A 71,633-nucleotide genomic window follows, 5' to 3' on the forward strand; every position below is an offset into this window, starting at 1 on the left:
ATAATAATAGTACATAAAAATTAACTTACATCCTCTGCTGTGAGAGTGTCCAGCTGTCTCCTGATGGAACAAAGACGGTCATGAGACCTCTTCTCCGGGTACACAGTCCAACTCTGCGCTCGTGGACCTCCCCCACCACTAATATGCTGTGCGCGTGGCCTGAAGCATGGAAAGTACTCATAAATCCATGCTTGGAGTAAAGTCAAACATCCAGTGATCCCAACTGTGGAGGTCCGACTAGCCTCACCCAACTGACGATACAAGTACGCAAGTGTAGCCGACCCCCAGGAGAACGTGTGAATGCTATCTGGAGAACTGGCCTCAACAAGGTCAAATGGTCTCAACCTCGATCCACTCTTATCTGTGAACAAACAACACCCTAAAATCAACCATATAATACCCGTCAGCTGTCTCTCCAATGGAGCAGGTGGCTCTTCTGACAGAATCTCAGCAACCCCCTGTGCACTAATAGCACCATTATCCCAAAATGGACTCCCAAGGTCTGCAACTGTCCTACCGATCAAGTCAGCAACCAAACCCCTAAGAGCACCAGATGAAGTGGTGTCATGAACCAGACACCCCTCAACTGGAAGATGCAATATATGCACTACATCATGCATCATGATCGTCATCTCCCCAAACGGTAGGTGAAAAGAACTCGTATCGGGTTGCCACCGCTCGACAAATGCTGAAATCAAGGGTGCATCAATGTGTGTGAACATAGTAAAAGGGATATGGTACAGAGACGTCCTACGAAGACGAGCCTGTATCGGTGGAGGCAATGTCCTAACCCATGTCCTCAAACGTGCACAAATCCTCTCTCGGGTCTGACACTTCAGGGGAATTCTATCTCCTCCTCCCCAAATCTCCATAGCTACGTGTCCACCAAAACTAGGGATAACTGACCCAACCGTAGGTCCTCCTGCAACTGGACCTGTGACCTTCCAGCTAAGGTCATCAACATCTTTCCCCTTTCCCTTTCGACTCTCAACAGTCGATGAACTCCCCTCTCCCCGAATAAATCGCCCACCCCTACCCTTACGAACATTCCAACGATCATCAACTGTGGATCTACATCTCTCTCAAACTCATGCAAAACTGACTCATGAACATCATCACCGTAAAGAACATCCCCCCCTCATCTACATCATGATGCTCCATTGCATCGTACGCCGCACCACCCTCATCGTGTAACTGAAGCTGACGTCGCGGCTCAGTCGGGTTCATCCGCGTCCTTCTAACGGAAGCGGAAACACCACGTGAATGCGGATGACGCGGTCCTGAATCCTCGTACTCCGCAACTCGAAATCCGGGAATCGTCTTACCAGCAAATTGTTGAAACCCAGATGGCTTTCACCAACAATTACTTTAATAAAATATTTCAATAATAATAATAATAATAACAATAATAATAATAAATAAAAATAACAACAACAAAATTATAACCATAATAATAATAATAATAATATAATAATAATAATATAATAATAATAAATATAAATATAATAGTAATAAATATAAATATAATAGTAATAAATATAAATATAATAGTAATAATAATAACAATATTAATAATAATAACAATAATGATAATAAATATAATAATAATAACAATATTAATAATAATAATAACATAACCTAAGAAATCACGCCATCCGTTAAAAATAAAAAAAAAAAAAACCCATGGAATCGTCTGTCCAGGACGATCCTTCCATGGGGCGATCGTTTGCCCAGGACGATCCTCCCATGGAAGGATCGTCTGTCCTGGACAGTACTTCCATGGGAGGATCGTCCTGGGCAAACGATCGCCCCATGGAAGGATCGTCCTGGACAGACGATCCTCGTCCTGGACAGACGATCCTTCCATGGGAAATCGTCCTGGGCAAACGTTGGCGTGAAATTTTGTAAAAAAAATTACCTGAGATGACGCTGCCGGTTCCTCGGCGTCCATTTCCTCTGCTGCCGCAAGCTCCGCCGCCAAAGCCGCCGCTTCCGCCTCCTCTCGGTGTCGTCTTGCCTCTGCCGCTCTTGCAAGTGCAATTTCTGTTGCAGGACGAAGGATAATTTTTTTCTTCTTGTTTGGATTTTCCTCAGACATTTTTTTACAAGCTGAGTAAATGGTGGAAGAGTGAAGGAAGAAGATGAAGCGTGAAGGAAGAAGATGAAAAAGTAGATAAGTGGGAGGGGAGAGGGTAAAAAAATCAGAAAAATAAATAAGGGTAATATAGTCTATTTGTGTGTAAATTTGGGCGATTTTAGTAAATGATGGGCGACGTATAGAAGTTCAGCTAAATTTGATCGAATTACCAAAAAATGAGCACTAGAAAATATCAACAATTGATGCTCCAACTCAAACAAAGAGATGCTTCAATTTTATAAACAATTTTTTTGTTGCTATTATATGGCGTAATGTTACACCGTTCCTTGTTTAGGAACGCCTTTTAATATTGTTTATATATATAGCTTCGACAATGGTAAGCCTAATATCAAAAATTATTAAAAGAGACGGTCATTAAATAGATTAAACTAGTCACCTATGTTTATATTAAAATTAGACCGTCTCTTTTAATAATTTTTGATAATATAATTGAAATTATTTGATAAAAATTTTCATATAATTGGATAACTTGTATAATAGGTAAATCAATATATATTCACCTATGTTTTACATATCTAAACTTGAATCTCCATCCTACTTTTTACTCATTGCTTTCTTTTGGTATCCAAGACTCATTTTGTTATCTAGTGGAAATTATAAAACAACTTGAGCCAAAGAGCTAGGACACATTTAAGAGATTACTTTTGAAATTAGATTAAATAATTAAACATACTCTTAGTGAAAAGATGTCATGAGACTATTAGTCACCAACAATTTAACATGTACTATATCTTATCTTCTATTCCTTGCTTGAACACGAGTATTAATTAGATATCACTTGACTAAATAATCACACATCTCGTGAGGATTCTGTTCTTCTTAGGTGATTTCACGTTGATTTTTCTATATGTCCTCGTCATGACTCACGAATGTGCACTACCATGCCGTATTCGAAATGATCACATTTGAATTCCACATAGCCAAACAAACAGGAGAAAAGATCAAGTAATGCCGATCTAATGGTAAAGATTTGGCCTCATGATCACTTCGAGGTTATGGAATCAAATCTCATTAGGGGCTTCCTTGGGTGTGAGGTTTCCCTTACCATCCCCCACCCTTCAAGAAGTCTGACCTACAAACCTGACTGGTTATACTTGTGCGAGATGTCAGTTCAGTAGGGTCCCTTCATCTTACGAATTTTAAAAAAAATAAACCAACTGGAGGAAAGAGAAAATTAAGTTAATTAAGTTTATAATACGATCTTTAATTTTCTAAGGTTGAATTAGAATTGTAACTTTTATCAAACAATATACTAACATATTGTAGATTGCAATCTTTGATGTAGCAATTGTTTTTGGAGTATTTTTTGAAAGTTGAATATAATTCATTTTTCCGCCAAAGAAAGAATATAATTCATTTTTGTTCTTTTATTAATCCAATAGCTATGATTACAAAACATATCATAACATTTAACATCCAATCAATAACAATTACTAATATTAAAGAGCGTGTAAACCATTTTAAGTCATTTAATCAAATAATACCAAATTATCAAAAAAAAAGTTACTAATATTAGAGATAACTAAGAACAACTACTTTAATTGAATATGTCCTTAATCTTATCTCGTTTTGAAATTATTTGATTCACGACAAACATTATTAAAAATAAATTTACAACTTTTACATATATAATTGATCTGTAAGATAAACCACAAAACGAAGTTTAAGAAAATATGAATGTCTCATATAGGGCTGCTTATCGGTCGAGTCGAGCCCGAACTGTGGTCTGCTCGACTTGTGTTCGTTTAAGTTTATTCGAGCTCGAGTAGAACTTTGTTCAAGCCGAGCTTTGCCAAATGTTAAACGAGTCGAGCTCGAACTGTTCACGAACAAGCTTGACTTTTTATCACCCCTAGTTTTTTTTTACATGTTTTATTTGTTTTTCCTTTTTTTAATATTTGAAATTTATAGGTTTTCTTTTAGGCAAAGGAACTATTAACTTGTTGTGCAATATCTAGGTTATTATATTTATTTATATTTATAAATATATTATTTTTCTATATCTCTATTATATAAGTCAAGGGAGGAGGTGTGGTGTCCTCTTTTGAAGTGACTAAAATACCCTTAATGATTTAATTAATGGAATGAAAAAAATTACAAAAGCAAATCATTTAAAAATTCTCATTCCAACTTGCCATTTAAAACAAGTTTAAAATGATATATGCATCAAATACTTCAATCAAAAATTAAATGGACAAAATATTTATACCTTATAAAAAAGATGGCATACATAACGTGCACATGAAAAGTCTGAACATTCACTACCTTTGATACTCTTTAATTCAGTTAAACCAATTCATTATTTTTGTTCAATATTCATTCACAAAAATTAATGTTAACAATCACTCACAACCTTTTTATTTTTTTACATTAGCGAATTAATATACTTCCTCCGTTTTTTATTAGATGTTACACTTTTCAAATCACGGACTCCTAGATAATTTTTGGAGAGGAGAGGGATAGAGAGAATGAAAAACAAAAGGGTCCCATGTGAACATGTGATAGGAGAGAGATAGAGAGAAGTTACTACCCAAAATAAAAGTGTAACATCTAATTTAAAAATTCCTAAAATAGAAAGTGTAACATCTAAAAAAAAACGGAGGAAGTATCTAAATTCATCTCACTGTTGAATTTTTCACATTTAAGTTTAATCATAAACAAAATACGAATGGAGTATCCAATATAATAACAAATTTTGAAATTAACGCACGCATCGCGTGCATATGAAGGCTAGTAAAAGTATAATTGAGCCTGTTCATGAGCTCTCGAGCCAAGTTTGAATCCGAGTCGAACTTTGACAGAGTCTTGACCGAGTCGAGCCCGCTTTGTTCACAAATAGGACAATCTCATAAATTACATGTTTTATTATTGAAGCATTCCTCAATTAGCAATGCAGGTAATATTACCACTCCTGTAGATTTTATTCCCTTACCATAAAACAAAAAAAAAAAAAAAAAAAGATTTTATTCCTTCTTACAAAATCAGGACAGAGTAACATGCCTGTCTCTCAGAGAAAAGATAAGGACCACTTCGTGCTGACCACGACCTCCAAGATACTCCTACAGGCGCTGGACACGTGTCAATTCTGGGTTCCTCCGTCTTGAAAATTTTATCAGGCTGTCACTTTAATTAAGTTAAGCATTAATTTAAGTAGTAGAAAAATAATCATAGGCTATGTTTAGTTCACCTTATTTTTGCTTATTTTAGATCAGATCAGTTCAGATTTTGCTTATATTTAAAAATCATTATATCTTTCATAACATATTAGTAAAAATTATAATAATTGAATATTTATAAAGTACTCATTGAGACGAATCAAACAAGACCCCACATAACTATATTTTTTCTTATATATTGAGAAAAATCTAAAAGATAAGATCTTGTAATCAGATCAGTTCAGATCAGATCAGATCAGATCAGATCAGAAAAAATAAGTTCAGATAAGTTCAGATCAGAAAATGTCAGGTGAACTAAACATAACCATAGTACTAATTACTCTAATTAAGGATCATAATTCACCAGCATTAATATTATAATATACGGCTGTACAAAAGATTGCAACGGGGAGTCAGAATGCTTTTTACCCATTCATGCGACTAAAGCAGAAAAAAGACAACTGCAAAGCGGCAGGTTGTATTTTTTTCTCTGTCTTTTTCTTCTTAAGGTTTAAAAATCCAATCATTTTAATTAAAAACTAATATTTGTATTTTGAAATTTAATAAGTTAATTAGTTTACTTGCTGATCTTGAAAGTTGAAATCAAAATATAAGCAACAATTCAACTATTGTGTGGATTAGGTTGTTCAATTCCTTTTTTCCTATTCGATTACAACATGTTAAGGTCTTACAATTATAATGTTCTCACTCGATCAATGAGAAGATTAGGGAACTAGTTTTCTTTCTTATTATTTATCAAAAGTCTCTCGTAATGAGAATTTTAATTAGCCAAGAACCCTAATTCACCTTGTGAGTTATATAACTAGTTATTAAGTCCAAGCTATGTCCCGGGTAAGAAAGAATTTTCATTTATTAATATAATACTTTATAATAATAACACCAAATACAATTTAGTTTAGTGGTTAAACCTTTAGTATATATACTTGAGGTCTCGTGATCAAACCCTATACTATGCAATTTCTTATTTTTTTTTTTATTAAGCAATATAAGTGAGGATTTAGGGCCTGTTCTCTTCGGCATAAAACAGCTGAACTGAACTAAATTGATCTGAACTGAACCGAAATGAATAGTGATATGTGAGAGTAAAAGTATTGTCAAGAGCTGAACTGAACTGAACTGGTCTGAACTGAACTGGTCTGAACTGATCTGAACTGAACTGGAGTGAACTGAACTAAATTGAATTGAACTGAACTGAAAATAAGCTGGGGAGAACAGACCCTTAGAAGTGAAAAGAGAGGGAAAATGAAATAATAAGATTAGAAAAATAGAGTGGTGAATGCCGGAAATTATTCGATCACTTAATGTTGGAAAAATGATCAATAAAATTTACATTAAATTTTAACTTGCCAAAAAAAAAGTTATTTCTCACAAAAAATATTATAAAGTTCCTATCCTTTCTAACCAATTTTCCTTTTAAGAATTGTAAAATGATTAACCAATGGCATTGTGGAACTATTGGCTTAGATATATTTCATACTCAAGCTTCAATTGACTCAAAACAAAGTAATTTTGAATGTCTTTGTGTTCACTGTGTTTATCTCTCTTCGCCGCATGTCTTTGGTGGCAATGGTGCTTGGATATGCAAGGGTAGGGACGTAGGGTGATTGTGGTGGGGTGCAGGTTATTATTTTTTAGAAAAATTTGTTCGAAATAACCTTTTAACGTACAAGTTTGTGTAAGAAATAACTTTTTTTAAAAAAAAACTGCTAAAAGAAGACCTTAAAAAATTTATTTTGCAAGGAACAATCTTGACCCTTTTTCCAGCATTGACCAAGTATTTTCTAGCGTCGAGTCGACTCATCAAAAACTAATATGTGCAGCAACGCACATAATCGTATTTCTTATGTTTATGCCTATTTATTTCCATCTATAATACTCATATAAACTTATGTTTACTATAATTTTGAGGTCTTCTTTTGTCAGTTATTACAAAGGTTGTTTCTCGCAAAAAAGTTATTTTCCACAAATTTTCGTTTTTTTCTTCTTTTATTAAGTTAATTTAAGTATTAATAGAGAACTTTGTAATAAGATCTATTCATATAATACTTAATTAGCTTATAAGTGGCTTAGGTTGGTCATATAAAACAACCCATCTCACTTATTATATGGATGATTTTTAAATAATATAGATATAGTCCTTGGAAGTTGAGTTGATATTATCATGAGTTGATAATAGAGAGTTGGGAAGATAGTAGATAGCTTTCATTTTCCAGTTGTGTACATATAAAACATTACTATTAAAAGTTGTACTTGTCAAATGGTATAGATATTACTACATGTTTAGGTCTAACTTCTAAGTAGCACAGTACCAAGTTGCTTGAGTAACTTACAAGTAATTAAAGTGGCTAAGAGTAACTTGTTACCCCAAAAATTTCAAGATAGAGAAAGGGAAATCAATATGTAAACTAATAACCATACAGGGAGCCCTACTTTTGTTTCTTTGCTTGGAGGAAAAAGAGGGGTGAATTTATGCTCTTTCCATCCCCAAATCTAGTTAACAGTGAGTTTTGAATATGATATCTTGTATACTATTTGCCTGGTGCACTTATTGTATTGCTTAAATACACTGATACACTTGCTATTTACTAATTGTCTCTTTCCTTTTGATTAAGGCCAAATATGTATTTTTCTTTCAATATCTATTCTCCGACTAGAGATGATAACCCAGTCCGGATTCGGCCCTATCTAGTCCACCCCGATCCGAAGGAAAAAATCTGAGTCAACTCCGACAAAAAAGTAATCCGACTCCGACTCCGTTCAAAAAGTCCGACTCCGAGTCAGAGAAGGGTCGGAGTCGGATCTCATAAAATAATCCGACATCAGGCTCTGATTTTGAGTCAATTAATCCTTTTTTCTTATTTATGTTAATGTATAATTATGTATAATATGATCGACTTCGACTTTCAGCCGATTGTATAATATAGGATTTTCCAACTGAATAAATGATTGAACCAAATAATAGTAATATTTATATTATTCGTATATAAGATTTTCATATGATTATTAGAATAAATTGTAATGATTAGATTATTGAATTATAGAAGACTATTCTATTATAAAAAATGGGCAGACAAATAAGTCGGGTCGGGTTCGAAATCAGATGTTCGAATTTGTGGTTGGGTGAAAAAAATAAAATAAAAAGAGGATTCGAACCTGTGACCTATCGTTTATACTTCCTCCGTTTCTTTTTACTCGCTACACTTCACATTTCACGGACTCCTAGGCAATTTTTGGAGAAGAGAGAGGTAGAGAGTAAAAAGAAAAAGGACCCATGTGGGAGGAGAGAGATAGAGAGAGTTTATTGCCCAAAAAAGAAGTGTAGCAAGTAATGTGAAACTTCCCATAATAAAAAGTGTAGCGAGTAAAAAGAAACGGAGGAAGCAGCATCTATCGTTTAATGAAAGGTGCGTGAGCTACTAGTAAGTAGTAAGTGCTAAAAGTCTGAAACCGTGGGAGGGCGTGGCCGCTGAAAATGGCGCAAGTCAACAAGTTGTGCTGTGTGCACTGGTGTGTTCGATCACTTGGATACTGATTACTGCATGTGGTGAGAGGCGCGACACTGATGCCTTCATTAAAGTCCATGGCTATAAACAATGAGCCACGTGAAATTTGTGGTTGGGTGAAAAAAAAAAACAAAAGGGATGTACTTGACGAGAAGCTGACCAGTGCCGTTTCTGACATTTTTGGGGCCCTAGGCGCAAAATGAAAAATGGGCCCCAAAATATAGATTTTTTTTCTTCATATATCTGATTTTAGATACTAATTTTTGAAGTTGTGTCTCGAACCTATGCAAAAAAATATAGCTTTGTCTTTTAGAAATATGGTGGTATTAGTACGCTTTAGTTTATTTCTTCAATAACTTATTTTCTTAAAATAATTTCTTAAGTATTGAACTCCATTATCATTGAATAATCTAAAAGTCTTTCTCATGGTAAGGTTATCATTTATCACCAAAAAGAGAAAACTATATCTATCCATAAAAAATACCCAAACACCCATATGAAAAATAAAAATTTGGAAAGGAAGAAAATTGTTCAAAAAAATTAAAATATTAGAAAAAAATTAATAGAATGTGTAAAGATATTATTACGAAACAACGACATTTGAAAATAAAATCAAGGAGAAATCAAATATCAAAATTAATACACAGACTTATATTTGACGGTCTATTTATGAGTACATGGTTATGTTTAAAATAAAATGGTAAGGTTTGAACATAAAGGTTCAAAGTTTTAAAATTTTAACACTTATGCTTTTAAGTAAAAACCTCAACGATTATAAGATTATGATCTAAAACCTTTTTACTTCAAATTAAAACCTTTTGGTCTTAATGGTCTATCCCAAGACTTACTCAGTATAGATAATAGTTTTTCAATTGATTTTCAAAGCTCCTTGTTGAGAAAACTTTTTTAGTAAAATTGTTTTAGATGATTGAAACTCATATGAATTGGAGTGTGGTACCATACAAATTATAGATGATAATTCTTTATCACTATTCAATGGGAATATTGGACAAAAGTTTGCTACTAATTGTTGAACCTTTTGGGGAAAATAATGTTTTACATTTGAATTAAAGGTGGGATGATTGGGAAAATACGAAGAAGTTCATGAGATTGGCAAAATATTAGAACTAGGAGGTGAAAGTTTAGAAAAAAGATAGTAATAAAGGTCCCTAAAATATTCTCTTTCTTCTTTTCTTGTTCGGTATTTTCCGAGTATCCCCGCACAGAAGCAATTACTTTTTTTTTTTACTACTTCATATGACATATTTTCTAATTTGGGCCCCTTTATGAGCTAGGCCCTAGGCGGTTGCACTCGAGGCCTACCCTCAGAACCGGCCCTGAAGCTGACTCCTTTCTTAGGCTATGTTTAGTTCACCTGAAATTTTCTAATTTGATCTGAACTTATTTTTTCTGATCTGATATGAACGGATCTGATCTGATCTGATTTACAAGATCTTATCTTTTAGATTTTTCTCAATATATAAGAAAAAATATAGTCATGTGGGGTCTTGTTTGATTCGTCTCAATGAGTACTTTATTAATATTCAATTATTATAATTTTTACTAATATTTAATGAAAAATATTTAATAGTAATAATGATTTTTAAATATAAGCATGATCTGATCTGAACTGATTTGATATGAACTTATTTTTTCTGATTAGATCTGAAATAAGCAAAAATAAGGTGAACTAAACACCGCCTTCGCCCAACTTATATGAGTAGCCAAGTAGGCAATAGCTAATAGAAATGTACTATAAAAGTATAAAATCAAGCTTGCTCTGAAGGTGATACGGAACTCAACTTGTGACTTTAAAATTCAATTGTTAAACATCTCGACTTCCAAACATAATTTATTTTAGAAAAAGTTGAGCAACAATTTTATAAACTAAAATAGGGCAATCAATTATAGTCAAGAATCAAGATATCGATTTATATCTTTTATTTCAAATTAGTTTATTAAGTTGTTTTTCTTACACTTTGTGCATTATTTACACATTTCATTTTGACGATAGATGATTGTTGCCTAATATTTACCTGTTATGTTATGTTAAAATTATGAAATTTATCAATATTTGTTCAACATATCAACTTTCTAAAATTCATACTTATGAAAAAATAAGAAGTTTTAATAGTCAAAGTCAACCACCTTATGAATGACATTGAGCTTTTTTAAACTGCAATGTAGTTGTCTCTTCAATTAGCTACTAGCTAGTACTAAAAAATTTATTATCTTACAATTTACTTTAATACTAGTGAGTACTTACTAACTCCCTCTCAAATATATATACACTACTTATTACTAGCTAGCAAGTATAACAGGCAAAAAGTTTAAAGGAATTTTTTATGCTATACCCTTGTGTTTCTTCAATTTTTACATTTTATTCCAATATTTTAAAAATTCCACACGGTACCCTCAAGCTTACCATTTTTAATGCACGATGCCTAAATTATTGATTATATGTCATTAATTTTATTTTTTTTTAATTTATTGGAACTAATTTGGCTTATACATAGTTTAACCCTTAGAAGGATTATTCACTAATTAGATTCGTTCCACCTGATTATAAAAAGTAGACAACATTAATGATGTATAATCAGCGGTAGGGGAATTGTCCGTTGAAAAAGGTAAGTTAAGGGTATTGTGTGGAATTTCTAAAAGCTTGGGGTACAACGTAGAAATTGAAAAAATACAAGGGTATAACATAGAAAAACCCAAATTTAAATTTGAACCTCTTTTTGCCTTTTTCGTGCCAACTTCAAACTAGTTAGTTTTGCGATCTTCACCTAACTTTTATCGATTTTATTAAATCATATTGTACTCTCGGAAGTCGGATCCTCTAAAAAAATTAGGTTTTTGGATTATATATTTTTTTTAGGATGAATTCGGGTTAAATTGGTCAATCCTAATTAAATAACAACCTTGAAATGCTTCTTTTAATTAAGTTCTCATAAGCTTTTAAAATTTGAAGTTAGTTTTTTTAAAGTGTTCGTTTTCAGATACTAGAGTTCTTCGATTTATTTCATCCAGTTGTCTAACTTTGTATTCATGGAGGAGGTCAACTAAACTTGTCAAACTATAAATTCGTCAACTTTTGCCAAGAAAAAAAACTAGATTCTGGAGACATGATGACGAGCAAGAAGAGGAATTAATTAGACATGCTAACATGTTAGTGGTTTGTATCTCTACAACACCCTGATAATTGATATCTTTTTTTGCCATATTTTATTATTTTAAATAATCATGGTTTCAACAAAGTTGAATAGTTTTGAAATTTCATTTGAAGATGATCTTCTTTAGAGTATTTCTTTTGAACAATAAATTTGTCTTTGCAGATTCATCGGTGCTAGATTTGAAAAAACTCCTTAACGAGAGTGATTATTATTGATCAATATTTATGGAGTTATATCTTAGGATTAAGTAATTCTCGAGGAACAAAATTCTATAAAACCTATAGCACAGCTCTAATACCATGCTAGATTTGGGAAAACTCCTCAAGGGGAGTGATTACCTTTGATCAATATTTATAGTGTTACATCCTATTATGATTAGCAAACCTATACAAAGTATATCTCTAGGAACAAAATATATCATAACTATATTTATATTTTATCAATCAGTTCTATTGTCTACCTTATATTTATAAACTCCCTCTGTCTCTCAATAGATTTCTTATTTCTCCAATGGACGTTTTGTATTGTTAATATATTTGATTACATAATAGTAAAAATATAAAAGTTTGATTTTCCTATTGCACACTATGACACGAATCAAAGAAGACCTACATGAGTCATGCCTATGTCGTTTTTCTTATATATTAGAAGTTTCTTTTGATGATTTTCTTTACCTATAAATAGTGCTCAAATTAGAAATGAATTTTACCGTTTTATCCAACTAAGTATTTTTATGGATCTGCCACGCACTGTTTTGATCCATGCATATAAATGCGCCTAATTTTTGTTGCGAGCCAAATTGTCTCCTACAAGACATGTTAATAATTCAATCGTTCTTCTTTAATCTCATTAGTACTCCTAGACTCCTAGTTGACAAATGAAGAACCGTACAATAATTTTTTGGCTGTCAATGACGATACAATGTGATTTCTGTGTGTAAAAGAATGTTGGAGTCTTTAATTAATACTTAATTATAGTTATTAGAAAAGTTTGCTATCTTGGTAGTACTTCCTCATTGAGCTTCATGAATTGCTAATTTGCTATTGTGAGTTGAGGATGTAATAAAAGAAGAGTTATGCTATATGAAACTTTTAGGGTTACGTATAAAATATAAATATATTGCTTAAAGGGGAAATTAGTTGTAAATTTATGATAAAAGTTTGTATTAATCTATGTAATAAATAATCGATTGATGCTTGTTTTTTACATTTTTAACTTCTTATATGCAGCCCTTAGAACTGCATTTAGCTTTTTCCATAAAAAAAAGTTTGAGCACCTTTATTTTCGGAATATTAATACTAAAAAGGAAGCCCAAAGGGAGTATATACTATATATGGACGTATAAGATGTACTAGTAATTTTTTTTAATAAAGGTAAGGAAAAAGAAGGTTAGGAGATCCTCTGCACGAGAGGAGCTCCAACCTTATCGTTTACAAGGATTGAATGAAGAGGTGAATGAGTACAATTTTCAATATAAAAACTAGAATCTATGAGGTGGCCAACATTGACAATCCAATCTGCGGCTTTGTTTGCCTTCTGGTAGACATGTCGAATAGTCCTAGAAAAAAAGGAGCGGAGAGAAGTCTGAATATCCTGAATGATGTGGGAGATCTGCCAAGTGGAGACCAGATGCTTTTGATGGAGTTGATAATAACCATGAGATTATCTCCTTTGATGTGGAGATGAGTAATAGCATTTTAAATAGCTAGCCTGACTCCATATTGACGGGATGTAGCTTTTGCCACCGAGACTGAAGATGTACTAAGGTTAAAAACGGCTGCTTCTAGTAATTTATTTTAGCCGAGCCAAAACTTCCATGAGGTTGTATAAAGGGGTGAGTTTATGCGTACCGACATGTAATTCTTCAAATAATCTTTCTATTTGTTATTTTTTAACGTAAGTTAGAGATCAAGTCATTCAACCACATAGCTAGTCAATCTGTGTTTTGATTGAGTGAATCACATAGTATGACATAACTAGTTTTGAATATATAATTACTCTAATTATTCATTATATGAGTTCGTATTGTGTCGGACTCGTCCGACACAATATTTTCGTCGGACGACTTCAGTTAGACTTACTTGCGTTTCAGGTAGACTTACTTGTGTTTCAGTTGGTCTTTATTTTTTTTCAGGTAGTCTTTATTTTTTTTCAGGTAATCTTCATTTTTTTTCAGGTAGTCTTCAAACACATTGGGTCAGACGGTCTGACCCAATACTTTCACTTATTATATTATTACATTAAAATAAAGAAATTAAAATGTATAAATATAGTGTAGTGGACCTAGTAATGGTCTGTACATAGGCTACTAAGGCTACAGTTTACAGGTAGTGTTCGAGTTGCTCATTGCAATTTACAGATCAAAGGGTGCTGGCAAGTGCCAATTAAGCCAGCTTATACATTCCAACAATTACTTGTGCACTACTCCTTTTTTATTAAACATACTTCAATCTTAAGAAAGGACTACTTAACAACATCAACTAAATTAATTACTCAACATATAAAGTACTTTGAAGTATTTTTAGGGGTTAAAAAAGTTTAATTTAAGGGATTCATATCATATAATCTTGACTTTAGGCGTTTTTCATTAATAATCATCACGTTTCTACCTCTTATTATATATGATTGTCTCTAACTTGTAAATCTTCGTAAAATTATTCATTTTGATGATGATTTAGACGTTGGAATAACTTTAAGAACTCAAAAAAATGAAAATTTAGGGTTTTTAGTATGTGTAGTACAAAATTTATTGAATTTGGCACATGATGTGTATCATCAAGGGGAAAGATTGAGAAGCTAGAATAAGATTCTAGTTGGGGTTGTTTGAACTTCCTATGAATGACATACCATAGTAAAGCTGTCGGAAAATCGTCAAACTTTTTAAATTACAAGTTCAGAGTTAGCATACTTTGGGTTTTTGTTTAGGAGAAAAATATAAAACGACTAAAAGAGGAAAGAAATTGTTATGTCCTAATCATTCCTCTACGCTTGTGTTATTTTTTTTATCTTATACTTTACGTATCAAGGCGTGCATAAACAAGATAATGTGTCACGTGGCGCTCTTCCTATGGAGTTTTAGTTCATGTAATCCATGTACAATAAAAAAGTTAGAAATTGCATAGTATAGGGTTTACTAAAGTTTTAATTACTAGACTAAGTTGTATTTACCGTTATTATCATAAAGAATTATATTAATAAATGAAATTTTTTCTTACCCGTAACATAGCCCGAACCTGATAATTAAAACGAGTTTAATTTAAGTTAAGTTGAGAATATTGAGAAAATTCTTTTGCTAATGAATCAAACATGATCGTCCCATATCTTGAGTCTTGACCATGCTCATCATTAGATGCGTACCCTGGCCATTAACTCTTGAAGTTGCCTAACTACCATAATGATGCACTCTCCATTTAACTTCAGCTGTCAAAGAAGAACAATTATTAATACTAATATATAATCATGTTTATATAGTTGCCCTTTTGTTTTACTTTCTTTTGTTACTAATTACTTACAAATTCATACGTATCTTTTTCAGTGATTACTTGAATTTAGGCCATGCAGAATTTGCTTTAGTGCCAAAAATATAGCGCATGAACAGCTAAACATCACTACAAAGGGGACACATTCTTTTTTCTCAAAAATTATCACGATCTAATTTTAATATAAAAGTAAACCTAGTCACTAAATAAATTAAACTAGTTATCAAAAGAAATTAACCTCGTTTCTATTAGGGTAATTTTCTTTTTAATATTGGGCTTACCATTGTCTAATTTTAATTTAAAAGTAGGCGGTCTCTTACAAGTAGGGGTGAAAGTTCGGTGTACGGTTTGGATTAGGGCCTAATACAAACCGATCCGAACAAATTTTGGATTTTAATTTCCAATCTGAATCAAAACCAATTAGAATTTGAATCTGATCCAATCCAATCCGAATTTTCATACTCTAGATTAGATCCAATCCGAAAATCCAATTTTTTTAAACTCTAGTTTCTCGATGAAATAAACCAGGCACAACAGCAGCCTAGTAGATTTAGGAAATGAGCAATTAAGTGTTGTTAATGTTTTAGGGGAAGGGTTGAAGTGCTATGCCTACTAGGCTATGGACTATCCTTCTTTTTCTAAAAAATCAATTAAGCACTTAAGCTCAATCAAGATAAATAATACATGACATATTACTATTTTGTTATATTGTATTTTTGGATCCAATCACCCTCAATCCAATCCGATCCAAAAATCCAAATTTCCAAAAAATCTCAATCTGAATCCAATCCAAACACAATTCGAATCTGATCCGAATTTCTAATTCGGATTGGTTTAGATTTTGGTTTTTATCTGACAAACTTTCACCCCTACTTAAGACAAACTTTTTTTTTTCTTTGGTTTAAGGGGAAAAAAAACAGAATTTAACAAAATATTCTCACACTTTAATGGCCGATTTTTTTCATTTTTGATGAAATAAAAAATAGCCCAAAGATTATACATTTAGTACGCTGTTTACAGCTAATAGATTAGCGATTTTGGCGCATATATACTATAGTTGACAAAGCAAATTAAATACATATGTACCTAAAAAGTTAAGACATTATATAGTTTGATGTTTATAATATAGTACTATAATGAAAGATTAGGGGCCAGAATGTTCTGTTCAAGTCTTGAAAGAGTTATAAGATTATGTTAACTTGTAAACACCAATGATTGCGCAACGTTTGATGGTGTTTGTGATAACAGGTAAGACCTTACTGTCATAGGAAATACATGTAGTAGTACTAAGTTACATTATTGATAATTGTTTCAATTTCATTTCAACTAATTTCTACCAACCAAACAAATTAAATCTGTTAAGTAATATGGTGTATCAGCTTAGCTAAAAGTATCTTAGATACTGTGATTTACTAATCTATCAACTTTAGATTGCAAATTATATGATATATTTGGAGTTACTAAGCAAAGGTACACACAAGAGTACATGCATCAACATATACAATATAGGCGCTATACTATGTTGTTACAATTGTATGTGATAAAACTTGGTTTACCTAATAGCTAGGAGTAATTTCATATATGGTTGAATTCAGCTCATCATCAACGATTATAGTTAAAAATAGGTAATTTACCCACTTGATAGATGCAGGACCTGTTCTCTTTTACATGACTGAATTGAATTGAACTTATTACAACTGAACTGAACTTATTGCAACTGAATTGAACTGATTGCAACTGAACTGAACTAATTACAACTGAATTGAACTGATTGCAACTAAATTGATTGAATTGAATTGATTACAACTGAACTGAATTAAACTGAAAATAAGTTGGAGAGAACAACCGTAATTATGTCCAATTAAATATATAGTATTTAATAGCTTAGACACATTGACGTCACATTTTGTCACTATATACCTAGATAATTAATGGCAATTGGCATAAAGGTAAGATTACGTCAAAATATAAAATTCGTGAATAGTGTCACAAGTCAAGATAATATAACTAAAAAAAGGGAGACATTATATTTAGGTTTGCTACTAAATCCGCACAATTGGTGCAAGTGCAACTAGCTATCCGCACAATTAGGGATCATAGAACAGTTAATACTTTGTTAATGGCAAAATTAGGTTGGAAGTTGTGTCAGGGCCCCCCTAATCTAGCACAGGAGTGCATAAAATCTAAATACATTCATCAAAATCGGGTAACAAAATTTCAAAATGGCTCACAAGTTTGGCAGAGTGTGGGGAAAGGATGGCCCTTGCTTGAAGCTAGCTGCCAGTGGAGCTTAGGGGATGGCAAAACTGCTTCGTTCTGGTATGATGACTGGCTGGGGTGTGGCCGGTGAGAAACCTGGTGATTGGACCGCTAACGTTAGGAGACCAGGATATTAGAGTCTTAGACGTTTGGAATAATGGAGAATGGAACGGGGGTGACCTATCTATTGATATTCCACTAGAAGTCAGGGAGAGGTTGAAAAGCTATGAGTGGAGTCCTCACTTAGATCCGGATACACCATACTCCTCCTTTGTCCATAAAAGGTCCTTTTCCATGAAAAAAACCTACTTCTATACTATGTCAAAAAAAGTTACCACCTTTGAAAATATGAATTGGATTTGGAAGGGATCATTCTCGCCAAAAATTAAATTTTTATTGGCTTGTTTGGCTGGATCGTTTACCCACCTCCAATATGCTACATATTAGGAAAATTATTCCATCCCCTATATGCCCATTGTGTAATCTACAGGTAGAAGATGCCTTACATGCCTTGCGGGATTGCCCGTATGCTCAGTCCATCTGGGTACTTACTAACAACCAGGGGCCCACCCATGCGGACCTACATTCCTGGATTGAGTCCAATTTACACTCTCAGGATAAATACAAAGGCCTTTCTTGGAAAATCCTCTTCCCTTTCATCTGTCATGAAATTTGGGTCTCAAGAAACAAAAAAATATTTGAAAATACTACCCAGCCCAAACCCGACCATCTTCTAAAAATAGCCGTGTCTCACGCTGGTGAATTCTTAGCTTCCCTGCCTGCAAAAATGGAAACATCTTCAAACTCTACCTATTGTAGTTTACCATGCATCGTCCCCACCCACTGGGTCCTAGTTCAGGTTGACGCTTCATACACGGGAGCATATAACCATTCAGGTCTTGGGGGTTGGTTGAGGAATAATCAAGACATATGGTTAGCTGGTTTCCAGAAAAAGGTTTATGCTGTCGATGTACTAATGGCGGAACTCTTGGGCATAATCGAAGGCCTAGCGTTGGCCAAACGTGGAGGTTTTGACTATGTGTAATTTTGTCGGACAGTTTGCAGGCCATTAACCTTATCTCTTGCGATAAAATATTTAATGATGTGTATTGTAATGTGCTTAAAAAATGTAGGGCATGCAAACAGGAATTCAAGGACATCCAGTTCACATTCGTGAAGCGTGAGAAGAACAAGGTTGCGGATTTTCTTGCCCGTGACTGTAGAAGAGATGTTAGAAATCTAAATGTTGTTAGGGATTTACCCCTTCCCCCTACTGAGTGTATGAACTTATTATTGACGGATTGTTGTAGGCTTCCAGGCCAAAACTCTGGTTAAGTTTTCTCTATGCCATTTTAACCAAAAAAAAAAAAAAAAAAAACTAGCTATCAGCCGGCCCAACTTGCTAATAGCCAGTTTTAGTTCTCCACCGGGAATGTAAGAAGACACGTAGAAATAATAGATCTTTTAGAAAAAAGAGAAGAGAAACCGCCCAAATTTTGCAGTAAATTTTTTTCTGAAAGATGGACAAAAAAGGGAAATCATGTCTGAGATATTTAACAACTAGCTCATACTTACAGCTCAAGCTAAAATGCATTGAATAATGTGGTGCAACTTGTTGATTGTTATTTGTTCATAGGAAATGAACAATGTTGACCTAAAATGATACCATTTAAGTACCAACTTCTTGCTTGGATCTAAAATATGATCCAACGAGTGATTTGTTTTCGTAAGAAAATACTTCCTCCGTTTCGTTTTAAATACAACAAAGGGGTATTTTTTTTGTGAGATATAAAATATTCATTTGTTGCATTTTTAAAACGAAACAAAGGAAGTACATGAGATGTATCAACAGTTATCCCAAAAAGCTCGTTTAACAAACAATTTGTTAGAAGCCATACTAATTATAATCACGTACTCGTAGAACTACTATTCTACAAATTTTGAGGTAATATTGGATACATTGGTATACAATTACTAATAAAATTATTTTATTTTTGCATATAAGTTGATTTAGTAGTAGCTCCAAATAAGCAAATAAGCCGCCAATACACCCTTGGAGAAGTTTACGTGCACCCGAGAGCATAATAGACATGCCGATACTATTCTCTTTATCCAAATATAATGATTTATTATTAGATTTCTTATATGCCCAAACTTAAATTACAAGACTTGAGGAGGATATAAATGACTATAAAAGGATACCGAAGGGAGTAATAATTTTTTTTTGATCCAAATGAGTCACGAAGGCAGTATAAAGCACCTCAATCTTAACCACTTCGAAATATGGTATTGAGATATTATATGTACACTTCGAAATATCATACAAGTTAAAAGAATACCGAAGGCAGTAATATGTACACTTTGAAATATCATACAAGTTAAAAGTAAAAGGCCTTTAAATTACACGAGTTTCAAATAGGGAAATCATCCCATTTTTCTTTTTACAGGCCTCATCACAGTCTTAAAATTGAGTACAACAGAATATGAATCCGCAGGAAATGAGGAAACTTCAGAGTCTGGATCTTCTCCTACCAAGTTATATTCAACTTAACTTTTCTTATTATATATGTAACACTTTGCAAAATACACAAAAACCATAAGTTGTATGGCACTAAAAGCAGCAAGCAGGCAGTAAAAATAATCAAGATGGCCGCGGTTAAGGTTACTTGAAAACCAACTGTCTTGGCCATTGCTGCCAGTTGCTTTGTCGATGATGGATATCATTAAGCTGCTCAAAAGGCTCCCCACCCCGAAAACACTCAAATAGAGCGAAAGACCTACACTTCTTAACTCGGTAGGAACTTGGTCATAGAAAAATTCCTGCAATCCAACCATAGTGAAAACTTCTGAAATACCCAGCAGCACGTACTGTGGGACCAACCACCAGACACTCATCGGAACTGTTACATCTGGTAAATCAATCAACCCGTTTTCTAATGCAGTTTCGAGGCGTTTCTTTTCAACTATAGCTGCAGTTATCATTGAGACAGTGGAGATTAACATCCCAGTTCCAACTCTCTGCAGCACTGTTATTCCACCAGGTTTCCCAGTAAAAGATCTCGATATTGGAACTAAGATACGATCATAGATGGGAATAACGACGACAACAGAGATGTTTATAAAGGACTGTAATGAAGCCGGTGGGATTGAAAAGCTAGGCCCTAATGATCTATCCATGGTAAGACCTTGTTTGGTGAAAAAAGTTAAGGATTGTGAAAACACGATAGCATATACAATGCTGGTTGCCCATATAGGGAACAGTCTCAGTACTGCCTTCACCTCTTCAACCTCGCTCTTGCAACAAACTTTACCAATGTCATCGGAACTCCTAGGAGCAACCAGAGCTTTGTCCAAGAACCTTCAGATGGATGCATAGAAAGAGTCTTTATGGGTACATTGGAGTACATACTAGCAAAAATGAATATACAGTTGATACTTTATAAAAACTTAACAAAGTCTCTCCTACTAAAACCACCGGAAAGATAGAGAGCGTGTATACTGATCTTTTGCAAGTTGGTTAATTTGGACAGAGCAAAACAGAGGAGCCACTCACTATAAAATAAGTGCAAACTCCCAACTACATACTCCCATTAAAGAAAAATGACCATTCTCCCTCATTAACTGTATAATCGGGACACCACTCGCTACATAAAAAAGTGTAAACTCTCAACTCCTTACTCCCCTAACTAACAAATGAGCACTATGTCCCTTGTTTTATATGTACCTGATTGGGACACAGTAGAGCTGATCAAGTATAACCCCGTCCATTTGAGCAGAATTTTATGGCCTGAACAATGGCTCTTTTGGAGTGGGCCAGTCTGATTATGGTCTTAGGCCTGTTCATCCTCATCCGATTTCTTTAAGTTTGGGAAGAATTTTCTGCCCCAACAGCAGTTTAATTTTGGTTTGGCCCCAAGTCCATGTTCAGCTTTAGGACGGAGGAAAAGAATGGATACAAGCTAAGCATAAAAAAGTGCAAGCTCCCCGCTCTCCTCCCACACTCCGGGATAGAAAAGGAACACTAAATCCCTCGGTTTCTGTTTTGATTACCACTTTGCTGGTTGTTTCTTAACAAAGTTCTGCAACAAATAAACAGAAAACCAATAGCAGAATAGTTGTATATTTACCGAAATTGTTTAGAGCCATGGCTCGGACTGAATCCCTGAGCTTCCTCTTCAACATCAATTGTTGACTGCTTTATACGCCAATTCATTGCTGCTGCCGAAAGCACTCTTCCAATCCTCACAAATGCACTGCGCTCTTCACCTCTAATGACATGCCTATAGGTCGGACTCCCAAGCAAAAAGACCAGCAAAGCAAGCGTCATAATGATGCAAGGAATTCCAAATCCAAAGCCCCAGCCCACATTATCCTGAATGTAGTTTATTACAGAGAGTACGAGCAATGGACCAAGACACATGCCCATGTACCACCAATTGAAGAACGAGCTTTTGGCTTTGCTCTCGTGGAAATTTTGTCCATCAAACTGGTCTGCTCCAAAAGCTTGGACACAAGGCCTATGACCAGATTGTCCAATGGACACAAGATATAGAGAGAAAAATATTGATATAATTTGGAAATGAGGTGAATCACACAACATGCCAATTGTGGTCTTTTTGTAGTTTACAGAGCTGGTGTAAGGCAGGATCGCTGAAAGAGTTAACAAGGCCAGTCCCTATTATTCAGGGACATTCAAAATAGAATCACTGGATCAGGCTTACTAATCTATGACACAAAAGCTAGACAATTTGTCTAAACGGCAAAAGAATACATTATCAAGGCATTTATAGAAGTACGTGACAGCAACAAAATCTAGTTGATACCCCTTCAGCGGGGCAAGTAGAGAGATACAGAATTCTTTAGTGTCAGATAGTGATTGCAAGAAAAGGATGATGACTGAAAGCTTACATTATAAAGGAAAACATGGAGAACATCATTTCGACAACAACTTTAGTGTACCGCTTTTTACAGAAGATTCAAGCTTTGCCAAGCCCGTGTAGTGACTCAACAAAAGAAAGAAACAAAAACACCATCTAAAGTTAAGCCGCTCCTGTTTACAAACCAGAACAAGTTTGTATTTCATATGAGAATTAAATGGACAGCCAATATTCAAAACACGACAAAATCAATGAAGTGATATTTGTTAGTGATGTTCCTTAAATCTTATATTATGCAGTACAAGTGTCTCCGTTAACTATCCTCTTTCACTTACGTTGTTGCAATGTAGGGAAATTTAATAATCTTCCAAACCAAGATCTCATAGGCTTGAGTGAAAATATTGGCCCATTGGGTTGGTGTTGGAAGTAAGGTACTAGAATAACCAAGATTCTCAAAGAAATTATAGGTGCCCAAGTTCTCAAATGGCCAGTATAACTAACCTCACTTGGCGGAAAAAAGAAGGTTTGGTTGCTTGTTCCCCATAGAGCGTAGACAGCATATATGATGCACAGTCTCCATCTTAGTCTCATCTAATAGAAGTGTATAAGATTTAATAGAGTCTAGACATCATATATGATGCACAGTTGTAAATTGCAAAGTCTCCATCTTAGTCCCATCTAATAGATATTGCTAATTACGTACTAATAAAAATTATCAAAATTATAAAAAAAACGATATTTTGGAACTACACATTGACATAAACTTAACAAGATCTCACATGACTATGTTATTATGAAGTAATATAGTAGTCGGAATCCTAGTCAAAGTTTGTAAATTTGACTCTACGGATGCAAGTGTTGCATTCTTTTCTATAGCGAGGAAGTAGGAAGTAGTAGCAGTTTAGGTGGGCAATTAACGTAGTCCATAAACCATAATCATCTAAAATTAGAAAATAAGTTCAAGCAGTTTAGTTTAGGTGGGCACTAAGTGAATACAAAAACAGTACCAAATGTAAGAGATTCGGTCAGTGTTACTCCGACACCTTCATTTACCTCAAAAACGGGGTGTTGTGTCGTGTCATGTCCGATACGACACTTTATTGGGATACTTCATTTTAAACTAAAAACTTGACTTTTTTCTACAAATAGCCGAGTCAGACATTTGGACACCCGTATCCGAGTAGACACTCAATCTTTGTTTGAGTAATATAGAATGACTCATAGGATTCAGTCCGTTAATCAGAAAAAACAGCTCTTAATTGAGATTGTTTTGCATAAAGCAGTTCTAGTAATAATTACTCCATTACTTTCTACTTCATAGAACAATTGCTTACTTATCAAAAACATTCACCAAATAATTCAAAATTTGAGCATGAATATGAGATAGAAGAAAAACTAACCAAGATGTAAATAAAGGAAGACACAACAATGGTGCGATAACGACCCAGAAAAGAATCAGCAACAATTGCACCAACCACAGGGAAAAGACACCCAAATCCAGTCCAAGCATTCACATTTGCTGCGGCACTAGCCGTTGATTCACCCAAAGGTCCAGTTAAATAGCTTATTAAATTTGATGTAATTCCATAATATGCTATTCTTTCTGCAATTTCCATCCCTAAATATAACAAGAAAACACCCAGAAAAATTCTGTGTTGAACATAGTGAAATATTACAAGTACAAATCAAAATAATGGAGTAAATAAAGACAATTCTAAAAAAATTCTGAAACAATTTATGAACCAGCATTGAAAACTAGAGAGAAAAGAATTGTATTGATATTCTAGAGAGAGAGAGACATCTCTTATTATAGAAGTAAGAAGATGTAATGTGAATGAAAAAATAGTACATGGAGGAGAAATAAGCTAAGCTTATATACAAGTAGAAACTAACAAACTCTAACAACTTATAAACAGAATTAGTTAGAGTTAGTTAGAGTTAGTTAGAGACTAACTAACTGTCAAATAGAAGAAGTATTCTTAACATCCCCCCGCAAACTTGGCATAGATGAAATCATGCCAAGTTTGGAAAGCAAAAACTGAAGTTGTGCAGATGGTAACACCTTAGTAAAAACATCTGCAAGTTGGCTAGTTGTAGGCAAATAAGTAAGTTGAATCAAGCCTTCCAACACCTTGTCTCTAGTAAAATGGCAATCAAGCTCTATATGCTTGGTCCTTTCATGGAAGACTGGGTTCTTCCCTATATGTATAGCACTCTGATTGTCACAATGCAAAGTGACTGGTGTAATGTTGGGAATTTGTAATTCTTGAAGCAAACGCACAAGCCAAGTGATCTCACTGGCAGCAGAGGCCATAGCCCTATATTCAGCTTCACTAGAAGATTTTGACACTGTCCCTTGCTTCTTGGACTTCCAGCTGATGGGAGAATTACCAAGCATCATGAGGTACCCTGTGATAGACTTTCTGCTGTCTGGACAAGCACCCCAGTCTGAATCTGAATAGGCTTGCAAAACAGGTTCAGGAGACCCATTCAAGAGGATACCTTGTCCTGCTGTACCTTGGACATATCTGAGGGTATGATGCAATGCTTGAACATGGGGTTCTCTTGGTGAGTGAAGAAACTGGCTCAAATGTTGGACAGTAAATGCTAGATCAGGTCTAGTGTGAGTTAAAAAATTTAACTTACCCACTAGCTTCCTATAATATTCAGGATCACCATAAAAAGCACCCTCATTTGCTTGTAGTTTGAGATTGAGAGGCAAAGGAGTTACTGCTGTCTTGGTGTCAGTGAGCTTAGAACAAGCCAACAATTCAGAAGTGAATTTCTTCTGTGTCATACAAATACCAGAGGGTAGATAACCAATTTCAATACCTAGGAAATAATGCATTTTTCCTAGATCTTTGATACTGAAAGTTTCATGAAGATGAAGTTTGAGGTTGTTGATGCTTGAGATATCATTGCCTGTTAAAATGATATCATCAACATACACTGCTGCAAGTGTTATGTGATGATCTTGTTGTTTGATGAACAAGCTATAGTCATTCTTGGATTGGACAAATCCTTGTAACAATAGTTCTTGAACAAGCTTGGCAAACCATTGCCTAGAAGCTTGTTTAAGTCCATAAAGAGACTTCTTTAAGAAGCAAACTTGCTGTTGTGGATTAGGAACCCCTTCAGGGACTTTCATGTACACTTCTTCTACTAGATCTCCATGTAGGAAAGCGTTGTTGATGTCCAATTGGAATATATCCCAGCCTTTAGAAGCTGCCAAGGTGAGAATACATCTGACAGTAGCCATTTTAATAACTGGTGAGAAGGTTTCTTGGTAGTCAATCCCCTCCTTTTGATTGTAGCCCTTGGCTACTAATCTAGCCTTAAACCTTTCCAAAGAACCATCTGACTTGAGCTTGACCTTGTACACCCATTTGCAACCAATGGGCTTTTTGCCTTTGGGAAGAGTAACAAGTTCCCAAGTTTTGTTGGCTTCTAAAGCTTGCAATTCTTTATTCATGGCAACAACCCAGTTTGAATCTTGTGCAGCTTGTTGATAAGAAGTAGGTTCATCATATTGAGATATATGAGATAAGAAAGCATGATGAGAAGGTGGAAGAGAATCAAAGTGAACCAAATTGCACCAATGACTAGAGGAGGCAGTACTACTGGCAGTGGAACAAACAAAATCTTTAAATTGTTTGTTGGGAACAGTAGGCTAGTAGATCTCCTGACAACAGGAGGAGGAGAAATGTGAGAAGATAAGTCATGTAAAGTAGAGCTGGGTATAGTGGTACTAGAAGAAGGAGTAGAAGAAAGAATAGAATCTGAAGAAGGAGGTGTAGGAGGAGAAGTATGTGGTTGTGAATTGGTGGTTGGAATATGAAAAATATCAGGAGCTTCAATATCATAGGAATAATTTGTGGGTGTAGAGAGAGGGAGAAAGATAGGATTGTTATGTAGAGTGGAGGTGGCAGAAGAAGAGTGAAATGGGAGATGTTTTTCATAGAAAATGACATCTCTAGATACTGTAAGCTTATTTGTTTTCAAGTTCAAAACTCTGTAACCTTTTGAGTAACTGAATATCCCATGAAACACATGGATCAGATCTAGGATCAAACTTAGATCTTCCTTGTTTCAGTGTAGATGTGAAGCAGAGACAACCAAATACCTCAAGTGAGAAACATCAGGTTTGAAGCCAAAGAGTTTCTGAAATGGACTCATGAATGCAAACCTTGTAGGGGCATTCTATTGATCAAGTATGCTGCACATAAGATACATTCACCCCAATATCTTGCAGGGACTCTAGATTGAAGAAAAAGAGCCCTAGCAGTCTCAAGTAAGTGGCGATGCTTCCTCTCAACCACCCCATTCTGCTGTGGGGTTTCAGCACAGCTTGTCTGATGAAAAACACCATGTTCTGCTAAAAATTTCTTCAATGGACCCTCACAAATCTCCTTTGCATTATCAGATCTCACATTCATGATAGAAGTATGAAAATGTGTATTAATATATGCAAAGAAATCAGATAATACTTGCAGAATATCAGACTTATATTTCATAAGAAAAACCCAAGTGAGTCTAGTGAAATCATCTACTATTGTGAGAAAGATATTACAACCATTAGATTGGAAGTCTTATAGGACCCCATATGTCTAAGTGAATAAGCTGAAAAGCTTTAGAAGTTTTGATAGAACTATGAGGAAATGGCAACCTTGTTTGTCTAGCATAGTGACAAACTTGACACATACATTCATGAAGGTAATCATGCACAGTTACAGAAGGGCAGACTTTATTGATATGTACAAATGGGAGATGACCTAGTCTTAGGTGCATAATTTGGCTTGTTCAATTGCAGAAAGACTAGCTGAATTGGATGATGAAGGACTAACAGGAAGATTGCTAGGATTAAGAGAAACATTGTTGACAGAGGGAAGCAAGTGTGATTCATCCAAGCAATATAGTCCATTCTTGAAATTACAAGAAGCAGGGGCTTCAGTGAAGGGACCTGAAGATGACAGGCATGGTTAGTGAAAGAAATGGAACAATTCATGTCTTTACAAAGCATTGGGACAGAGATTAGATTGAACTTGAAATGTGGAACATGTAACACATTGTGTAGCTTAATGTAGGATCCTAATTGAATTGTGCCTTTATTTTGAACTTGTAAAGCATTGCCATCAGGTATAGTAATTGTACTATGTTGAGAGGTGATATCAATAACATCAGTGAACAAACTTAGATCATGACACATGTGGTCTGTAGCACCACTGTCAATGATCCAAGTTGTGTTATTGAGAGATAGAAAACAGAATGTACCTGCTAAGAGAGCAGTGTGATTGTCTGAGGCAACTGGTTCATCACTCTTGTCTCTCCCAATCAGTGCCATTATCTGATTATATTGAGCAACTGTGATAGGGGAATTAAGATCAAGAGAATCACTGGAAGGAGTTTCTTCATCAAGATGGACAGTTGCTGCTACTTTCTTGTTCTTCCATCCATCCTTTGGTGGAAATCCATGAAGTTTATAACATTTGTCAACAGTGTGACCCATTCTGTTACAATGAGTGCATGAGGCCTTTTGTTTGATGAAAATTTCTGGATTGAAAACCATTGTTGTATCCACTGGAGCCACCATAATTTCCAGATCCAGGTGTTTTATTGAAACTTGAGTTGTTTCTGTTAGAATCAGTAGGATGCTCATAGAATCTCTTCTTGCTATTGTTATTAACAGCAAATGCCATGGACTCATCATGATTATGAACAGCAGCATAGACTTCTTTATGGCGTTCTTCTTGCATTAAAAGCCTATAAGCATGAGAAAGTGTAGGAAGTGGTTGTTGCATGAGTATAGTGCCTCGAACTTGTCTGAAATCTTCTTTGAGTTTCATAAGAAACAATGTTAACCTCTGATCTTCTTGCATCTTTAGAAGTTTTCTTGTCACATCACATGTACAGTTATTACATGTACAGATTGGCAAAGGATTATGAGCATCTAACTCATCCCATAACATTTTAAGTTGAGTATAGAAGCTGGACAAGCTATCTGTGCCTTGCTCAAGATTAGCAATCTGTTGTTGAATGCTATATATCTGTGTGCCTGATGTTTGACCAAAGCGTTCCTCTAGATTGTTCCAAACTTCTTGTGCAGAATCAAAATATAAAATGCTTCTGGCTATGTTCACATCAAGAACTTGTATAAACCAGGATATTAATGTACTGTTGCATCTACTCCATGCCTTAAACAATGATGAATTGTTTTCAGGTTTAGGTATAGTTCCATCTATGAACCCTAGTTTATTCTTAGCAGATAAACCTATGATAACAGAACGTTTCCAGTCATTGTAACCACTTCCATTGAACAGATTAGGTACCAATTTGTACTGAGAATCACTAGGATGAATATAATAGGGTGAGGAAGGATCTTGTGCTGGACAATGTTATTTCTAACCACATTATTGGTTTCATTTGTAGTTTCAGGCATTTTGAGGATGTTTTATGAAGAATTTCAGAACAGAATCAGGAGAAATGATTGAATGAGAAGATGAAATTCAATCAGAAATATGAATTGTTTCTATCAACAATCAATCGAACAATTCAGAAATTAACAGATGCTTTCGAATTCAGATGACAAACAAAATAATTCAATCAAGAATTCAGATGAACAGCAGACTAAGAAATCTCAGAATATTAGTAACAAGATGTTACTTGAGCAAATTAGAAGATGAATTGAAATGCTAATTCATAAATTGATATGAATCTACAAATGATTGAAGTGATTCAGAAAGAAACTTACAGACGAATTTCAATGAGAAATTTAGCAAGAAAAGGACGAAATCCAGAGATTATCAGATTGGATATATTTTGCGGAAATTGATCTTGACACAGGAGCTTATGCTCTGATACCATGAAACAATTTATGAACCAGCATTGAAAACTAGAGAGAAAAGAATTGTATTGATATTCTAGAGAGAGAGAGACATCTCTTATATAGAAGTAAGAAGATGTAATGTGAATGAAAAATAGTACATGGAGGAGAAATAAGCTAAGCTTATATACAAGAGAAACTAACAAACTCTAACAACTTATAAACAGAATTAGTTAGAGTTAGTTAGAGTTAGTTAGAGACTAACTAACTGTCAAATAGAAGAAGTATTCTTAACAAATTCCAATATATAAAATAAAACATAGTTATACTTTTGTAATTTTTACTAATCTGTAATCATATAAATTAACGATATAAAAGTGATAATAGTGCATTGAAGAAATGAGAAATCTATTAAGATATGGAGGGAGTATGAACTAACCAATGATGAAAGAAGCGGATTTCCAACGGCCATGTTTAGTTCGAATTGCAGGGCGACCTTTGTAGTCTACAGTTCCATCAACGATGTCTCCTTCGGAGAGAAGAAGTGGAATTCGGGAGTTTGATGAAGAAGCTACTGTCATGGCCGACGCCATTTTCTCTCTCCTCTGACCTTTGAGTCAACTCAAGAGAATCAATGAGGTACTACCTCCTTTTAATCTTATTTGCAAGAATTGCAACTGATAGATACTTCCTACATTTTATGTTAAATTGTTGCAAATAATATTAAGCGATTGTAGTTTATGACTTTTTTTTTGTTGCTCACTTAGTTCATCAAAGCTTTGCTCGACTATATCCGAATCTGACTCGGGCAGCACACCTGGCTTTGGTGGGTGAGTTTCTCAACAAGAGTTTCTAAGTCCGATGGAGCTCGAACTCGAGACCTCCCTTAAGCGTCATCAAGCTACTTATCACTCAAACCAACTCTTATTGATAGGTAGTATATGACTTTATCAACTACCTTGTCTAAATAGTACGATTCATATAACTGGTCCAATGTCCTTTCATCTAAATAGGGCATGAGATACCATACAAGACTTGATCTAGTGGTAAAACTTTAGTTTCATGACTTCAAGCTCATGTTCAGTTAGATCCTTCATCTTATCAACTTAAAAAAAATAGTGGATGAAATTGGCTTATGACATAAGCTTAAAATCGTGAAAAGCAACATTGATATTGAATATTAATTGTTACATACAATGTGAAGATGACCTTGAAAATTATCACATTTTCTAAAATAACTAGTATTTGGGTTCAGGCGTTGCCTCACTCTGAAATTGATATTCATTTTTTTTTTTGTTAGAAGTATGCATTTTTTCCATTCACTTTAAAATATAATAAAGAAAACTCAATATTTAAAAGATACAAATATAATAATGTGGACATCTAAAACATGATTAAAAGTCGGTTGAGATTGTAATTGCGTTATACTTCCTTCGTTTCACAATAAGTGAAACATCTTTCTTATTTGGAATAGCCACAATAAGTGCAACCAAGCTCTGAATGGTAAAAAAAATTCACTCTTATTACAAATATGACGCAAAAAAGCAAGAGGAGACTACAACTTTTTGTTTCATCACTCTATTTTATTGTGGTCTCAACTCTGTCTCTCTACATTCCTTGGTATGTAGGTACTTTCTCTATGTTTCACTTATTGTGAAACGGAAAAAGTATATGATAGCAAGATGTCACAAGTTCAAATCTTGCTGCATAGTTGACATGACATATGTTAATAGGAGGAAATACTAACTGATTCATTTAAACGAAAAAAGGAAAAAAAAATACATTTAAACTGAACAACATATTTTTGAAAAAGCAAAATGCAAGACAATTGACACGCATTGTGTGCATATAAGAATAATGATATATTTTCCAAACTGAGTAATTTGAAATTGAGATATTTACACAATTTGAAAGATCTATATGTTTTCAAGTATAAGAGGCTACACGATTAAACAAGGAAGTGAGGGATTCTAAACTTTGGATTTTCTACTGTCAAGTTATAGACCATTTTTTTTATTATATATGTAGCACTTTGCAAAATACACAAAAAGAGTAATTTCAATGGCACTAATAGCAGCGAGCAGGCAGTAAAAATAATCAAGATGACCGCGGTTAAGGTTGCTCGAAAACCAACTGTCTTGGCCATTGCTGCCAGTCACTTTGTCGATGACGGATATCAACAAGCTGCTCAAAAGGCTCCCCACCCCGAAAACGCTCAAATAGAGCGAAAGACCTACACTTCGTAATTCTGTAGGAACTTGGTCATAGAAAAATTCTTGCAACCCAACCATAGTAAAAACATCTGAAACACCAAACAGTACGTACTGTGGAACCAGCCACCATACACTCATTGGGACCGTTGCATTTGGTATATCGATCAGCCCATATTCTAATGCGGTTTCAAGGCGTTTCTTCTCAACTATAGCTGCAATAATCATTGAGATTGCTGAGATTAACATCCCGATTCCAATCCTTTGTAGCATTGCTATTCCAGCAGGTTTCCCGGTAAAAGTTCTTGATATTGGAACTAAGATACGGTCATAGATGGGAATGAAGAGGACAACAGAGAGGCTTATAAAGGACTGTAATGAAGCAGGAGGAATCGAAAAGTTAGGGCCTAATGATCTATCCATGGTAAGACCTTGTTTGGTGAAAAAAGTTGAGGATTGTGAAAAGACGATAGCATATACAATGCTGGTTGCCCATATAGGGAACAGTCTCAGTACTGCCTTTGCCTCTTCGACCTCACTCTTGCAACAGGCTTTACCATAATCATCGGAACTACTAGGTGCAAACAGAGCTTTGTCCAAGAACCTGTTAGATGGATGAAAACAAACAAGTGTTCGTGAGCAAATATTTTCTAGGCCAAAAAAGGAATGTAAGGGATCATTGGATTACATACAAGCAAAAATGAATATTACAGTTGATATCATATAATAAACATAACAAAGTCTCTCCCACTAGAAGCACCAACGAGATATAGATAGCATGATTAATGAATTTCATATGTTCGCTCATTGGGACATAGCAAGATATAGGAGCCACTCACTACCAAAAACTGCAAATTCCCCAACTCTCTACCCCCCGAGGTCCTGACTGAAAGACGAAATACTATGTTTTGTTGTCTGTACTTCAATTGGGATACAGAGTGGAGCTGATCAAGTATAGCCCTGTCTGTTATGAGCAGATTTAGATAGCCCATATAGTGGTCTATTTGGCGTTGGCCCAGCTTTCTGGAGAATCTAGACCATTTTGGTCTTAACCCCTCCAATTTCTCTGGGTTTAGGCAGAATTTTTATGGCCCAAAACTGTGGCCTTGCCTAATGTCCAGGATTGAAATGGGCAGGTTCATTTTGGACGACATCAACCCCCATTTGTTTCAAAATATTGCACACTCCCAACTTTCCTCCCCCCATCCCTGGATCAGAAAAGAACACCATAGTCCTCAGTATACTACCTCCGTTTTTATTTAGGCTCCGTTTGGTAGGGCGTAAAATATTTTCAGTGTAAAATGATTTTTATGGAAAACAATTTACAATGGAAAACACAATTCCAAAATTAGTTTTCCGTTGTTTGGTTCGATGTAAAAAAAATGATGAAATGAAAGGAAAATGATAGGGAAAGTAAGGAGATAGTGAGAGGAGTGTACAAGAGAGAGAAGGAAAATAGTTTTCCCTTCATTTTGAAAGGAAAATGGTTTTTCATCCTTGGGAGAGTAATTTTACCCCAAGGGAAAATGGTTTTACACTCTTTTGCCAACCAAACAATGTAAAACTGAAAATAGAGGAAAACAGTTTTCCGAGAAAACGTTTTACGCCCTACCAAACGGGGCCTTAATTGCAACAATTTCTACTTTTAGGTATTTTTTATTAGTTGCAACATTTCCCTTTTTAGGAAAGCTTTTGGGATAATTTGACTATATTACCCTTCACCTACTCTCCCCATTTAATTACAGTAACAGTAGCAGGGGCAAGTGGGTCAATTATACTCTCTTTTCTCATTTCTTAAAGTTTGTGCAAAAAGGTGAATGTTGCAACTAAATAAAAACAGAAGTAGTATGTACTAACTGCATTGATAGTTGCTAGACTTGTAAAAAAACAAAGGTCTATAACAGATGGACCAAAAAAGTGCAAATAACAAGAATGGTAGGATGTATGTAATAATAGCAAAATCGTATCGCTTACCGAAACTGTTCAGAGCCCTGGCTAGGACAGAATCCCTGAGCTTCCTCTTCAACATCAATTGTTGACTGCTTTATATGCCAATTCATTGCTGCCGCAGAAAGCACTCTTCCAATCCTCACAAATGCACTCCGGTCTTCACCTGTAACGATATGCCTATAGGTTGGACTCCCAAGCAAAAATATTAGCAGAGCAAGCGTCATAATGATGCAAGGAATTCCAAATCCAAGGCCCCAGCCAACATTATCCTGAACGTAGTTTAAGACGGAGATTACGAGCAATGGACCAAGACACATGCCCATGTACCACCAATTGAAGAATGAGCTTTTGGCTTTGCTCTCTTGGGGATCTTGTCCATCGAACTGGTCTGCTCCAAAAGCTTGGACACAAGGCTTATGACCAGATTGCCCAACAGCCACAAGATATAGAGAGAAAAATATTGACATTGTTTGGAAAGAAAGTGAATCACATAACATGCCATTTGTAGTCTTCTTGCAGAAAGGCAAAACAGCTGAAAGAGTTAACAAGGCCAGCCCCTATAAATTCAGAGGATTCAAAAGAAAATCATTGGATTAGATTTAAATGATCTTACACAACTATGAATCAAGACAAAAAAGCCACATCTTTTGCCTAAATGGAAAAAGAGTACAAAAAGCAGGATATGAGACAGCAACAAAAAAAAACAGTTTCATCCCTTCAGCAGGGTTAGAATTATCCAGATTTGAAAAGTGACATGCACAGGAAGAAAATGACAACTAAAAGCTTCCACTTGTAAGGAAAACATCGAGAACATCATCATTTTGACATTGCATGACTGTAAGTGAATTGCTAATGTACTACCATCAAAAACAATTCAGCACCGCAAACTTAACAGCATGTTTTGCCTCATTCCATAATGTCGAAACTCGAAAGTGATCAAAAATTGATGAAGGGTGGTCAGCAGTATAAAAAGGCAAGCATGTGGTAGACGATCATAACTACTGGTGAATAGTAATATTAAAGTATAGCTCTGCCTAGCCCACTCACTCCTTCAGCAAATGAACTGAACAGAAAGACCATCTAACATTAAGCCACTTACATTTGCACTATAATAAGTTTCTATCCCGTACACATATTAGAATGGCAGCCAATATTGAGAATAGTTGAAAGTCAATAAAGTGAAACTTGTAGTAATTTAATTTTGTATTATGTGGTACAGGTACAGGCGTACACCAAATGCTCCTATAAACTATTCTCTCCATTGAAGCTGTTCTTCTAAGAAAAATCTGATTCGTGTTGGAGGTAGGTGTATCATCCAAGCTCCTCGGACATGTTTAGATGCCAGAACTATGATAATGCCCCATGTACTGACCTCACTTGGTGGAAAAAGAAGAGGTTTCGTTGGTTCTAGAGACAGTATTCATGATGACAACTTTCATCTTTGTCTCTTCTAATAGAAGTATATAAGATTAAACAAACACTAAAAATACTACATTTCAAAAATTCATAAGTACAAACTTCCAATCACTTATATAAATCAGTTGTCACCCACAAACCAAAACTATGCCCAAATTGTTTCTAAGACAAGAACAGCAGAAGAAATGAGCTTGTAAGCAAAATGTAGAAGAACTTCGCATTTATTTCACCTAACTTTTCCAATATCTTGCACCCGTCATCTAAAAAAAAAAAAAAAAATACACGCACTCGAACTCTCGATTCATAATCACTTGAAGCATCTATTATAAGCTTAAGGGTAACCTCGTAGACCATTAGCATAGTTTCTACCGAAATTCCTGCCTGCTAAAAGGTATCTATGTGACTTTAGTTGCAAATGTGAAGAACCTTCAAAAGCCATAAAGCAACAGGCTATTTCACAAGAAAATGGAAGCAGTACCAGTTTGGGTGGGCAATTAGTTGAGGCCACAATCATCTAAACTTAAAAAAGTACTCCTAACTGACTACTTTATCCCAATTGAAAGTGAATAGAATTAAATACTTAAAACCAAACTCAACCAAATCCAGAAAACAAATTCACTCCGTGATCACCAAAGCACTAAAAGTGGGATATTCCACTTCTCTTAAAAGAAATACAAAAACATCAACACCACTAAATATCTCCAAATCCAACTCTTTAAAAGCCCTCTTGATTAACATTATATTCATATTCACTTCCATTAACCAATAATCAATTAATCATCTTCTTATATACCACAATTTCTTACATACTTCCTCCGTTTTTGCTGATATATAATTCAATTATTAATATCTTTAATTACCAATAAGTAACAATATACAAAGTTGATATTAAAAATATATACATTATGACGAACCTAAGAAGATCTCACATATCCGTTTTCCCTTAAATATAAATCACCAAAGACAATAGAACATTTAAAACCACAAAATTTACTTCAATTATCAAAATCATGACTAATCTAATTATGTTCAACTCCCAAAAATCATCCAAATAATTCAATGAGAAAACAAAAGACTAACCAAGATGTAAATAAAGGAAGACACAATAATGGTACGATAACGACCCAGAAAAGAATCAGCAATAATTGCACCAATAACAGGGAAAAGAGACGCAAATCCACTCCAAGCATTCACATTTGCTGCGGCACTAGCAGTTGATTGACCCAAAGGTCCAGTTAAATAGCTTATTAAATTTGATGTAATCCCATAATATGCTATTCTTTCTGCAACTTCAACCCCTAAACATAAAAACAAAAACCCAGAAAATTTATGTAAAATTCAAGTTGAAAGATTAACAAATACAAATCTAAATAATGAACTAACCAATTATGAAAGAAGCGGATTTCCAACGACCATGTTTGGATCGAATTGCAGGGTTGCCTTTGTAATCAAGAGCACCATCAACAGTTTCTTCTTCTTCGAGGAGAAGAAATGGAGTTTGGGCGTCTGCTGAAGAAGCTACTGTTATTGCGCCCGCCATTTTTCTCTCTCCTCTCCTCAGCCACCACCTCGGTAAACTGAGGAGATTTAGTTTTTGTTTAGGCCCTCATACGTCAATTTCATTTTTGGCACATTACATTACACAAGGGGGACTTTTCTTAGGTAAAAAAAATATTTTGGGCTACTCTTGCACATGACACTACCAAAGATTTATTACAAGTTAGATCCAAGTAATTGCATGGGTTAGGATTTGTTGATCTCTAAATTGTGTTGGAGAATATGCGATATTTTACCACTTGAGTTAATCCTAATTTTTTAAACAAGAGAAAAGTGTCGGTTAATCTCCTTGATGTACAAAATCTATCTATCGAATTATAGTGGTGCTGAGTAGTATTAGAGGTGATCATGGACCGGGTTCGTGCCGGGCTTAAAAAAAAATTGTCCAATGGTCAAGACTTGCCAGGCCAAAATTTTGTGCCCAAAACCTGCTAGTTCAATGAGCGTGTTTTACGGATCATGCCAAAAAATAGACTAAAAAGTCAATTTTAGCTTGCCCAAAGCAAAAAAAATACCACGGGCCAAAAACTCTCCCAAAAACCCGACCCAAAAATTGGGCGGGACCGGGCCAAAATGATCAGCTCTAGATAGTAGTAGTTTTTTCACTTGCAATTGTGTTGAATTTTCTTTTTCTATATTAGAGATGTGTTGGGGTTGTTGGCAAAGTGATTTCATACAATAGTGACATTTTTTGAGGGAGGGTGGTTCTCTAGCTCATTCAGTTACGAATATAACACTCACATTTCAGAGTATGTTAAGCATTAGCGTCGAATAATATAGAAGGGGGTCCGGGCCTAAAACCGACCCAAAATCGGGCGGGACCGGGCCAAAATTCGTAGTTTTGTCAACCCCTTCTTCATCAATTAGGGCTGCCATGGATGTTTTCATTCATGGTAAGCCCCTTTTCCCCTTTTATTTTCAGTTTTTAGTTCATTTTCTTATTTTGTTCAATAAATTAGTCTCTCTTTTTGAGAGTTTCTCAAACCCTATTATGGGGTTTTTAGTTTCTGTTTTGGAAATCTCCTTCTTCCCTATGAGAGTTGTGAGTATGGTTCTTTTGTTTTTAGGTATGAGAAATTATTCTCATTGGTTGAAGTTCGAGACTCAACATGAAGGTATTGGAATCTCGAATGCGGTCAACCTGACTCGATCATGAATGTTCTTCCCATACTATATCAGAATAATAGACTTCCTCATCAATAGCTGCTTGATTCAGCAAATACAAGGGGGTTGTGTTGTATTGTTCGATCTGGTTCATTGTAGTTTCTTCGAAAACGAATTTGATTTTAGTCTGTTTAATTGTATCTTGTTTTACTTTAATACCTATTGTAGATGTCGTTTGGCCTTCAATTAATGAAATTTCTCGTTTAAAAAGAAAAATTGTAGTTTTGTCATGTTAGCATTGTATTTATTTCACTTTATCTCTATTATATCAGCGAATGGAGGAGGTGTGGTGTCTCTTTTGAAGTGACTAGAATACCCTCTCATAATTTAAAATAATATTTTTCTTTTTATAAAAAATTGAAAAATGAGAATAAATGGAACTTGCCATATGAGTTGGTAGAAAATGAAATAGGCAATATTATTAATAACTTGACAAATTAGATTGACACAATCAATTTACAAAATCAATTAGAATCTTCAACCAAAAAAAGTTAGCAATATATCGTGATAACATAATATTTCATATTTACAAAGTTCAAACAATATGGTTTATTAACATTTATAATTGTTAAAGAACTATACTAAAGTCGCTGAAAAGAAATTATTAAATCATCGACCAAAATTTTCAGTGACGATATTGAACAGTTAAAAATCATTCACTTTTAATTTAAAAAGATAATAAAAGAACCTCAACAATTTACATCACTACCAAAATAATTTTAGATTAAAAAAAACATGTTCATTTGTATATACCTACATAAGATTTTCAACGCACGCATCCCATGCATATACAACTAGTTGATATAGTATGTGAAGTCAGACACCCGGCCATTGACGTTGCTCCTCTACCACCAACTTCTTCCACCGCACTTTGTAGATCCTCCGCAAACTAGTCGTTTTCAAGGAATAAAATCCAAATACTTTAAAATCATAAAAACTCCATATTGCATACCAATACTTACGAGTTATAAACTCATTTTTTTGACATTCATTATTTTCTTACTATTTACTTGAAAAAACAAACAAATTGCTATAAAACCGCGTCTAAAATTATCATATTTTATTTACTAATTAAAAAATATAGCAATTAATAATATATACATTAATCAATGTTGATATATTATCTATAAAAAGTACATAAAAATAAAGTAAATTTTAAGTTTATATTAAGATTATTTTATTTACATTAATTTATACTTCAATGGTCTATTTTTTGTCTGGACCAAAAAAATCAAAATTTTAAAAAGTTGGATCAAATTAATTAGGATACCAATTTATATGTTCTTTTTTAGACTTGTAAATATCATAAACAGAACTGATACAGTGGCTGATGAAAATCAATTTTTTTACACATAGAAATCCCGAAACACAAGGTTTGTCCGTCTTGCAAGGGGTGAAAATATCACAGGGGTGGAACGACGACCTTATAACAACTCGGTGAACTTTAATTTTCAACAGTATAAGTATGATGTATTTCGAACTTTGATTGTGGATATATTTTACAGGATACATAGTCATATAGACATGCACACACGAAATTTTTATTCTGTTAGAGTATTAATTTTATACTAATGACTTATTAAAGGTACTAGATTATAAAATTATAATATTTTTTATATAAATATTTAGGTACTTACCTGTACACATTATCTCTCATGACGTCATGATGTTGGGGTGTAATAGCTGAGCCTCTCAACAACAACATCCTGCGTTGAAGTATGATGATAATCTTTCCAAAATGTGTAATGTAGGAAATGAAAATATAATATTGAAATATAAATCGTATTGGTAGGGATTGAATTGAATTGAATGGCGGCAGTTGATCAATGTGGGTGAGACAGTCCAACACTTGAGAAATACAATTATGGAAGATGATAATGTTAGAAATGAGATTTTGGTTGGGGTGTCAACATATTAGCCGAAGGACATGCATCGGATTTAGTGGAGATCAATGTGGGTGAGACAATCCAACAATTGAGAAATTCCATTATTGAAGATGATAATGTTGGAAATGAGATTTTGGTTTGGGGTGTCAACATATTAGCCGAACGACATGCATCAGATTTAGTATTACTGAAGTTTTTACGAGCTAGCAATATGGATGTTACAAGAGCAACTATTGATCTAAGAGCAACAATAGAGTGGATAAACAACCACAACATTGAAGGACTTCATGCAATGGCCGTCGGAAACTGGCTTTTCATCCATATAATCACAGCAGACCAAGGATTCTCCTGTTGTCTAATTGATTTCAGTCGTTGTTGGGGCATGAGTATTCGACTTCGGCATTCGTCTCTACACGCTGGATACGTGCTTTGAGAGTTTTGTGCACATTCATCGTGACATTTTGCTGAATGTCTCTAGCAATCCTTCAGTTGTTCTGATTGTCAATTTTTCATCAAATTTCAAATTAATTTTCAACAAGATTTGGCTACTCGATACTATAAGCGAAATCAAGAAACATTACCCAAATGAGGTGTTCTACATGGCAGGAAGAGGTCCATCAAGATGAGGTGTATTTAGGTTATTTTGATTTTACTAGTCTCAACATCAATTTATTTATGAAAGTTTTGTTGTGAGAATGTTAATACTTATCGGAATAATCTATCAAAATCTGATGTGATATTTTGTAATTTCATAGGGTTCGACGGTAAATTTGACTACATACGTGAGGGGGTGGAACGTTACCTTTGGTATTGTTTTTGTACCCCTTGACATTGCGTACTACACTATCCTGGTCTATGATAAGAAATTGATGGATGGCCGTGCACGATTTTACCAAGTAAGAAAAGAGTTTCGCCTCCCGGTCACTGAAAATTTAGTTGTCACGGTTGAGAACGATTCTCCACCAAAAAGCTAACAGTTGTTTGTGAAGTTAGTTTTACGCCCATTTACGCTCCTCTACCACCACCTCCACCGCATGTTGTACCTCCTCAGCAAGAGTAGTAGTATTCAAGGAATGGAATCCTATTATTTATAAAAACTATAGCAATTAATAATATTATACAATGATAAAAGTATTATTTATAAAAATTACATAAAAATAAAGTAAATTTTAATTTTATATTTAAAAAATATATCCAGCGTGTACGCAACGAAAAGTCGGTACATCAGAAAACTTGGACCAACCAACAGTCTATTTTTGGTCTGGACCAAAAAAAATGAAATTTTAAAAAAGTTGGATCAAATTAGGATACAATTTATATGTTTGGTTTTAGACTTGTAAATATCATAAACAGAACTGATACAATGGCTGGTGAAAATCAATTTTTTTACATATAGAAATCCCGAAACACAAGGTTTGTCCTTTTTGTAAGGGGTGAGAATCGAACAACTAGGTGAACTTTGATTTTCAACAGTATAAGTATTATGTATTTCGAACTGTGAATGTGGATGTATTTTACGGGATAAATAGTCATATAGACATGCACACACGATATTTAGATACTAATTATAAAATTATAATGTTTTTTATATAATATTTAGGTATTTACCTCTACACACTATCTCTCATGACTTTGGGGTATAAATATAATAGTTGAGCTTCTCAACAACAACATCCTGCGTTGAAGGTTGATGATAATCTTTCCAACATGTGTAATGTATGAAATGAAAATTTAATATTGAAGTATAAATTGTATTGACAGGGAATTGAATTAAATTGAATGACGGCAGTGGAGATCAATGTGGGTGAGATAGTTCAACAATTGAGAAAGACAATGATTGAAGATGATAATGTTGGAATTGAGATTTTGGTTTGGGATGTCAACATATTAGCAGAAGGACATGCATCGGATTTAGTATTACTGAAGTTTTTACGAGCTAGTAATATGGATGTGACAAGAGCAACAGTTGATCTAAGAGCAACAATAGAGTGGAGAAACAACAACAACATTGAAGGACTTCATGCAATGGCCGTCGAAAACTGGCTTTTCGCCCATATGATCACAGCAGACCAAGGATTCTCATGTTGTCTAATTGATTTCAGTCGTGGTTGGGGCATGAGAATTCGACTTCGGCATTCGTCTCTACACGCTGGATACGTGCTTTGAGAGTTTTGTGCAGATTCATCGTGACATTTTGCTGAATGTCTCTGAAAATTGGTTTTGTGCAGTTTTATGTATAAAAATAAAGTAAATTTTAATTTTATATTTAAAAAATATACCCAACGTGTACGCAACGAAAAGTCACTACTTCAAAAAATTTGGACCAACCAATGGTCTATTTTTGGTCTGGACCAAAAAAATCGAAATTTTAAAAAGTTGGATCAAATTAGGATACCAATTTATATGTTTGCTTTTAGACTTCTAAATATCATAAACAGATACAATGGCTGGTGAAAACCAATTTTTTACACATAGAAATCCCGAAACACAAGGTTTGTCCTTCTTGTAAGGGGTGGGAATCGAACCACTATGTGAACTTTACACATAGTCATATAAACATGAACACACAATATTTAGGTACTAAATTGTTTTTTAGTTAGGTGTGAAAGAAGGAAGAAGAAGAAATTAAGGGTTTTTTTAAAAGGTTTATATTGAATTTTTTTAAGGGGGTTTATTTGTACGGTGGTGGCACATTAGAGAGGGAAATTTCGTGAAAATTATAAAGTCGGTGAGCATGTGCATTGGCATGAATATGACACTTTCTCTTTCTCTCTTTGTTTGGGCTCAAATTCTTATACTTAATAGGTTTGAGAATTAGAACCCTAGGGGAATTAGAACTCACTTTCGGCCAAATAATGCCTACTACAATTCAATCAAGTTTAATAAGTTTCAATTAGGTTGGTAATTTTTAATTCGGTTTAATCAGATCTAATGAATGAAAACGGTTCAATCAGATTTAATAAGTTTCGATCAGGTTGGTAATTTTTAATCCGATTTAATCAGGTCTAATGAATGAAAACGATTCAATCAGATTTAATAAGTTTCAATCAGGTTGGTAATTTTTAATCCAGTTCAATCAGGTCTAATAAATTTCATTCAAATCGATAAGTTTCGATTAAGTTGAATTAGCTTCAATAAGTTGAGATAAGTTGTGTTTAGTTCAGATAAGTTATGTTTAGTTCAGATAAGTTTAGGGTTTTGAAAGTGAATAGAACACACCTTTATCTGATTTAATTTAATCCACCGTTGCTGGATCTAGTGATCAAGGATTTATGATTTGTATATAGACTATAGAGGAGGCAACTTGGAGGGGAATAACTTGAAATGTTCTTACTTTTTCATTGTTGTAAAGAGGTTTCCTACTCTTATGAGTTGTGTAGAGGAAAAATATTGATTAGACACAAAATTGAATAGTTACATATAAACCAATATTTATGATTAGTATTTATTGTCATTCCATTTATCTGTATATTATATATAAATAAATGTATGATTTATCGTGTCCGATTAAATATTCTATTAGTAATTAAAAAATATATTATTACTTTTAGTATAATGAGTGATAGAGAGATCAAATGAATTAGTCAAATAACAATTTTATGAATGTCACACTCAAATGTGTACTCACATTGACAAAGGAGTAAAGAACACTCATTTCTCCAAATTAAACTATCAATCTTCTAACCATTCTTAGCTTTTAGTTCGTACAATGAAGTATTTGGTGGAAAACCAAAAGGAGAGCTTTGTACAGAGCAACAATTTCATCAATGAGAACGTGACTCATAGACTCAACCGCATATTTGAAACGAGATATAAAAACTTACTAGAAATGAACAAACGAACCCAACTTTATAGAACAAATTTTAAAGTGCATTCACACGTATAATATCCTATTTATTGTCCTCAAACACTGCAACATGATTATTTGTCTTATTTAGTGTAAATAAGCGTATAAGCGCATTGATGTAAATGAGAATGAATCCCATACCTTAGGTATCATCTTGATAAACGTTTGCCAACAAAATTAGATGACATCCACCGAAATATAAATCTTGTAGGTACGTAGGGAATAACATTGCTTTTGACTTGTTAAACAAAATATATGTATTTCATCTAATTATCTTACGTAACATATAACTCAATTATTCTTGTTTTTCTTAAAATCTTTTTTTTTAATATTAATGCATGCGAGATCCAGTTTCATGTTTTATATAGCATTCTCAAAAAATATTACTAACTCAATCAAGAGTACTCAAACTTCAAACAACGATCCGCAACATAAATGTTCATACAATAACTAGGGGATTGAGAAACGTCCTAGTTACATTACATCCTATTTTCGACAATCTACTAGTCTTAGCCCTAACACCCGCTAACCGATTCCAATTGCTTACTCTTGCTGAGGAGGTGGAACTTGCGGTAGAGGAGGTGGTAGAGGAGCGTTAATGAGCGGATTATTCACCTCACAAACCACTACTAGCTTCTTGGTGGAGAAGCTAGACTTGTCAACTGTGACAACTAAATTTCCATTGACCAGAGCGCGGAACTCTTTTCTTACTTGGTAAAATCGTGCACGACCATCCATCAATTTCTTATATAGACCAGCATAGTGTAGTACGCAGCGTCAAGGGGTACAAAAACAATATCAAAGGTAACGTTCCACCCCCGTCACGTATGTAGTCAAATTTACCGTCGAACCCTATGAAATTACAAAATATCACATCAGATTTTGATAGATTATTCCGATAAGTATTAACATTCTCACAACAAAACTTTCATAAATAAATTGATGTTGAGACTAATAAAATCAAAATAACCTGAATACACCTCATCTTGATGGACCTTTTCCTGCCATGTAAAACATCCACATATGTTGAATGCAATGTGTTATTGTTGCGAGGCTGAGCTACTAAACCCCAAAAGTCAGGAGGGATAGTGTATACAGAAGTACCTAGATATTTATATAAAAACATTATAATTTTATAATTTAGTACCTTTAAGAAAATATCATTAGTATAAAATTAATTCTCTGACGTTGAAATACATCCACATTGAAAGTTCGAAATACATACTATTGTTTGAAAATCAAAGTTTGCCTAGTGGTTAAAGTTGGCCTAGTGGTCGTAAGGTTATCCTTCCACCTTTGTGAAAGGGTTCGATTCTCACCCCTTACAAAAAGGATCCCTAATTTCCCTCTTCCTTCCAAGAGAATTCTCCTTACCTTGCAAAAAAACATTATACTTACACTATTGATGTTTAGTTATTCATTAGTTTATTTCTTGAATTAAAAGATATAAAGGTGATGTTATGTGTAAAAATTGCATGTAGTTAAGAGTTTGAACGATAACGAGCAATAACTAAGTATGGAGGAATTTGATAAGTGCGCATTATAATATATTTATGTCACTAGATACATTTGCTGAGTTTTTGTTGAGTTTTTGTGCTTATGTTGTTGTGTCTTGGTCTAGTTTTAGGAATTTAGTCACATTATCACCATACATGATCAAGATGCGAAATGTATATCATGTTCTAAATTAATGAATATCATGTTCTAAATTAATGTATATCATGTTCTAAATTAATGTATATCATGTTCTAAAATAATGAGCAACATGTTCTAAAATGATGTACATCATGTTCTAAAGCGATGTACATCATGTTCTGACCTACATCTATTCTCACATATTATATATGACCTACATCTATTCTCACATATGAACATATGATATATGTTCTCAGATAAGGACTCATTCTCACCGGATCTCAACCCTATATATATATATATATATATATATATATATATATATATATATATTAGTACTTTTCCTAAACTTATACATGGTATCAAAAGCTTGAGTTCTACTCTATAGACTCATATATATACTCACCGGAAGAGCGGGTAATGAGCTAGCAGGGGACTTGTCGCATTGATCCACTTGCAACCTTTCCATTGGCTGATGAAGCGGTCACAAAATCCACCGACGAAGACCTTAACATGTTAAGTAATAGGGATGAGATATATATCAATCTAATCAAATAACAATACAAGGTTGTTCATAGATGGAAAAGTACGTATACCTTTTCCCGACTGATATTTGAGATATATATAATATTGAAGTATAAATTGTATTGGCAGGGAATTGAATTGAATTGAATGGCGGCATTGGAGATCAATGTGGGTGAGACAGTCCAACAATTGAGAAATGCAATGATTGAAGATGATGATGTTGGAAGTGAGACACAAAAATGTTTGGTTGTTGTTGTTTGTCGAGCGCACGAGTTAGAGATGATTCAACTTTTTATCCTGGTCCTGATTATTGGTGGCATAATGGTCCTGCGCCGTGCCGAAACAGGCGGCATTGCTGCGATTGGTATGATTGTGCAGCTTACACCATAGGAGTGATAGTTGTTGTACTTCTTTTCGCATCATTTTTTAGATTTGTTATTATTCCCATGTTTCGTTTCGAAGCTCGAGTTGCCGTGAAGATTAAGAATGACATACCTACACGAATTGAGCCGAGTAAAGATAATAATTTGATGGTGAATTGTACGTGGAGTTATGCTGGTGTAGGAAGTGATTCTGAATTAATTACAATAGATGGTATTGTTGAGGAGAAGACAGTACTTCCATCAAAGAGATTTGTATATCGTATGAAAGTCCCAAATTCGGCGTTCACGTTTAATTGTTCATTGAGATGGAATCAAGAGTCTCAGTATGACGGGTTTGTAGTTTGGAACATCACTCATCATATGCCTTTTTCTTTTAAAACATGTTATGTGGGTAACACAACTTTCCTCAATAACAACAACAAATACAAGTTCCTTAAAACTGTTCTAGTCTCTGAACACTTTTACATTTGATTTTTTTTTGTCATTATTTCCGGGTTTCAAGAGCGAATAAGAGCAGTGGTGTAGACGATCTTCAATTGTTTTCACTAGATTTATCTTTTATTTGAGTCTTCTTTGTCATCAACTATTTTTATTTATTTCACTTCTATGAAAGATTGTTGTTACTTGAGCTTAGCTCCTTAAAATAGCTACAATACTACTGCTAATGCCAGTACTACCTATATATCTTATATTTTCTCTATTCTACAAATATTATAGCATGTGAGTTTCGACGTTTCTAATTACTCCTATGTTTCCACAAATAATAATAAGAAGAAATAAATAATAATAATAATAATAATAATAATAATAATAATAATAATAATAATAATAATAATAATAATAATAATAATAATAATAGTAATAATAATAATGATAATGATAATGATAATAATAATAATAATAATAATAAAAAAAAAATAATAATAAGAAGAAGAAGAAGAAATAAATAATAATAATAATAATAATAATAATAATTAAAATGTTGATTGGTTGTTTATTTGCATAAATTTTTATGAATCAATATTAATTAGAGGCTATCAATAGACGAATTTGATTCCTAATCTTATTCAAACTCTTACCCTTTGGTTCCCCTAAAAAAAAAACTCTTACCCTTTGATAATATTATAGAGGTTAACGGTAAACTGACTCGAGGTAGAAGGTTACTTCGACTATTGTCTTTGTACCATATCAAGAGTAGTACAATAATCTGATACATGAAAGGAAATTGATGGATGGTCTTACACGACTTCTCAAAGCAAAGAAAGAGTTGTGCAATTGAGAACTCGAGCTTCTCCACCAAAAAGTTGGTTATGGCGAAATATTTGTTGATTATTGGATTAGAGGGTGTATATTTTATAATTTGATGATGCAATTTTTAATAATTGTGGGGTTTTTTCAAGTAATTAGAAGCATATTAATTTGAAATCATGTCGTCTATACATATTATATCTCTCCTATATATAGCTGTTGTTGAGTTGCTTTTGGTTTTTCTTATTCGATGGATTGAGAGAGAATAAGAAAAGTATTATTGTTTTAAAGTCAAGGGTGATCTTTGATGAATTTTCTAATTATATTTTTATACACCAATTAGGTTATCGGTTGCCATATATTAATCTTATTGACATAAATCTTGATTATTTTTTTTTAATACATTAGCATTTCAATGGATTGTTTCAATTGGGTGATTTTGCATTTTAAGAAAAAAAAACTCAGGCGACCACAATACTTGTGAACTCTAGTTTTACACACATGGTCATTACACCTAATTAAGCTCTAAAAGGACTTCTAAAAACTTTTAAGTTTATCACTAACACCTTATTACAATCTCCAAATAACATGAATAACATGAAGTAGCAATCATTCAGTCACCACTTATAAACGAGCTTTGCTTTTGTTGTATATGTATGATTTTGCGAAGTACACAAAAAGAGCCAATCCTAAGGCACTAAAACCAGCAAGCAACCAATAGAAGTAATCAAGATGAGCCCGATTCAGGTTATTCGAAAACCAACTCTCTTCCCCCCCTCTACTGGTTGCTTTGTTGATCACTGAAACAAGAAAGCTACTCAAAAGACCTCCTAATCCAAAGATACTTAGATACAAAGATAATCCCACGCTGCGCAATTCATTTGGGACCTGGTCGTAGAAAAATTCTTGCAGCCCGACCATGGTAAATGCCTCTGAAATTCCAAACAACACATATTGCGGAAGCAACCACCAAATACTCATTGGGATTGTCACCTTAGGCAAATCTATAAGCCCATATCGAGTAGCAGTCTCGAGTCTTTTCTTCTCTGTTACAGCAGCAACTACCATAGTAAAGATGGATATGAACAACCCGGTTCCAATTCTCTGAAGCATTGATATGCCAGAAGGGTTTCTGGTTAATTTTCTGGCTATTGGAACAAGAACACGATCATAAATCGGGATAAAGATCACAATGCAGATGCCAATAAAGGACTGTAATGCTGCAGCTGGTATAGCAAATCTAGACCCGACTGATCTATCCAATGTGATGCCTTGTTTGGTGAAGAAAGTCGCAGGTTGTGAGAAAACAATTGCAAAGATCAAGGTTGTTGCCCATATAGGAAAGAGCCTACGTACTGCCTTTGCTTCTTCAACCTCGCTCTTGCTGCAAGATTTTCCAATTCTCTTTGATATTTGAGGTGCAAGCATAGCTTTGTCAAGGAACCTGAACTGTCGAGATCCATCATTGTCTTCAGTTTCTTGCATTACCTCTTCATTACTGTCACCAACAACGGGAATTGTAGCATTCCGATTCTTTACTGCTGCAGCAAACACTCTTCCAATCCTCATGAATGGACTTTCCCCTTCATCTTTCATAGTGTAGCGATAAGTCAAAGTTCCAAGCAAAAATATGATCAAGGAAAGTAGCATGATAATGCATGGAATTCCAAATCCAAGTCCCCAACTAAGGTTGTCTTGAACATAACTCAAGACTCCAATACCTAGCAAACCACCAACACAAACACCAAAATACCACCAGTTAAAGAAAGAGCTTTTGGCTTTACTCTCACGAGGGTCTTCCCCGTCAAACTGATCAGCACCGAAAGCCTGAACACAAGGCTTATGCCCACCTTGTCCAACAGCCACCAGATAAAGGGCGATAAAGAATATAACTATCTGCAAATGCGGCGAACATCCAGGAGCACCCATGATGCTTCTTCCTTGGTTGAGACAGTCAAGTGAAGGTAACATTGCTGACAGAGTTAGCAAGCCAAGCCCCTGGTGGCCATCCAGCAGGTGAGATGAACAGGAAAAACATGTAGCATGATTGTAGTAATTAAAACCTGAACTTTCAGTTAAACAGAGACCAATCTAAAATAGGATCCCAAATCTTAAAGAGCTGAAAAGCAATTCCCACAACCTTATAAGAGAACTCCTGGGACAAATGCAGGATAAATTTACCACATAACAAGCTATTTGAATGATTTGTGTATCCGATCAATTATTGTGAATTTGGACGAGGAAATTTGGAAACGAGAGAGAATAACAGGTAAAGTTTCCTTGTTTGGATGAGCAATGGGAAGAGGAAAAGAAATCGGAGGGATCTAAATTCCTTCGTTTCTTTTTTTTTCCGAAAAACAAACAGAACATTTATTGAAAAGATTTTGAAGGAAAATGTGAGTTCGCTCTTTCCCTCCACTTCCTCTCAATTTCTCGCTTCCCCTTCATGTATTCATCACTAACCAAACATGTTGCAATGTAATAGAGCGGCAATTCTCGAAAGCGTTCGAGGGGTTTTGATCCTAAACATTTAAGAGTATCCATCCCAGGACCAACTATGTACTGAAAGAAACTAGTGAATCACCATTTCCCATGTAAACCAAATGAAATCATGAACTTTTCAAAGAAAGGCAGTTAAAGCTTACTATGATCATTAGAAATATCCACTCAATCAAAAGACTAATTCTCACTATAATTTCTTTGACGACTTCCTTACCTCTCAAGTAAGAGTAAGTATTAGGTGATATCGTCTCACATTATATTTATTCGCAATTTGGACTTTTCCCATAGATTAGTATGACTCCCATCTAGCTAGTATTAACTATTAACATGGTCCACTATTTCATCAACCCAAACAAAGACCCACAAATCTCATTAGAATCCCACAAAAATCCTAAAGATTTCTGCTCAATTTCATCAAAATTACAAACAAACAAACCCCATATACTTCAAAAAAAAGACCAATTGAGCAAATGTAACTAGGACATACTTACAGATGGCATGGCTAAAAACTGTCGTACTAGTTTAGATGACGCAAATGTAACTAGGACTTTCCCCTACTCCCTAGTTATTGTAAGGATTTGTATCTCGCGGAGCGTAAGAATGGTTAATTGACTTTGGTTACTTGTGTTCACCAAAAAAAAAAGAGCAATTAAAAGAAGAAACTAACCAAGATGTAAATGATGGAAGATCCAATAATGGTATAATACTTTCCCAAAAAAGAATCAGCAAGAACAGCTCCCAAAATAGGAAGTAATGATGACACCCCCGACCAAGCATTGATATTAGCAGCCGCCATTGCAGTTGACTGCTCCATTTTCCCAGTCAAAAAACTTATCAAATTTGCAGAAATTCCATAATATGCTAGCCTCTCTGCCATCTCCACCCCTTTTTAACAAATTCAACCCTTTTTTCCATCATTACTTAATTTCACAAAGTCAAAATAAATACAAAAAATTGACATAAATAATCTCAACTTTCACCCGTCTTCTCACAATAATCTCAACTTCGGAGGGTTACGTCTCATATTAATCCAAACTCTTGTTTTTCTAGCCATCACCAAACCATTTTAAGTCTATGTATATGATAAAGTGATAGTTCGGATTACTTTGAGAAGCTATTATGCAAAGTTGGTATAATTTCAACATAAATACGAAAAATTGATACAATAATCTCAACTTTTACTTGTCATCTCAAAATAATCCTAACTTTGAATTATTTCAGACCAAACTCTTATCTTTCGTGCCAACACTAAAGTACTAAACCATTTATTGTGATTTGTGCATATGAAAAGTGATAGTTCAGAGTTCAGACTAGTTTGACAAGCTATCCCGCAAAGGTGAGATTATTCTAACATAATCTAAAGTCGAGATTATTTTGAAAAGACGGGTGAAAGTTAGAATTATCTATGTGAATAAATTAGATACTTTCATCTATTAAAACTTACAAATGATGAAAAATGCGGAAAACCACCGGCCATGTTTGGATCTAACGGCGGGGCGACGCTTGTAATCGACGGTGTTAGCGACGGTTTCTGGTGGGTCTGCCATGAGAAGAGGAGTTGAGTCAACAGTTGTGGAGTTGAAGGTGGCCATTTTTATTGAGGTACGAGTATAATTAAATACTTCTAAGAAGTCTCGAAGTTGAAATCCGTGAATCGTGTAAGATTTGCCAGCAAAGAGAGTGTGTGTTTGTTTGATAGAGAGAGAAAGAGATGGAAGTTTGTCTGACTCTGCGTCACTATTAGGCTATGTTCAGTTCACCTTATTTTTGCTTATTTCAGATCTAATCAGATCAGATCAGATCAGAAAAAATAAGTTCAGATCAGATCAGATCAGATCTGTCAGTTTTTAAACTCATTTTTACTATTAAATATCTTTCATTACATATTAGTAAAAATTATAATAATTGAATATTAATAAAGTACTCATTGAGACGAATCAAACAAGACCCCACATGACTATGTTTTTTCTTTTACATTGAGAGAAATCTAAAAGATAAGATCTTGTAATCAGATCAGTTCAGAAAAAATAAGTTCAGATCAGATCAGATCAGAAAAAATAAGTTCAGATCAAATCAGATAAGTTCAGATCAGAAAATTTCAGGTGAACTAAACATAGCCTTAGTCGTGCTTGGTAGTACTAATAGTTTTTACTTTGAATCGTGTTGAATTTTCTTTTTCTATATCGGGAATGTTTTTGGGTGGTTGTTGGCAAAGTAATTTCATACAATAGCGACCTTTTTTTGAGGGAGATGTGGTAGCTCTAGTAGTCTCGCTCATTCGGTTATGGACATAACATTCAAATTTTAGGGTTAAAGAATAGTGTCTAGTAATATAAAAGAGAGTTGATCTTCGGATTAATTATCTCTAGGGATGGCAGTGGGGCGGGTCAAGTAAGAGACCCGCCCCATCCCCGCCCAATTGGGGCGGGGATGGAGATTAAAATTGTACCCGCAATGGATGGCGGAGCGGGTGTGGTTTTTATGTTATACCCGCCCCATCCCCGCCCGCCCCGCCCCACCCCCGCCCCGCATATTTTTATTAATTTATTATACATATATTACTAACGTATTTGAAGACACTTTTGAAATGTAATAAAACATTTGCCTTTGTCAATGTATTTTAACTTTTTTTTTACTATATTATATTGTGATTTTGTGAAGTAGACAATTATAATGGGCTTATGGCAGATTTTTTTGGTGGATTTTTTGCGGGGATGAAGTGAGTATGACGCGGGTACGACGCGGGTGTGGGGGTGGGGCGGGGGTGGGTCTAGAATTTCCCCCCGCAGTGGGTGGTGGGGTGGGGATGGGGATGAAATCTTTCCCCGCAATGGGTGGTGGGGCGGGGATGGGGATGAGAATTTAATGCGGGTGCGGGTGTGGGGATACCATCCTCTGCACCCGCCCCGCCCAATTGACATCCCTAATTATCTCTTCTAATAAAGAGAAAACTTATTTTTAGGATTTTTTTTGCTATGAATTACTCGGATATCAATATTCGAAGTTTAAAATTAATGTTACTTTTTTTTTTCAAAATAATTTCCTTCAGAAAAAATGTGGAAAACTAACACTTATTAGACGAATCCCATTATATCAAGTACCGATCAATACATTATGATAAATAATTCTACTCAACGATTGTGGTGTATAGTTTTAATTTTGACTTTCTGTTGTAGATTTCGTATGATTTTGAATCAATCAATTAATTTTAATTTCAAAAAAGTATCAACCAATACATTATGATAAAATCATTCTTTTGGGGATTGTTAAACATCGCCTTGGAATTACTTAAAATTGCCCCAAATTTATTTTTATAGACTATTTTACCCTTTCCTCTCTTCCACCCCCACCACCACCACCTACATCCCCACTGCCCTTTCACTAGAGCTGGCAAAATATTACCCAACCCGCCAACCCGACCCGAACCCAACCCATTAATAATGGGTTGGGTCAAAAATTTGAACCCGTTTAATTAAATGGTTGACCTGACCCAACCCGTTTAATTAAATGGGTTGGGTCAAGTTGAAAATTCCAACCTGATTTTGACCCACCTAACCCATTTATGAAAAAACAAGCTAAAAAAAATCCCTAAAAGAATTTGGAGTCCTCTATTGCTCTTGCTTATTATGACTTAGTCATTATAGTTAAGGTTCAACAATTGCTTACGAAGTTGTAATGATGTTAATTTTGAACATTTTGTGTTGATTCTGAACAAAAGTTATGTTGATTTTGAACAATATTATCATATGGTTATGTAATGACTTAATTTTAATTTGTTGCCTACTCTTATTTGCAAATAAATTATGTTGTTTTTATTTTTTTTTTCTAGAAAAAATACCAAAAAAAATATAAATGGGTCGACCTGAAGGTTGACCCGTTTATCATAAGGTTGGGTTGTAAATTTCAACCCGTTTAAGTTAACAGGTCAGGTTGGGTCAAGGGGTTTTCAACCCGCCAACCCGCCAACCCAACCTGATCTTGACCCAACCCGACTCATTGCCAGCCCTACCTTTCACCTTCTCCTCTTTTCCACACCACCCACACCACCACCTACCTCCCCATTGCCATTCTCTCTCCTCTTTTCCACACCACCCACCACCACCACCTTCGACCTCTCTTCTTTCCCACATCCTCCACCACCATCACCTACTTCTCTCCACCTGACTCCACCACGCACAAAAGCTTCTGAATTTTTTTAAAAAAACAGCAAACGTCCGGCCAGAACGTTCGCCCCATGGTCGGACGTTCATTGTCTTAAAAAAAATAAAAAGGTTTTTACGTGGGGTCTGCATTGGTGACGCGAAGGTGGTGGTGGTTGTGTGCGACGAAGGAAGTGAGGGTGGTGGGGTGAGGTGGGTGGGCGGTGGTGGCAGTTAGCAGGAGGTGAGTGGTGGTGGTGGTGACAGCCAGTGGGAGGTGAGTGGTGGTGATTTAAGAATAAAATAGAAAAAGGTTATAACTGTAACTTCAATTTTTTTGGGGCGATTTTAAGTAATTCTAAGGCGAAGATGATAAGTTCAGCAATTTTACTTGGTAACTCATTGTTATCGAATTGATATATGTTATTAGATTAAATAACCAATAAAGATATTGAAATAGTTTGTTAGTGGATTATTTTCATAAAAGGTAGTAGTAAAGTTGATCAACTTTAAGATATTTTAATGGAAATTTTGCGAAAAAACCTTTTAAAAGTTCAATTTGCAGAAAAAACTTTTTTAAAGCATTATTTGCAAAGAAAAACCACAAACTTAATTTTTGAGATTCGTTAATGGAATTAGGGTTAAAGAAAGATAGAAAGATCAATTTCGAAATTGCAAAAAACCATACCATAAAATGAAAATAGGTTTATCTAGTAAGAAAATTAAATTTGTGAATTTTTTTCGTAAAATTAAACTTTTTTAAAGATTTTTTTTTTTTACTAATTTTCCTATTTGAATTATAGTAAACTTTTATTTCTAAAAGCTCCTTCTAATAACAAAAAATAGTTTTTTAAACTCAAACCTTAATATTGTTAAACCAAATTCACAGCACAATTATCCTTTTTTGTTTCTGATTTCATACTGTGTAAATAAAAATTCATCTTCTAACCATAAATTTAAAAACTCATCAGAGAGCTAAAAAAAACAAAATCAATAAAAGAAAAAAAAAAAGCTAGTCTTAATTTACATGATTAAAAAAAAAAAAAAAAAACTACTTCAAATTAAACCAAAAAAGTTCTGCTCTCATCTTCTTCATCACCATAATCATAATCATAATCATAATAATCTTCATCACCACAATCATAAACCATAACAACAGATCTAACAAGCCCTAATTGATCTTCCAAATATCTCTGCAACAACATCCAACTAATTTCTCTCTCCTCTTCTTCTTCTCCATCATCATCTTCATCGTCTTCTTCTTCTCTCTCTCCTCTCCCTTCCTCACACCGCCGTAAATCGCCGTCATCTATCCGGCGACGCCGTCGACGGCGGCGAATACAGGTGTAAAGGTGGCGGAAACAGATGAATGGAAAAGAGAGGAAAATAAGAGGGAGAAGAATTGGTGAACATATAATAAGGAAAATTATACGAAAACGACGGTTGATAAATAGCCATGAAAATGGAGATAATAATTGCTTGAATATTGTTGGAAGTTTGTTTTTTAATGTCATCTTTTGAATTTTTGGTGTTTTTGCATCATTTTTTTTTGTGTGTGAGATGAGAGATTGTAACAGTTAGTTTTTCTGGTTTTTCAGTTAGGTGTGAAAGAAGGAAGAAGAAGAAATTGAGGGTTTTTTTTAAAGGTTTATATTGAATATTTTTGGAGGGGTTTATTTGTACGGCGGTGGCACATGGGAGAAGGGAAATTTCGTCAATTTTATAAGTCAGTGAGCATGTGCTTTGGCATGAGTATGACACTTTCTCTCTTTGTTTGGGCTCGGATTCTTATACTTGGTAGGTTTGGGAATTAGAACCCTAGGGGAATTAGAACTCACTTTCGGCCCAATAGTGTCTACTAAGGTTCAATCTAAGACTGGCAAAAGTTGACCAACTCAATAATCCGATCTGAAACTGGCTTTGAAATTTCGAATTTGGGTTGAGATTTTCGACATGAATTAAAAAATGGATCGATCCAACCCGACCTGATAATATAATGGGTTAGGTTCGGCTTGTCTTTTTGAACCTGAAAATAACCTGAAAAACTTGATTTAAAAATCGGATTATTTTCAGGTCGGGTCAACTTGAAATTAACTCAGGCTTTCATAACTTAAACAACCTGTCTTTTGTTATTCTTATTTGTATTGGGCCAAGCCCATTTCTTGGATTACCTAAATTTCATTTAAGGTCGTTAACTCATACTTTCATTACTTAACATGTATAGTTGAATTTCATTTCAGGTCGTTTTGGGTTGGTTTAGGGTGAAGTCAAAATCGATAAGGTCAAGTTTGGGTTATGATTTTCGACTGAAATTAGAATCAGGTCGGGTTTGGGTTAGGGGTAAGTGACCTGAAATATAAATTAGGTCAACCTGAAATTGACCTTATCTGACCAGATTGCCAGCCTTAGTTCAATCAAGTTTAATATGTTTAATAAGTTTCAATCAGGTTGGTAACTTTTAATCAAGTTCAATTAAGTTTAATAAATTCCATTTATGTCGATAAGTTTCAATCAAATCCAATAAGTTGAATTAGGTTTATTAAGCTGAGATAAGTTCATATAAATTATGTTTAATTCAGATAAGTTCACGATTTTGAAGTTGAATAGAACACACATCTAATTTAATTTAGTCCACCATTGTTGGATCTAGTGATCAAGGGTTTGTAATTTGTATCTAGACTATAGAGGAGGCGATTTGGAGGTGAGTAACTTGAAATGTTCTTACCTTTTCACTGAAAAGAGGTTTCCTACTCATGTGAGTTGTGTAGAGGAGAAATATCAATGAGACACAAAATTGAATACTTACATATAAACCAATATTTATGACTAGTAGTTACTGTCATTTCATTTATCTGTATATTATAAATAAATGTATGATTTATCACGTCCGATCGTAATTTAAAAACATTCTCGCGGTTATGTCTTTGAATAAAATGGTAATAAGTTATATTATACATAATCAATAAATTTTATAGGAAGAATCTAAACTCCCTCCATGATACAATTATTACTTTTAGTATAATGAGTGATAGAGGGATCAAATGATATAGTTCGTTTGTTGAATTATTCAAATAACGATTTTATGTATATCACACTCGAATGTGTATTCATATTGACTACGGAGTAAAGAACACTCATTTCTCCAAATTAAACTTTTAATCTCCTAACCATTCTTAGCTTTTAGTTCATACAATGAAGTATTTGGTGAAAAACCAAAAACAGAGCTTTGTACAGAGCAGCAGTTTCATCAATGAGGAAGTGACTCTTACAACAACGAAGAAGCATAGACTCAATCGCATATTTGAAATGAGATATAAAAACGTGCTAGAAGTGAACAAACGAAACCAACTTTAAAAAACAAAATTTAAAGTGCATTTGCACGTATAATATCTTATTTATTGCCCCCAAATACTGCAACATAATTATTTTTCTTTTTTGGTGTAAATAAGCGTATAAGTGCATTGATGTAAATGAGAATCGATCCCATGTCTTAAATATCATCTTGATAAGCTTTTGCCAACTAAATTAGATGACATCCACCAAAATATAAATCTTATACTTTATAGGTAGGGAATAACATTGCTTTTGACTTGTTAAACAAAATATATGTATTTCATCTAATTATCTTATGTAACATATAACTCAATTATTCTTGTTTTTCTTAAAATCCTTTTTTCTGATATAACGCATACGAAATTCAATTTCATATTTTAAATAGCATTCTCATACAATATACTAACTCAATCAAGAGTAATCAACCCTCAAATGAAGTCAAGACTCAAGAGTCATGACCAAAGACCTTTAAATTGGGCTACAATAATGACCAAATACAAAGAAGCCCAGCAATGTCATTAGCTTAATTCTCTAATTATTTATTCTAAAATAAAGATCTTGTTAGGATCTAAATCCCAAACTTATGAATTATGACATAGAAGTACTTAGCATTTCTCCACTATCCACCATTAATTATCATCATAAACATCTTCAAGAATTAACCAAGATCTCTCTTTTTTAAGGGAAAAATTAATCAAACATTAAAAACAACAATTAATGTAAAGTACTCAGATACTCCAAGTAACAAGTCATCAAAAATAAAATAAAATTTCCCAAGATTCATCATTTTTTTTTCGATTTTTTTAAAAAAGAGTTCATTCTCCTTCAAAAGAACTCATCTTTCAGCAGATCCGACCGTTGGGTGAGACCAAATTCTCTCTCATCTACAATCATCATGCTCACCACCACCGTTGGATCTTTCTCTATCTTCATCTTCACCGTCATTTTCGTCACTTCCCCTGTTTTTGCCTCTGAATCTGATCACAAGGTACTTGTTTTTTTTTCTGTTTTCATTATTATTTAATGCATTTTTGTTTTATGGGTTTGATTTGATTTCTTGTTAATTGGGATTTAATTGTGTTACAATTGATAAATTAGATCTTGGGTGTTTAAATGTTTAATTTGTTAGAAATTTGGTTGAATTTTGTAGAATTGGGGTTTTTTTTTTTTTTTGGGTTGATTTGTTTGTTCTTGTTGATTTAGAAATGCCCTTGTGAAAATTTGTTGCAAATAATTGAAAGAATAAGTTTCTTTTTAGTTGTATTAGTTTACACTCTTAAAGGACTGATTTTTGGGCGAAATTATAGGTTTTTTCTGTGATAGGGGTACAATGCGTTACATTATAAACGCAATTCTAATAAATTTTTGTTGGAATATTTGCAAATAGTAGGAAAATTGTTTGTTTTTGTGGAGATTTCAAGCATATAAGGCTTATAATTGAGTCATTTTTTTTTTTAGTAATGTGCATGATCATTGGTTTGCTACTGTATTGAGCTGCAAACTGTTAATCTGTGGAAATTTGACTGCCATGTTTGAGAATGTATAAGTGTTTAGATAGCTCATTCGGATTCGTCGTGAAGTTGTGACTTGGAGGTTGCCAAATTCATAGTGAAGCAAGATAGGTTTAGAGTCTTTATTCTCAAAGCTGAGTTTTATTTGGACAATCTTGAGTGGTTGATCTGTATTGAAACACTTCTGAGCTACAGTTTTTGTAAGCTGAGTTTTTTTAGATGGTTTTCGGATAACTTAGGAACCCCCGCATGGTCGTTGGTGTGATGGAAATTTTGCTTTTCTTGAAGGAGAGGTATAAATGTAAATCAGATATTGAATTCTTCCATCCACAATCACCTTAAATAGATCTTTGATTAAAGATTAAATTCGATGGTTGATATTGGTTTAGGATAGGAGCTTAGGAAGGAAGTTTCCTGTTGTACTCGCATTTCTTTACATGAAGAGCAGTAGGTATTACTACTATAACAAGAACAGTAGTGATACACATTCCTTGATCTTCGTTGGTCTGAATATATACGGATGAGTGCATTGCTAAGAAATTTATATTTAGGCTGTTGTAGTCAGCTTGACCATTCAAGACATTTTTCTGCTTATTCTCTCTTGTGCCTTGCCCTTTTTAGTATTTTGGTGTTAAGTAGATGCACTACGGGCAGCCTAGGTCATAGATTGATAGTCTAGCTGTTGCTTGAAAAAAGTCAGAGGATTCATTCTCATGTTGGCTGCAATATGAGCTAATTAGTCTGAAATACCTTTTCCTTCCCCAGATAGATTCATTCTTTTTTATCTGACTGGTGCATTTCCATTTCCACACCTTTTTAAAATATTAAAAGTTATTTTTTAGCATTTGTAGAGGTGTTCGCCTGTTTTGTCTCAATGCTCGCTAGCAACGTTGTGCAGATCACATACATTACTAGGGGCTGCACATGAAGCTTGCTAGTTCCATAAAATGTTGGAAACTCACATATCTCTGTTCTTGTTCTTTTGAATTGTTCTAGTATACAGCAAGTGAACATGTGACTCTTTGGGTGAACAAGGTCGGTCCATACAACAATCCACAAGAAACTTATAACTACTACAGCCTTCCCTTTTGTCGTTCATCTGCAAATTCTGGCCACAGATGGGGTGGCTTGGGTGAGGTTCTTGGTGGTAATGAACTCATTGACAGCCAAATCGATATTAAGTTTGGAAGTAAGTATTGGCTCTTTATGCTGATATTCCTTTATAATAACTACTCTCTCCTTCCATCTGTGTATGGCTGTGTTTATGCACTGCATATCTTTTACCTAATACTTAGAAATGATGTTCTACTATTTTATTTGGCAGAAAATACTGAGAAGACAACCATATGTGAACTTGAACTTGATCCTACCAAAGCCAAACAGTTCAGAGATGCAATTGAAAATTCGTACTGGTTTGAGTTCTTTATTGGTATGGTATTCATCCATGACACTCACTATATGTATCAACTTCTGCCGTTTATTAATGATACTCATATAGTCAAATATCACCTTCTTTCTTTAAGTGATATTTCTGTGAATGAGGTCATGCATTATCTTTGTAGTCTAGTTAAATATGTTGCCTTTTGTGGCTTTTGATTGCTTGACTAACTTTTGCTTTCCTTCTGACTTCCTGGCTGCTCAACAAACTCCAGATGATTTACCTCTATGGGGTAAGCCTCTATATGTTCCCTGTCTGCGTTTTGTTTCTTTAATTTTGAAATTTCGGTTTTAATTATCTTTAACTTATTTTTCATCATATGCAGGTTTCGTGGGAGAACTTCATTTTGATAAAAACATTGAAAATGCTAAGCATGTTCTATATACAAACAAGAACTTTATTATCAAATATAATGATAATCAGGTTACTTCAATTTGACCTTAACATTGTAGCTCTTTTGTATCTTTTCTTTTGGACCTCATAATGCCAACCATAGCTTGTGATTTGTAATTCTGCAGATCATTCATGTTAATATCACTCAGGATGGTGCCAAGCCAGTGGAAGAGGGGAAGGTATATGACATGACGTACACAGTCACATGGATTCCAACAAATGTTACCTTTGCCAAGCGTTTTGATGTGTACCTTGATTACCCCTTCTTTGAGCATCAGGTTTGCACCTCATTGCACTGAAGTTTTGTTATGCTTTTTACCCCTGACATCATGAAGCGGAGAGTCTTGTCTTTGTAGTTTTGAGATTGTATTCTGATGTCATGTGGTTGAGTTGCCAAATTTGAAATTTTTTTTTACCTTCTGGAACTAGCAGAAAGTAAGTGTCATTTACCATTATGAATCCATGTCATGAAATGGTTAGTTATTGCGTTATTGACAAATAATGCTGTTTTGGTATTACAGTGCTGTCGTAAATTGACAAGTAATGACAACTAATGATGTGTTGATATCTTAAATGATAGATAATATGTTTTAAGAAAAAGTTAAGTGAAAAAATATTATAATATGAAGTACTATTTTGTTGCATAAGGAGGCAGGGAGTACCCTCTCCTCCCCCAGTCCACCCCTCTTTCCACAAAAAAAAGGAAGATGAAAAGAAAAATTGATCTTGCATTACTTTGTGATTGGACCTATCTCATTTTTTGGCAGATCCATTGGTTCTCCATTTTCAATTCGTTCATGATGGTCATCTTCTTGACTGGGTTGGTGTCTATGATACTGATGCGGACTCTGAGAAATGACTATGCGAAGTATGCTAGGGAAGATGATGATTTGGAAACCTTGGTGAGTCTTTGACTCTCTTTCCCTCTTTGTTTCCTTTCCGTTCCCAGCCTCAATAAGTTAAACAGCTTCTGCTTAACTTGGATGTCCGTGATCAGGAAAGGGATGTCAGTGAAGAGTCTGGTTGGAAACTTGTTCATGGGGATGTTTTCCGTTCTCCTCGTTATTTGGCTCTGCTTACAGCTGTTGTTGGTATTGGGGCGCAGCTGACAACTCTGGTTCTCCTTGTCATCATTTTGGCGATTGTTGGAATGTTGTATATAGGGTATGTGTATGAGATATTGATTGTAGTCATATGTCTCTGCATTATGTTATTTCTGGAATGTCTAATTTACAATTGCTGTGCACCATCACGTGATCAACGATTTGAACAAATATCCTGTTTCTCCTATTGCTTTCCGAAAAAATTGTTGAGATATCTGTATCATACTACGTGTAAGCCTACAATCCCACTACTTCTAGTTACAATACTTTCTGAGATTACCCTGTTGTATCATTTCAGGAGGGGAGCTATCGTCACAACATTCATTGTTTGTTATGCCTTGACTTCATTTATATCAGGCTACGTGAGCGGTGGAATGTATTCCCGCAACGGTGGTATGTTATATTCTTTACTTTTAACTCCATTCTTTTCCGATGTTACTGTTCTGAAGATAATTGTTGGAGACTCTTGTCAGGTAAAAGTTGGATAAAAACGATGATCCTGACAGCCTCCCTTTTCCCGTTCTTGTGCTTTGGGATTGGATTCATCTTGAACACTATTGCTATATTCTATGGATCTCTGGCTGCTATCCCCTTCGGAACTATTGTTGTAGTATTTGTCATTTGGGCTTTTATCTCCTTCCCTCTCGCACTCCTTGGCACTGTTGTTGGACGGAACTGGAGTGGATCTCCAAACAATCCATGTCGGGTCAAGACTATCCCTCGACCTATTCCGGAGAAGAAATGGTACCTAACTCCATCAGTGATATCTCTTATGGGTGGGTTGCTGCCCTTCGGGAGCATCTTCATTGAGATGTATTTTGTGTTTACATCCTTTTGGAATTACAAGGTACTGCCCTCTTTCCATTTGCCATCTTCTCAGTAATTTCTCCAGTGTATTGTCCCGCCGGAGGCATGCTCATGCTTTCTTATGTTGTATTACGGTATTATCCTTGCAGGTGTACTATGTCTATGGCTTCATGCTCCTTGTATTTTTGATTCTTGTCATTGTTACTGTCTGTGTGACGATTGTGGGGACGTATTTCTTGTTAAATGCTGAGAATTACCATTGGCAATGGACTTCATTCTTTTCTGCTGCTTCCACTGCAATCTATGTCTACCTATACTCGATTTACTACTATCATGTGAAGACCAAAATGACGGGATTCTTCCAGATCAGCTTTTATTTTGGTTACACTATGATGTTCTGCCTTGGGTTAGGAATCCTTTGCGGTGAGTATCTTCAGAAAAACTTTCTCCTCTGATTCATCTCTCAGTTTGTTACTCAATGCATCAAGAGCTTGTTTTAGTTCAGTTTGATGACCATACATTCACATCAATACCATCTCATTGATCATAGATATTCACTATAATGCTATGTTTACTCAACACTCTACGGATAATTGGCTGTCCGACTTGGATATAGACACTTTACACATTCTTTTGGATCAAAATATTGTATATTTTTAATAAAAAGCCCCATTCTGACATCATAATGCATAATGTTGAATTTTGTTAATGCATAATGCTATTGATGCATAACAGAAGTACCCAAGTCTGAGTAACTTAGCTATTGATGCATAACATTGAATTCTAGGTTTAATGATGACCACTCATGAATTTAACCCTATCTATCTGATCTCTAAAATAACAGGGGCAGTTGGATTCCTAGGCTCCAACTTATTTGTACGAAGGATCTACAAAAACATCAAGTGCGACTAAATTGTGCAGTGTCTCATGAACATGTTTGTTTTGTGCTGTCAACTCTGTTGCTGTCACAAACTTGGAAAAGGGATACCTGTTCAGGAGATGGATCTCATAGGACCAAATACCAGAAAATTGCCTCATCAAGAATTGAGAAAGCGAGTTTCAGGGTACCGGCAAAGCTAAGCTTTGTGGGAATATGTAATTTTTGTAGAAGATGCAATTTTTTCACTGTAACTTTAGTAGTTATATACTGGAATAGAAGAGATGTGATTTGGGTAGAACACCCTTCATTCTATATTTTACAATGGTCTCTTCTTGCCATTCTCACACTGGTGCATAATATATAAAGATTTTACCCTTGTTAATGGAGTCTTCATCCTATCATTTTTGCTTCACAAAGGGCTAATGGCTCGATTGCTCGATTAAATGCTATGACTTCTTAACGCCATTGCCCACACCTTTTTCTTCTTTCTATTCTTTTCAAGTTATTTAAATGCAAATCACACCTTCTCTTATTAGTTGCTCAATGTTTTTAGTGGCAAAATTACTTTTCATTGTGAACTCTACTTGATACACATTGTGTCTTTAATAAAAAAAAACACACATTTGAGACATTCTTCTCGCAAGGGATAATACACATTTGATGTTCTTTTTTGTACTGTAAGAGAAGTTATAGGAGGTGCTCCTCGCAAGAGGAATTCCTAGAGTTGTAAATACAATGGCGGCAGATTAAGAAGAGTTACTATAATCATTAATGACTAATTGTGTAGAAAGAAGATGTCGTACATTAGTTATCGGATCGGCGGCTCGATTAGCTTCTTTGTAAATCTGTCCAATTTTCCACTATCCAAAGTGTTGGAGTAGATGTTGGATATTAGTGATGATTGGCTTAAGTTTTCGCGAAACTAGCCATCACTTTTCACCTTGTTGTTGATGAGAAGGTTATCATCCTTAATATATAGTTTTTTGATGTCGAGATTGATGGCCCGACAAATCATGTCATGAAAGAGCCAAGGCTTCAACAATAAAGGTCGGAGCCGTTCCTAGGTGGTAAGCATAGGCTTCGATTAACTAACCGAGATGGTACTTAAAGATAATAGATGCTGTTGTAGAGACAATTTTAAAACGGAGGAGGGGGAATCGACTCCTATTTAACCCTAAGGGGAAGACCCCGTGAAAAGAGAACTTATCGTGGAGTCAATAAGGTCCAAATAGGTTGAAAAAACCATTCACGGCGAGAGAAATAAGCTATGTGGGATATCCGATGCAAGTTATGCTTCTCACCGTTAAAAAAAAACAAGCATTTGATTCTTTCCAAAGGCTTCACAGAAAGAAGATTACCCGTACTAAAGAATTCTGTCTACTTCTATTCATAGATCTCGCAAAAAAGTAATAAATATCCGAATTCTTCATTCTATAAACCACACTCAAACTATGTCGGAAGTATGATGATCCATTCTGACCCTACTTAAAATTATTCTTGACTTAAAATGAACATATTCATATACTACTTAAATTGGTGGATGTCATTCAGTTTAGTTGGTAAAGTCTCATAAGAATAATATCCAAAACGTGAAATCGAATCTCATCTATATCACTATATTATTACGCTTAATCGCTCATTTACAAAACAAAAAATATACTCCCACACAAATTGAAGTAACCCTACCCAAATTGTACACCAACCCAACAAGCATATACCATGAAATTTAACCACAACTCACCCAAATTAAACCCATTTGCCAGGTAAGGAAAAAAAAGAAAGAAAGAAAGAAAGAAAGGGAAACCAGATTCATACATCATAACTCATAAGTAGTGATGAAAAATCAAGATATGAAATAAGGTCAATCGAACCACAGCACATGGTTTTTCTCTCTTCTCTTCTTCATCTGCGCTAGTACCAGAAACGTCGACGAAAGAAGAGTTTCTGAAAAACCCAGAAAAAACCCATCTTCAATGCGTTAAATCTACTTGAATTTTGCAAAGTTTTTCACCCATTTTTTTCACATTTCCGAAGATTTCCACCGTTGATTTTGGGGGGTGATCTTCTTTCATTAGCCATGCCCGCCACCGTACGATCCATCTCCATTTCGACCTTCTTCTTCTTCTTCATCATCACTTTCTCTCTCTTCTCTTCGCCTTCTCTCGCCTCTGAGTCAGATCACAAGGTTGGTACACTTTTACTCACACTCTCTCAAAATGAAATTTGATTTGTTTCTGAATATGGGTTTTTATAGGATCTTTTTGTTTTATTGTTCAATTGAAGTTTGATAGTTTTTTTGAGCTGGGTTTTAGCTGTAGATCTTGGATTTTGATGTTTTTAGGTTTGTTCTTGTTGAAGTATTGGGTTGGAATTATGTTTTTTTTTTGTGGGTGTATGTTAATTTTGTTGAAAATTTGGATACCCATTTAGGTTAATTGAGATGGGTTTGTTAAAATTTGGTTTCTTTGGAATTGGGGTTAGGGTATAAGCCTCTCAGAGATATTGAATTGCTGGATTTGTTGTGGTGAAAATTAAATACCTTTTTAATTTGCTGTGATGTGAAGATAGAGTCAGAATTGGTTTAGAAAAGAAGGTAAGGGTGAAATTGGAGAAACCTTGTTCTGCTGCTAATAGATCCAAGTCCATGCATCTTCGTTTCTGTTCAGCATCTTTGACTTATCTTTCGCAGTCCGATTTCGGGAATTGGTGTAGATAATGTAATCTTTAACGATTTGTGAAGTGAATTGCAGCAGCTTTCTTGTTTTAGTTTTTTTTTGCAAGTTTGTGTTCTTCATATTGATCCAACCGGAGATAGAACTAAGTTTGTTCTGGATGTAATGTGAGCTTCTTGTTTCACTTTTGTGTCATAAGATGTCTATAGAACGCGTTGCCTGTAAATTTAGTTATTGAAGTTGATGAGAGATTATCAGGAAAAGCTTTCAAGTTTTATGTAGGATAAACTTGACTAGAAACAAAGCAGGAGAGGTTAATCAGATTTTCTATAAATTATGAGTTTGTTGGTTAGTGTCTTTATGGCTTCGGAAGTTGCAGATATCTGCAATGTACGGACCTATTGCTTGTTACCTTAAAATCAAAGAATGTTTCTGATTCTGTGTTCATGTTGAAGACTTCAAGGTAATGCTGCATATTAGCTGTAAGCTTTATATATTTGTCGCCATGAACCTCTGTTGTTTGCTGGGGTCAGGTCCTCTATGTCTTCTTCATTTTTTTGGTGCCTTAACAATCATGCTCTTTCCTATATGTGCATATGGGTGTGGTCATCCCTGTATCTTTCATGTCTTTTCTTTGCCTTTTGCGTTGTAGAAAAGCTGACATGCCTTTTCTTTGTCCTTTTTATTCTTCAAGTATGAGCCAGATGAGCAGGTAGTTCTATGGGTGAACAAGGTTGGTCCTTACAACAATCCCCAAGAAACCTACAACTACTTCAGCCTTCCATTTTGCCATCCGCAGGGAAAGGTTGCCCATAGGTGGGGTGGCCTGGGTGAGGTTCTTGGTGGGAATGAACTTGTTGACAGCGGACTTGAAGTTAAATTTAAAAGTATGTATAGTTTACGATTTTCGAAGAATGTATGTTGATTTTGTTTTACGCCATTGTCCCTGGTTTCCTCTCCTTTCCAATTGTCCTTTATCTACAAATAGCAAGTTATGACATCAGTAGCATTTCCTTCTGGCAGAAAATGTTGACAGGGCTTCCATTTGTGAACTTGAACTTGACCAATCTAAAGCAACACAATTCAGAGATGCAATCGAGAATTCATACTGGTTTGAGTTGTTCATTGGTATGTTGTCCATTTAATTTGCCACTGAAATCGTTGCATTACATTCTGTTCCATCTCTTTCAGAAATGAGGTTGGACATTGGAGTTTGACACTATCTCCTCAGCTATATGTAGCTTGTTTTCATTTTTTTCTATTTTATATAGCTTGACAAAACTCTATGCTGACATTTTGCTTTCTCTTTCCGATACTTGGCTGCTCAATGCAACTCAGATGATTTGCCTCTGTGGGGTATGTCTCTAATGATGTCTATTATTTCAGCTTTAGTAGTAAAATGCTACTCCGTGTTTTATCAACTTCTGTTTCTTTGTTAATTTTCTTTTCTGTAGGTTTTGTGGGAGAGCTTCGTTTTGATAAAACTGGCGAAAATGCTAAGCACGTATTGTACACACATAGGAACTTCTTCATCAAATACAATGGAAATCAAGTAAACTACAATTACTTTATGGTGTTTTCTACATACATTTCTTAGATTTATATATATCCCTGCTCTTTGTAACCTCGTACATCTGCAGATCATCCATGTTAATCTCACTCAAGATGGTGCTAAGGCAGTGGAGGACGGAAAGGTGTATGACATGACCTATTCTGTTAAATGGATTCCAACAGACGTCACCTTTGGCAGGCGTTTTGACGTTTACTTGGATTACCCTTTTTTCGAGCACCAGGTTCTTCTCAACCTTCTCTAAACTATTTCTTTTGCTTTAGAAGATTAAAATTAATATAACCTAGGCTGTTAGCTTTTAACTTTGTTCACTAATACATGGATTATAACTTAGATTATCTGAATAATTGTATTTGCTTATGGATTTTGAAAGTGACAAACATTACATGGCTTGTCAATATCTTTTACTGGACAAGCCCCCTCTCCCCCAATAATATAAAGGAAAAAAGTTCTTATGAAGGATGTTTTACTTGTTGCAGATCCATTGGTTCTCCATATTTAATTCCTTCATGATGGTCATCTTCCTCACTGGTCTAGTTTCAATGATATTGATGAGAACCCTTAGAAATGACTATGCCAAGTATGCTAGGGAAGATGATGACTTGGAAACCTTGGTAAGATTTCTCTTATACCAGGGGATTTTATGTGCTCCAAATATTAGAGTCGTTTTATAGCCTAAATCACTTTATATCACAGGAAAGGGATGTTAGTGAAGAGTCTGGTTGGAAGCTTGTTCATGGAGATGTTTTTCGACCTCCTCGCTATTTAGCTCTGCTTACGGCTGTTATTGGTACTGGAGCTCAGTTGGCAACTCTTGTTCTACTTGTCATCCTTTTGGCAATATTTGGAACGTTGTATATAGGGTATGCAAAGTTACTCTATATTACAGTCTGAATTAAATATATTCTGCATAGCGTTCGGATTTTTGCTAAATAGGCAAATGGTTGCTATTTGTGTGCATTTTCTTAAAGCATCATTTCCTAATTTCAGTAACTGATGTATGAAGTGTTATCCTTTCTTAAATCTTAACATGTCTCTTGGTATCATAGTGCACGTTCATATAACCGATAAGGACTTTATATTTCTTTTATTTAATAAGATCGGTTTATAAGATACTTTTTGAATGTGTCTTGTTTTTACAGGAGGGGAGCAATTGTCACGACTTTTATTGTATGTTATGCCTTGACATCATTTATATCAGGATATGTCAGTGGTGGCATGTATTCTCGTAATGGAGGTATGTTGGAATCCTTGTCAGACATCTATCTATATTTCCTTCCCTCTACTTTTTTTTCCTTTTTTTTTTCCCGAGGTTGATTACTGCTGCTATATTCTTAGCTTTGTTATATCATGTGTTATTTATGGCTCCCCACTTTTCTTGCTTCAGGGAAAAACTGGATAAAGGCAATGATTCTAACCGCTTCCCTTTTCCCATTTATGTGCTTTGGGATTGGATTTGTTCTGAACACGATCGCTATATTCTATGGATCTCTGGCTGCAATTCCCTTTGGGACTATGGTGGTAGTCTTTGTCATTTGGGCTTTCATCTCCTTCCCCCTTGCACTTCTTGGGACAGTTGTTGGAAAGAATTGGAATGGTGCACCTAACAATCCATGTCGTGTGAAGACTATTCCTCGACCTATTCCAGAAAAGAAATGGTATCTAACACCTTCAGTCATATCTCTGATGGGTGGATTGCTTCCCTTCGGAAGTATTTTCATTGAGATGTATTTTGTCTTCACTTCCTTTTGGAACTACAAGGTAAACATTCCTAGCACCTCATGTAGCTTCTGTGGTAAATGTGATTTTACTCTCCTTCTGCCTTGTTCTTTATTTCAAATTCTTGGAGATGTTATTTTAGTCTTTGAAGTCTGAAACATGATCTGACCTTACATATGTGAGGGTTGGGGGGATAACGAGACATGATAAAAGTATATGCAGACGCTGTTGGGAGCTTGAATGGTAGATACTTCATTGGATTTTCTTTGAAGGGGCTTTTTTTATTCTGTTGTATGCTTGGCAATGAAATTGAGGGGATCGTATTCTCGCACTTTTTTTTGGGTGGGGGGTGCGGGGGATCATGTTGGGGTTACTGGTTGGTATACATGTTTCAGGACAGGAGAAGGGAATCATTCTCTTATTTACTCAGTGTCTGGTTGGGCTTTATTTCAATTCCCTTTCCACTTATTTTACGTAGTGTTGTTGGGTTAAGGACAGGGGAAATGAATGGATCCAAGAACGAGAGAGGAATGGAATCCAAACCCCTTCATTTTCACAATTTGTTGGTAGGAAGAGTATACTCTTTTTCAAGGCCCAACAACGCAAATTGCTTTATTCTTCTTCTCAACAACGCAACAACCCAGCCTTTTGATGTTCTTTCTCTTTCCCGACATCTATTCCCCTTCGCTTCAACATTGCTGGTGTTTCCTCTTTTTTTTTTCACCCTCTTTCTGCAACCACCACTGCGTACCACCACCTCATAGAGGTTTTTTGCCATTTTGGTGGTCAAATTCGACCATTGACGTTTTAGATCTAGAGGTTTTGGTTGAATTCGACTATCTAAAGTCATAGTTCTACTGTGGGTTTCTCTGGAAAATACCATCACTCTGGATCTTGTCTTTTAGCGATGATGATGTGGGGAAAGTATGACCTTCCAGTTAGTGGTTGTGGCGGTGGATGGGTGGACATTGCTGGTGGAGATCATGATGGTTGTGGTGGGGCAGACTCCATTTGGTGGTTTGATACTTCGGTTGGTGGGGTCACGTGCATACAAGATGGCGAGGTTATGATTAGTGGAATGTGCTGTTGAAGGTGAGAAGGAGGGCACAGTTTAAGTTGGGTCTTACGAGGGAGTGAGGGTGGAGGTTTTAGTCTGGTGGTTGTTTCATAGTCATCAGAGTTTAGGGGGTTTTGAATTAGAATTTGGGGGGGGGGGGGGGGTCTGGACTGAAGCGTAGCCATAACTGGAACCATGGGGAAAGGGTATATTTAGAAGGCACAAAACCAGAGACCATTTAATGCAAACAGGGATCTTGATTTCCTTTCCCTTTTTTGAAACCCTCATACCAAACAGCCCCTCTGTTTTCCTAAAACCCTCAGCTAAGATTCCCTCTCCCCCATTCCCTAGGATTTCAATTCCCTCCTTTTTTCTTGATAACACTCCACAAACAGAGTAATTCCCTTAATTGTAGTGTCCAAGCAACCATCATCCTCCACTCTGAACACCATGTTCGTCTAGCCCACATAGTCACCAATGTACTCTAAGAAGTTCCATTAATTGCTTCATCCTCTCCAATCAACTCATCATTGTAAAATCCACTACCACAACAATGTCAAAATAAAGTAATCAATCATCAGAGATAATTATAAGAAAAAGACTAACACAACCATAAAATAAACCACTGCGAGAAGTGCAGCATAAAGTGTATGTAGAAGTCAGGAGTAGAGAAAGAGAGAGAGAGAGGGAGAGAGTAAATCCTTCACCACAAGGGAGTTCACAACTTCACACACAACACTCAAGAACAAAAGTGGTTGCTGCATCCACAAATATAAACGAAGTAAGAAGATCTATCATGGCTGAGATTCGGCCACTTGGTGAACATGATTGGCCATCGAGTTTTCTGATATGCAACCTTTGTCCTTATGCCAGCTGTGAAAAAATGGTTGAGATAGAGGTACTGGTTGTCACCGGAATCAGTGGTGGAAAGGTGTAAGAGAGTGGAAGGGGCTCTGGTGGTGATATGAGGAGATATAAGTGATGACAGAGGAGGAAATGGTGGAGGCAAGAAGACTTACGGTGAGTGGGAGTTGTGGTTTTGGGGCTGAGGATGGGGCTAGGAAGAGCGATAAACTGCATTTTGTACTTGGGTTTAGATTCCATTTGTTCTTATTCTATATAGCAAACGCCGAAAGGAGTTGACTTTCACTCCTCACTTTTTTCACTTTTGGGGGGATTCATTCCCCACTTTCACCAACAAAAATATTGTATTCCTTTCTTTGGAAAAAATATTTTCCCTCTG

At 35.0% G+C, this 71,633-nt stretch overlaps 7 protein-coding genes across 7 annotated transcripts in view; 3 read left to right on the plus strand and 4 right to left on the minus strand.

Moving 5' to 3' along the window:
- LOC125497097 (protein MAIN-LIKE 1-like) overlaps positions 1-2,098 on the minus strand; it is a 3,144-nt gene extending 1,046 nt beyond the window's left edge. The window contains exons 1-3 of the mRNA XM_057392382.1: positions 1,919-2,098; positions 1,120-1,350; positions 30-1,037 (exon numbers count right to left, since the gene is read on the minus strand). Of these exons, the coding sequence (XP_057248365.1) occupies positions 30-1,037; positions 1,120-1,350; positions 1,919-2,098 (1,419 nt within the window). The remainder of the gene's footprint in view (positions 1-29; positions 1,038-1,119; positions 1,351-1,918) is intronic.
- Positions 2,099-18,535: 16,437 nt separating this feature from the next.
- LOC125499352 (uncharacterized) lies at positions 18,536-19,083 on the plus strand. Its single transcript, XM_057392383.1, has 2 exons — positions 18,536-18,789; positions 18,882-19,083. The coding sequence occupies exons 1-2, from the start codon at positions 18,536-18,538 to the stop codon at positions 19,081-19,083; spliced, it is 456 nt and encodes a 151-aa protein (XP_057248366.1).
- Positions 19,084-20,037: 954 nt separating this feature from the next.
- LOC104897913 (protein NRT1/ PTR FAMILY 5.10) lies at positions 20,038-30,086 on the minus strand. Its single transcript, XM_010684922.4, has 4 exons — positions 29,885-30,086; positions 24,026-24,243; positions 21,876-22,423; positions 20,038-21,106 (listed from the first exon to the last, which is right to left on the minus strand). Exons 1-4 carry the CDS (start codon positions 30,036-30,038, stop codon positions 20,296-20,298), a joined length of 1,731 nt encoding a protein of 576 aa, XP_010683224.2. The 5' UTR covers positions 30,039-30,086; the 3' UTR covers positions 20,038-20,295.
- A 1,187-nt stretch (positions 30,087-31,273) lies between these two features.
- On the minus strand, positions 31,274-36,695 carry LOC104897822 (protein NRT1/ PTR FAMILY 5.10). The gene is made up of 4 exons (XM_010684808.4): positions 36,405-36,695; positions 36,102-36,319; positions 33,630-34,162; positions 31,274-32,259 (listed from the first exon to the last, which is right to left on the minus strand). Exons 1-4 carry the CDS (start codon positions 36,559-36,561, stop codon positions 31,443-31,445), a joined length of 1,725 nt encoding a protein of 574 aa, XP_010683110.2. The 5' UTR covers positions 36,562-36,695; the 3' UTR covers positions 31,274-31,442.
- Positions 36,696-47,686: 10,991 nt separating this feature from the next.
- Positions 47,687-51,506, minus strand: LOC104897727 (protein NRT1/ PTR FAMILY 5.10). Its single transcript, XM_010684702.3, has 3 exons — positions 51,213-51,506; positions 50,436-50,653; positions 47,687-49,264 (listed from the first exon to the last, which is right to left on the minus strand). Exons 1-3 carry the CDS (start codon positions 51,358-51,360, stop codon positions 47,891-47,893), a joined length of 1,740 nt encoding a protein of 579 aa, XP_010683004.2. The 5' UTR covers positions 51,361-51,506; the 3' UTR covers positions 47,687-47,890.
- Positions 51,507-57,794: 6,288 nt separating this feature from the next.
- Positions 57,795-63,754, plus strand: LOC104897678 (transmembrane 9 superfamily member 1). Its single transcript, XM_010684629.4, has 12 exons — positions 57,795-58,228; positions 59,748-59,940; positions 60,076-60,180; positions 60,404-60,421; positions 60,515-60,612; positions 60,708-60,860; positions 61,350-61,484; positions 61,580-61,746; positions 61,984-62,078; positions 62,159-62,532; positions 62,642-62,915; positions 63,337-63,754. Exons 1-12 carry the CDS (start codon positions 58,136-58,138, stop codon positions 63,402-63,404), a joined length of 1,773 nt encoding a protein of 590 aa, XP_010682931.1. The 5' UTR covers positions 57,795-58,135; the 3' UTR covers positions 63,405-63,754.
- Positions 63,755-65,120: 1,366 nt separating this feature from the next.
- LOC104897599 (transmembrane 9 superfamily member 1) overlaps positions 65,121-71,633 on the plus strand; it is a 7,818-nt gene continuing 1,305 nt past the window's right edge. Inside the window, exons 1-10 of the mRNA XM_010684552.4 lie at positions 65,121-65,557; positions 66,739-66,931; positions 67,068-67,172; positions 67,383-67,400; positions 67,499-67,596; positions 67,685-67,837; positions 68,094-68,228; positions 68,311-68,477; positions 68,757-68,851; positions 69,002-69,375. Coding sequence (XP_010682854.1) covers positions 65,450-65,557; positions 66,739-66,931; positions 67,068-67,172; positions 67,383-67,400; positions 67,499-67,596; positions 67,685-67,837; positions 68,094-68,228; positions 68,311-68,477; positions 68,757-68,851; positions 69,002-69,375 — 1,446 coding nt within the window. The 5' untranslated portion in view covers positions 65,121-65,449. The remainder of the gene's footprint in view (positions 65,558-66,738; positions 66,932-67,067; positions 67,173-67,382; positions 67,401-67,498; positions 67,597-67,684; positions 67,838-68,093; positions 68,229-68,310; positions 68,478-68,756; positions 68,852-69,001; positions 69,376-71,633) is intronic.

This window comes from Beta vulgaris, chromosome 1 (genome assembly GCF_026745355.1).
Source record: "Beta vulgaris subsp. vulgaris cultivar EL10 chromosome 1, EL10.2, whole genome shotgun sequence".
Lineage (NCBI taxonomy): Eukaryota > Viridiplantae > Streptophyta > Magnoliopsida > Caryophyllales > Amaranthaceae > Beta > Beta vulgaris.

Bases quoted from the DNA above. Each gene is read 5' to 3' on its own strand.
- LOC125499352 (XM_057392383.1), top strand. From the start codon at position 18,536: ATGGAAACATCTTCAAACTCTACCTATTGTAGTTTACCATGCATCGTC. The intron at 18,790-18,881 runs GTAATTTTGTCG...TAAAAAATGTAG, and splicing joins CGTGGAGGTTTTGACTATGT to GGCATGCAAACAGGAATTCA.
- LOC104897913 (XM_010684922.4), bottom strand. From the start codon at position 30,038: ATGGCGTCGGCCATGACAGTAGCTTCTTCATCAAACTCCCGAATTCCA. The intron at 22,424-24,025 runs GTTAGTTTTTCT...CCTGAATAATAG, and splicing joins CTTCCTTTATTTACATCTTG to GGACTGGCCTTGTTAACTCT. The intron at 21,107-21,875 runs GTAAATATACAA...ATCCATCTGAAG, and splicing joins CATGGCTCTAAACAATTTCG to GTTCTTGGACAAAGCTCTGG.
- LOC104897822 (XM_010684808.4), bottom strand. From the start codon at position 36,561: ATGGCGGGCGCAATAACAGTAGCTTCTTCAGCAGACGCCCAAACTCCA. The intron at 36,320-36,404 runs GTTAGTTCATTA...TTTTATGTTTAG, and splicing joins ATCCGCTTCTTTCATAATTG to GGGTTGAAGTTGCAGAAAGA. The intron at 34,163-36,101 runs GTTAGTCTTTTG...CTGAATTTATAG, and splicing joins CTTCCTTTATTTACATCTTG to GGGCTGGCCTTGTTAACTCT.
- LOC104897727 (XM_010684702.3), bottom strand. From the start codon at position 51,360: ATGGCCACCTTCAACTCCACAACTGTTGACTCAACTCCTCTTCTCATG. The intron at 50,654-51,212 runs GTAAGTTTTAAT...TTTGTTAAAAAG, and splicing joins TTCCGCATTTTTCATCATTT to GGGTGGAGATGGCAGAGAGG. The intron at 49,265-50,435 runs GTTAGTTTCTTC...GATGGCCACCAG, and splicing joins CTTCCATCATTTACATCTTG to GGGCTTGGCTTGCTAACTCT.
- LOC104897678 (XM_010684629.4), top strand. From the start codon at position 58,136: ATGCTCACCACCACCGTTGGATCTTTCTCTATCTTCATCTTCACCGTC. The intron at 59,941-60,075 runs GTAAGTATTGGC...TTTATTTGGCAG, and splicing joins AATCGATATTAAGTTTGGAA to AAAATACTGAGAAGACAACC. The intron at 62,533-62,641 runs GTACTGCCCTCT...TTATCCTTGCAG, and splicing joins CATCCTTTTGGAATTACAAG to GTGTACTATGTCTATGGCTT.